The following is a 53599-nucleotide window of genomic DNA, read 5'->3' on the forward strand; positions in this document are numbered from 1 at the left end:
ATTTCAACAAGACTTGCCTCTAACTCGCCAGAATGATGATAGCGCAAAGCATAGGTGATATGAAACAAACAGAAACAACTACTACACTTTAATCGTTTAATTTATTTCTTGGTCCAGATTTAATTTGGTGTAATTTAAAGAAGTTGGTCCAAAAGACGAGTCTCGTTCTGAAAAATCTGAAAAGTCAGGTCACGTGATATGTGACACCGGTGCTTCTACCATTATTGAACTTTTGAATGATGGATATAGAAAACATAGCTGTTATAAAAATTATTTGCTTTTCTTTTTACGTTAACTTATCTTGCCTTTGGTTGCAATTATTTATTTTAGCTTATTCGTTATGTTTATAGTAATAAATGTTCGAAATTTCTTTCTTTAATGCTTGGTTTTGTTTTGTAACTTTTAGTTTAACTTGCTTTTATATTGTATATTTCACCATTTCGTTTTATTTATTTATTTATTTATTTATTTTTAATTAATGCTCGTGTTGTTCAGCTTGCCTAGAAGGAAGTAATATGGCGGCTGAAAAACGTTTTTCAACCTCATTAAAAGCATTTAAACCCTGGAGAATTTCCTCAATGCGCCCTTGTGGTTCTAAGTTAACAATTAGCTACAACTTGTGTTTCAAAGCATTGCAATACATTTAAACAACTAGCTTGTGTTTCAAATAAAATAAAAGCGTTTTAAAATAGTAAAAACACTAAAGCCTTTTTTTTTTTTTTTAGTTTGTTGTCTTTTTGGGGGATGGGAGTCGAATTTAGGAAAACTCGTCCCCGGAAAACTCGTACCCGGAAAACTCGTCCCCTGTTGCTAGGTAGGAAAACTAACTGGTCCCTTATGTAATAAATATCGATTGAAATCACATTTTATGACCGTTCTTGAAGATATTGTCTTTAAAAGAGAATACACATCCCATAATATTTTTTAAAAATATTTTTAATTGTTTACTGTTGTTTTAAAAAATTAAATTATTTTTTCTAAGTTTTCGTTTTCTACCTAGCTTTGAAAGGTTTTAGTCTTTCAACTTATTTTAAAGAGTTTATTTAGTTAAAAAAAAGAAGTAATGTCGAGTGTTACTTATGAACAACAAATGTCCAACATTTGTATATTTTTAGGTAATAATGCATATCCCATAATATTTAAAAAAAAATATTTTTACATGTTTATTGTTTTAAAAAAATTAAATTGATTTTTCTAAGTTTTCGTTTTCTACCTAGCTTTGTAACTTTTCGGTGTTTAAACTTATTTTAAAGCGTTTATTTAGTTAAAAAGAAATAACAAGTGATGTGCCTATTTACAATGCCTCCCCACGGGACAGAGTTAGACATCAGGGTCGTTTTTTAACGTGGAGAAAAGGTACAAAAATAAAAAAAATTGTCTCAGTCGTGAAGGACTGCTCCCCCCTCCACCGAAAGAGAACAATAAATGGAAGTGCAGCATCTGAAGAACAGATACTACACTTTGATCTTGACCAAGTAATGTCGCATTCGACCTTACTTAGTAAATAATTTTGAACAAAAAAATGTCCGAAAATTAAAGAAAATACTGAGGTAGATATAGTTTTAAAACGAGCCTCCCCCACCTCCAATAAATTTGTATATTTTTAAGTAATGCAGTACTGCACAATTGCGCCCGAAATGACTTTCAAACGATACCCTCCCCTCCCCATGTTAAGAATGGTTTTCGAAGTAATAACGTTATTATTTCAGCGCGGTACCAAAATTACATAAGACCGTGTTTTCTTTTTGTGTTGTTTTGTAATAACACAAGGATTATTTAAACTGAATTAATTCTTCTAAATAAAATAATTGCTTTCTTTGATAATACGTGTTTTCTTTCTTTATTTATTTTTGTTTCGTAATGACACAAAAAGTGTTAAAACTAGAGTATTTTTTTAAAATAAATAATTGGTTTCGTTTTTCGTATCTTAACTCCGTGATCAAGTTTATTTTTTTTAAGCAAGAGTTAAAAATAATTTTAAAAAAATATTATGGGGGTGCATAATCTCTTTTAGAAACAATATCTCCTTCAAGAACGGTAATAAAATGTGTTTTACATCGATATTTATTCAATAAGGGACAAGTTTTCCTACCTAGCAAAAAGGGGCCATTTTTCCGGGTACGAGTTTTCCGGGTACGGGTTTTCCATGGGAGGCATCTCTACTATCCCAAAGAACCAATATTTCTCAATAATTATTTACAAAACATTTTCTTTGTTTACAATCTATTTTTGATTAAAATTAAATTATTTTCTAAAATATATTGTTTATATATGTTTACAGTTTGTTTTGAAGTCAAATTAACAAATTAATTTTAAAAAATACTGTTTATATTCATCTTCATTCAAAAGGACTACTTTTCTGTAGCTTCACCGGTTTTTGATCTAAATTTGCCGAATTTGAGAACGAGGCCTGTCTGCTGGAGTGCTGGACCTACTTCCTTAAATTGCACCTTAATTTTGTAATTTAACTGATTTTGTTGTTTTCCTTCCTCTTATGTTCGACTAATTCAAATAATAATGAAATGTTCAGTCTTAAAAAATAAACCTGATTTTTTTTTTTTTTTACACAGTGATCACGTCACCACTTATTAAGGCCCGGAAGCCACTCAGGGATAAGGGTTATTGCAAGTACATTGCGTTAGTGTGGAGATTTGATGAAGTGTTTAATTAAGGGGGTGGTTCATTAGGAATTTGTTAACATTGGACTTGAAGACATCCAAGTTGTAGTCCGGAGGGAAGCAGGCAGACGGAACAGAGTTACAGGCGTGCCGCGTGCAGTTTAAGCTTTGTTCATGGAATCCGCGTTTTGATTTAGGAACAGATATAGAGTGGGGGAAATTTTTCACATCTTATATTTTATATCTTCATATATTTTAGTTTTGAAAAAGAAATTTAATAAAAAAATCTAAACAAACCTTAAGCATTGACAGAAAATAACCTAAAACAATTCGGCACACTTATAGTTAACGGGCATTTTTACACGAGGAACGAAATAATGATTATACCGTCTCATGATGACCTAAATCCATTGTTCTTTAGCAGTTGATTTTCTTTTTAAATAATTTCATGTTTAAATCGTGTTTTTCCTCTTTTAATTTTGATTCTTTTTATATTTTCATATATTTTATTTCTTAATGAATTTTACACACAAAACAAAAGTTTACTAAATTTACTAAAGAAATCATAACAAACAAAACAAATTTTGTGTTTTGAACACAAAAGAAAAAAAAAACGAATTCATCCCGATTAATTTCTTGAAAGGTAAGTTTCTTTTTATTTTATTTTTTAACAAATAAAAAATTCAATAACTTTAAAAATAATTTTAAACATGAAAAATATTTAATTTTATTGTAATCCAATAAAAAATATTCAAAAAATTACAAAAACCCATCGAATTAAACAACTGTTATAAAAAAAAAGTCTATCGCTATAGACTACAAAAATGTTGGTTTAATCTAAACTTTGCGTTCCGAGTATATTAAATCTTCATTGTCTTGATATCTAAGAAAAAATGCAATTTTACCCAACTTTCCAAAAAAGTTACTCTCTAAATAACTTTCCACTTGGTAAATTTTCGCAATTTTTTAAAATATTAGCATTTACGAAATTTAAGTTAAGTATGTAATAATGTTTTTGTTAAAAATGACATATTAAAAAAAAATAAAAATGGCATTTATCGACCCTATTTTAACGAAGTACAAAAATCTAAAATTATATTATTTGATGTGACATTTTTTTTGTGTCTATGTTACCTATTATTATTTCGCTGGAGAATTCCTTTTGATGTTTTTTTTTTTTATTTTTATTACATTTTCACCCCAAACAAGGCACATTGCCACTTTGGTGTAGGGGGCTACTATCAGGGGAAACATCTACTGGGGTACTATGTAGGGATTAGGGCAGCGAGATGTTGGTTCACGTTGCACTTGAACTTATGCATGTCAGTACAGTTGGGGAAGCAGTGACCTGGAATGGAATTCCAAAGTCTAGCAGTTCTGGGGAAGAAACTACTGGAGTAGAAAGATCTTTTACATCTAGGGATCTCTACAGTGTGGGGGTGGGATTTTGCAGCTTGTCGGGTCTGTCGAGGGTGTTCACGTCGTGGGGGCACAAGTGCTTGCAGTTCTTCAGAGCATTCACCATTATAATACTTGTAGAACAGGCAGAGGGATGCAACGTTTCGACGATGGGACAGAGGCTGAAGTTTAGATGCCAGTTTAGGGCCTATCAGATTTGCGACTCTCTTTTGAACCCTGTCAAGGAGCGAGAGACTAGTAGCCGATGCACCGGCCCAAATATGACAGCAATACTCCATACATGGGCGAATAGTGGCCTTATAGAGGTACAGGATACTTTCGGGTGTTAGAAGTTTTCTAGCACGGTAGAGAGAGCCCACCTTCCTCGCAGCGGCCCTGGCAATGCCCTCGATGTAATTGTTCCAGCTCATGTTTCCTGTGAACGTTAGGCCAAGGAGCTTGAAAGACGTACTCAGCTAAAGAGTTGTTGGCCATTGCTATAGGTGGTAGAGAAGGTTTCTTGTAATTATTGAATGAAACCAGTTTTGTCTTGGTGGCATTGAACGTTACCATCCATTTTTGTCCCCATTCCACTACTGATTTGAGGTCATCCTCTAGTGTTTCTGCCATTACTTTAGATATATGTTCATTTGTTTTCCTGTCGTGCCTGCTATAGAGTGTGGTGTCATCAGCATATATACCCATCTCAGAGGCAATTTTGTCGGGGAGGTCATTTATGAATATCAGGAACAGCAGAGGACCAAGGATAGATCCCTGGGGCACTCCGGCATTTATATTATATTGTTTAGACGTACGACCGTCGAGGACAACCTGGATTTTTCTCTTATCTAAGAAGGATTTAATTATGGTAAGTATTCTACCAGTGATACCGTAAGATCTAATCTTCCTGAGGAGACCCTCATGCCATACCCTGTCAAAAGCCTTAGATATATCTAGAGCTACCGCTCTGCCCTCTCCCGCTTTGTCCAGTGAATGGTATATGCGTTCAGAGATTACAGTGAGGATGTCTGCCGTGGAACGGGCTTGTCTAAATCCATATTGATGGTCGGTCAGAAGTTTAGCATCTGTAAAGTGCTGGACTAGAGCATGGTTAATTAAGGTCTCAAATATTTTGGCAAAAAGTGGGAGGAGGCTAATAGGGCGATAATTTAATGGGTCAGTTCTTTCGCCAGAATTTTTGAATACTGATACCACAGAAGCAGTTTTCCAACAGCTCGGAAAGCAAGATTCATTAAGGCATTTGTTGTAGAGTTTGGAGAGAACTGGAGCTACTTCGGCTGAGCACTTTTTTAATAGCACAGCTGGGATGAGGTCGGGTCCACATGCTTTGGAAGTGTCAAGGTTTTTTATGATAGCATGCACCTGAGCAGGGGTGATTTCCAGATCGTCTAGCTTGGCGTCTGTCCGCATAGGAAAGTCAGGTAGGGGGTGGTTTAGAGGGTCCAGTGTAGAGTTGGAGGCAAACCGACTGGCAAGCATGTTAGCCTTCTCGGTTGCTGAGCAAAGAACCTCGTGATTGTTGGTTAGTGGGGGAATTGTTGATTGCCCATTATTTACTACACTGTTGTGGATTTTCCAGAAGTCACGAGTTCCTAATTTTTGTGCTTCGATGCGTTTTTTAGTGGTTTCCGTAAATTCCCTCTTAGCTGTCGCTATTTCTTTCTTAACGTTACTTCTAGCTTCTATGTACTTTTGTCTGTTTGAACTGGACTTATGTCGGTTAAACCTGTTGAATGCATGCTGTCTTTGAGCAATGGCAGTTGCGCAAGTCGAAGTAAACCATTGGGGAGAGTGGGGCTTGCTATAGAATTTCCGCATGGGAACATGCGCTTCGATTGCAGTTTTGAACCATTCAGTGGTCTCAGTTGCACACTGTTCAGCAGGAAGAGAAAAAATATTTCCCCATGGGGCGTCTCTGATAAGATCTCTGATAGCTGTTTTATTTTTTCTCCATCTCTGATAGATGTTTTATTTTTTCTCCATTATTTTTAATTTTAGAATGGGAATCACTTTCTTTTACAAATCCATATAAAATGAACAAGTATTTATTGACCATATCCAACTAACAAAAATTATTATAGAAAAAAAAAATAGTTGTAAAACGTTATAGTCGAGCCCAGCATAGTTTACTGCTTAAAAAATGTTGACCTTATTTTGATGACTACGTTTTGTGGGGTCCTAGATATGACCTTAAACTATATCCAGTGGTGAGGCCCCAACTTGTGGGCTTTGGGGAGTGTGGACCACCCTTTAAGTGCAATTGCTGCCAGGTCCACTCTGACCCGGAGTGGTAGTACCTGTTAGGGTCCCAACTATGGGTTCAATAGAAACTGACTTGAAAACAACAAATATATTCTATTAAAAAAATTTTCTTCAAAATATTTGGATTCGGCATTAAATAACCTAAAAAGGGTTTAATATGCCGTAAAACAAAAACAACCAACCAACGTTTTGTGGAAAAAAGTGGGGATTAATGATTGTTCAAAGAGAGGGAGAGCAAGGTGCTCTTACCTTGCTTACTAACTGAAGAGATTTGTTTGCCTTCTCAGGTTTTTAAAAGTTTTTTTCCTGGTCAGATGACGGTTTTTTGATAACAGGGTTGAAGGCTATTTGTACAACTAAACGGCAAATCTGCTTATTTATCAAACCGCACTATTTTTAAATAATATTTTCAAGTTAAATTAAAGTTTATGATATCCTTTTTTATTAGGTTGTTAGGTGAAAGCACAGAATAGTTATAAAACGCCCTCCTTTTCCCATGTTGGGAATGGCTTTTTGAATATTGGTATTATTGTGTGCACCAGTACCCTTATTTTTATTATTTACACGTGTATTTATTTTATTCATTTTTCTTTGTCAACGAGAAACTCACCTTAATGATTTTTTATGGTATCTTTGTTTTATTAAATTGCTTATATTTTAATTAATATCTTAATATATTTAATTTAAAAAAATAAATAAATTGGACACACAAAAGAGAAATACACTAATGTGGTAATTATTACTGACCGGAACTCGATGTGGAGGGGGGGGGGCAGTGGAATTCTGGGAGGCAGTCGTTCAAGCAAAAGGTTTAAAAAAGTGCTTGGTCGACTGATTTTATAGTAGTAGTAGTAGTTTGTTGTCCACCACGTGGGTCGGACTGAACTTTGCATAGCATCAACTTGTGGGATATAAAACACTCCTATCGTTGATGTGTTAGTTGGACTTTTTTGTTTAGTCAAGTTACACGTTTCACAGTTACTATTACAAAGACAATTTGTCGTTGTAAGCAACGAGGCAACACGTTGCAACTCTAGTTAGCCGAGAAAAGCCGAGAAGGATTCTCCACACAAGTTAAGAGTTTCATTGTTTTTTCCTTCTACGTCGAGTTCAGATTTAGCCGTTGAGTTGCAGAAACGCCTCCCCTCCCCCTTCAGTCGGTTAAAATCCGACACTAAAGAAATCCAAACAAGCCTTTGAAAAAAAAGGGATTAATGATTGCTCAAAGAGAGAGAGAGACAGAGAGAGAAAGAGAGAGACAGAAAGAGACAGAGAGAGAAAGAGAGAGAGAGACAGAGAGAAAGAAAGAGAGAGACAGAGAGAAAGAAAGAGAGAGACAGAGAGAAAGAGAGAGACAAAGAGAAAGAGAGAGACAGAGAGAGACAGAGAGAGAAAGAGAGAGACAGAGAGAAAAAGAGAGAGAGAGACAGAGAGAAAGAGAGAGAGACAGAGAGAAAGACAGAGAGAGAGACAGACAGAGAAAGAGAGAGAGACAGAGAGAAAGAAAGAGAGAGAGACAGAGAGAAAGAGAGAGAGAGAGACAGAGAGAAAGAGACAGAGAAAGAGAGAGAGACAGAAAGAAAGAGAAAGAGAGAGAGAGAGACAGAGAGAAAGAGAGAGAGAGAGAGAGGGGGGGACTAACCGAAAGAGATTGCTTCTCAGCTTTTTTTTTCTCCAGGTCAGGTGAAAGTTAATCACATGACCATTTGGTTATTTTAAAGGAGATTTCTTCGGTTGTGATAAGTTGTTTTTTTTCTTAAATGTATTGGTGACACCGAGAAGCTACTCTTGTTTACTCTTTGCTGGCAAGATATTTGTTACCAGACTGTTACGTCATGGAACGGGGGGGGGAATTCTTCCGTAACTTAAGGGTTAGGTGCACATTGCTTCCTTTTCTCGACTGAGCAGTCATTGGATTTTAGAGGAAATTTTTTTTCACAGTTTCCACAGCTTTAAAATATCTGCAAAACGAATAAAATAATAAATATTTATGTTTTTAGGGTGGGTAATCACTTTCCTATACAAATTGAACGTAAAATGAGCACCCACTTCATGACCAATTAGCAGTCAATAATATCTGTATTTTTTTGTTGGAAGGGAAGAGAGTGAAGCTCATCTCATTTTTTTCTTTCTTGCATTTGTTTTCGAATGGGATTAGATCCTATGTGTTCTGTACTTCCAGTTAACAATTTGATAAAACAAAGATACCATAAAAAATCATTAAGTTCAAACAAACTTTGCAAAACGTGTCATTATGACATTTATTTACCAGTATTTTGTTTAATTATTGATTTTTAAATGATTATCGCGATTTCCTAGATGGTTGTTTTATATAAGCTGCAGTTCCCAATTTCATTTTCTGAATTCATGATTTAAACCATTACACATTTCTATTCATTTGGACACTCTCTGGTGAGTTGTTTATCTCCCAACATCATGCAGAAAAAAAATAAATGAAATGGCAGAAAGCTGAACTGGCCTTCAGTCAATGTTCGTTTCTGCACCTGCTAGTGTAGTATTGAGAATCCCAGCTTAATTGCTATATAGGTAGTTTTAGAAATAGAAATACCATTGTGCACCAGAGCGTATTCTGTGATAAAACCAACATGTTTCTTCAGACCGAATTCTTGGATCAGGTTTTTAGTGCTCCACATTGCATCTCAGTTCGCACTTTCATCTTCTGAATTCATGATTTAAACCATCATATATCCCCTTTTTCAAAACCACGTTGATGCTGTTTAACGAAACATCGCACGATCCTTTATTTTTATAGCCAAGCAATATTTTCAGTGAATACTCCTTATGCAGTTTCTTCAGGTATTCATCTTTACAGAACACCAAATTTCTTTTCCTGTAATCCGGTTTGTTTAACTCTGGTCAGACCATCCATTGTTGCATCTTAGTTCCTACGTTCATCTTCTGAATTCATGATTTAACCCATCACATATCCGCTATTTCAAAACCAAATTGATGCTCCTCATTGAACCATCGAGCTCCACGCTATCCTTTATTGTTATAGCCAAGTAGTATCTTCAGCAATTTCTAGAAAAGCCAAACTCCTATCCTTACATCATCAACGCTCTGATCCCCAGCTGGCATCAATTGTGATGGATGGCTCTCGTCTGGGTGAGGCCCCGTGTTTTGACAAGCTTCTGGGTTTGACCTTTACTCCTGATCTGAAATGGAACACGTACATCAAGTCTGTTGCCAAGGTCGCTGGAAAGATGGTGGGATCCTTCTACCGCTCCAGAAGATATCTCACTACTGATGCAATTCTCTATCTATATAAAAGCCAAGTACGTCCAAGGATGGAATACTGTTGCCATATCTGGACAGGAGCTGCCAAAAACAACCTATCATGCCTTGACAGAGTACAAAATAGACTTCGTGGCTTAGTGGGGGATGCCCTTTTCTCTACCCTGCAACCCCTCTCCCACAGAAGAGACATTGCGAGCCTATCCTTGTTTTATCGTTATTTTCATGGGAGGTGCTCGTCTGAACTCCAATCCCGTCTAGCTGAATCCACTGTGAAAAATTTCCCCCACTCTATATCTGTGCCTAAATCAAAACGCGGATTCCATGAACAAAGCTTCTTTCTTTGAACTGCACGCCTGTGGAACTCTGTTCCGTCTGCCTGCTTCCCTCCGGACTGCAACTTGGATGTCTTCAAGTCTAATGTTAACAAATTCCTAATGAACCGCCCCCTTAAGTAAACACTCCATCAAATCTCCACACTAATGTAATGTACTTGCAATAACCCTTATCCCTGAGTGGCTTCCGGGCCTCGATAAGTGGTGATCACTGTGTAAAAAAAAGCCCCTATTGCCATATCACTATCTGAGCTCTTTTTTATATGCCATTTTTCCTTTACACTTGTGCAATGATCTCTTGTATAATGCACAGCACCTTTTGGTCAATTAAATCTACAGGGAAATGACCAACCAATCTTCTGAACACCAAATTCTTGTTTGATTAAGCCATCATTGACATCAGAACCTGAAGGCATCACCACATTATCAAGGCCCAGAGGCCACTCAAGGATAAGGGTTAAAGAGTGTACAGTAGAAATTGGTCAATATAGTAATCATTAGTAATGAAAATTTGGTAAATTTAATAACTTATATGGAACGGCTCATCAAGAACTTATTTACTTTAGACTTGAACACAACCATATTGTAGTCAGCCGGAAAGCAGGAAAACGGAAGACAATTCCACAGGCGTGCAGTTCTAAGAAAGAAGCTTTGTTCATGGAATCTACGTTTAGGTTTAGGCACAGATAAAGAGTGGGGGAAATTATTGATAGTGTTTACAGCTAGACGAGTGTTTCTTGTGAAAGTTTGGCGAGGGGGGACCATAGATTGAAGCTCAAGTGTTTCTTGTGAAAGTTTGGCGAGGGGGGACCATAGATTGAAGCTCAGTTGAACACTTTCCATGAAAATAACGATACATCAGAGACAAACTCGCAACATCTCTTCTGTGAGATAGAGGTTGCAAGGAGGAGAAAAGGACATCTCCTACGAGGCTACGAAGTCTATTTTGAACTCTATCAAGGCAGGCCAAGTCCTTTCTAGCAGCTCCTGCCCAGATGTGGCAACAGTATTCCATCCTTGGACGTACCTGGCTCTTATATAGGTAGAGAATAGCATCAGCAGTGAGATATCTACTGGATCGATAGAAAGATCCCACCATTTTTCCAGCGGCCTTGGCAACAGATTTGATATACGTGTTCCATTTAAGATCAGGAGTAATGGTCAAGCCCAGAAGCTTGTCAAAACTTGAGGCCTCCTGAAGACGAGAGCCATTCATTTCAATTGATGACAAATGTGGATTAGAATGTTGATGATGTAAAGAGAGAAGCTTGGTTTTAGATGCATTAAAAGTAACCAGCCACTTCTTTCCCCATTGTACTATGTGCTCAAGATCAGAGGAGAGAGAATTGGAGAGAACTTGGTCGTTTACTGTCTTAGATGTGGTACCATAAATGGTAGTGTCGTCAGCATAAATGTCTACAAATGATGTAAGGATATGATTTGGAAGATCATTAATGTAGATCAAGAAAAGAGTTGGGCCCAGGATGGATCCCTGAGGGACACCGGCATTAATACTGTGAGCTTCTGATTTTTGCCCCTCAACTACTACTCTTATGAACCTATCAGAATGAAATGATTTAATAATTGAGAAGACTTTTCCAGCTATACCATAGCTAGCGATCTTATGAAGTAAACCTTTATGCCATACCCTATCAAAGGCTTTAGATATGTCAAGAGCAATTGCCCTAGAAAGATTGCCACCGTCGAGAGATTTGCTAATCCTATGCGATATAACTGTAAGGACATCTGCTGTAGATCTAGCAGAACGGAAACCATATTGAGTGTCACTCATAGAAATATCAATTTTCCTACCTTATTCTGCTGTACTTTCACTGCTTACACTGATTCTATTTTCTAACATGATGGTTTAGCTGTCAGCCCATATTTGTGTTTTTGTATGTCCAGGGGGTTCTTATGTTTTAGAACTTTTTATAGATTATAATATGATTTGCGAATGCATATATTTACATGGACTGTTATAAAATCCAATCTATTCCTTCCTCTTGTGTGTTTGTGTTTTTTGTATAAAAGCAAAACAGTAATCTATATATATATATAAAAGTAATCTATATATACATAAAAGTAATCTATATATACATAAAAGTAATCTATATATACATAAAAGTAATCTATATATATATAAAAGTAATCTATATATATATAAAAGTAATCTATATATATATAAAAGTAATCTATATATATATATAAAAGTAATCTATATATACATAAAAGTAATCAATATATATATATAAAAGTAATCTATATATACATAAAAGTAATCTATATATATATATAAGTAATCTATATATACATAAAAGTAATCTATATATACATAAAAGTAATCTATATATACATAAAAGTAATCTATATATACATAAAAGTAATCTATATATATAAAAGTAATCTATATATATATATAAAATAATCTATATATATATAAAAGTAATCTATATATATATAAAAGTAATCTATATATATATAAAAGTAATCTATATATATAAAAGTAATCTATATATATATAAAAGTAATCTATATATATATAAAAGTAATCTATATATATATATATATAAAAGTAATCTATATATATATATATAAAAGTAATCTATATATATATATATATATATAAAAGTAATCTATATATATATAAGTAATCTATATATATATAAAAGTAATCTATATATATATATATAAAAGTAATCTATATATATATAAAAGTAATCTATATATATATAAAAGTAATCTATATATATATAAAAGTAATCTATATATATATAAAAGTAATCTATATATATAAAAGTAATCTATATATATATAAAAGTAATCTATATATATATAAAAGTAATCTATATATATATAAAAGTAATCTATATATATATATAAAAGTAATCTATATATATATAAAAGTAATCTATATATATAAAAGTAATCTATATATATATATATAAAAGTAATCTATATATATAAGTAATCTATATATATATAAAAGTAATCTATATATATATAAAAGTAATCTATATATATATATATATAAAAGTAATCTATATATATATAAAAGTAATCTATATATATATAAAAGATTTCTATATATACATAAAAGTAATCTATATATATATATATAAGTAATCTATATATATATAAAAGTAATCTATATATATATAAAAGTTATCTATATATATAAAAATAAAAGTAATCTATATATATATAAAAGTAATCTATATATATATATAAAAGTAATCTATATATATATAAAAGTAATCTATATATATATAAAAGTAATATATATATAAATATAAAAGTAATGTATATATATATAAAAGTAATCTATATATATATATAAAAGTAATCTATATATATATAAAAGTAATCTATATATATATAAAAGTAATCTATATATAAAAGTAATCTATATATATATAAAAGTAATCTATATATATATAAAAGTAATCTATATATATATAAAAGTAATCTATATATATATATAAAAGTAATCTATATATATATATAAAAGTAATCTATATATATATATATAAAAGTAATCTATATATATATAAAAGTAATCTATATATATATAAAAGTAATCTATATATATATATATATATAAAAGTAATCTATATATATATAAAAGTAATCTATATATATATACATAAAAGTAATCTATATATATATAAAAGTAATCTATATATATATAAAAGTAATCTATATATATATAAAAGTAATCTATATATATATATAAAAGTAATCTATATATATATAAAAGTAATCTATATATATATATACATAAAAGTAATCTATATATATATAAAAGTAATCTATATATATATAAAAGTAATCTATATATATATAAAAGTAATCTATATATATATATAAAAGTAATCTATATATATATAAAAGTAAACTATATATATAAAAGTAATCTATATATATATATAAAAGTAATCTATATATATAAAAGTAATCTATATATATAAAAGTAATCTATATATATATAAAAGTAATCTATATATATATAAAAGTAATCTATATATATAAAAGTAATCTATATACATATAAAAGTAATCTATATATATATATAAAAGTAATCTATATATATATAAAAGTAATCTATATATATATAAAAGTAATCTATATATATATATATATAAAAGTAATCTATATATATATATAAGTAATCTATATATATATATAAGTAATCTATATATATATAAAAGTAATCTATATATATATATATAAAAGTAATCAATATATATATATATATATATAAAAGTAATCTATATATATATAAAAGTAATCTATATATATATAAAAGTAATCTATATATATATATATAAAAGTAATCTATATATATATAAAAGTAATCTATATATATATACATAAAAGTAATCTATATATATATATATAAAGGTAATCTATATATATATAAAAGTAATCTATATATATATAAAAGTAATCTATATATATATATATATAAAAGTAATCTATATATATATAAAAGTAATCTATATATATATACATAAAAGTAATCTATATATATATAAAAGTAATCTATATATATATAAAAGTAATCTATATATATATAAAAGTAATCTATATATATATAAAAGTAATCTATATATATATATATAAAAGTAATCTATATATATAAAAGTAATCTATATATATAAAAATAATCTATATATATATAAAAGTAATCTATATATATATAAAAGTAATCTATATATATATATAAAAGTAATCTATATATATATAAAAGTAATCTATATATATATAAAAGTAATCTATATATATATATAAAAGTAATCTATATATATATATAAGTAATCTCTATATATATAAAAGTAATCTATATATATATAAAAGTAATCTATATATATATATATATATATAAAAGTAATCTGTATATATATAAAAGTAATCTGTATATATATAAAAGTAATCTATATATATATAAAAGTAATCTATATATACATAAAAGTAATCTATATATATATATATAAGTAATCTATATATATATAAAAGTAATCTATATATATATAAAAGTAATCTATATATATAAATATAAAAGTAATCTATATATATATAAAAGTAATCTATATATATATAAAAGTAATATATATATATATATATAAAAGTAATCTATATATATATAAAAGTAATCTATATATATATATAAAAGTACTCTATATATATATATAAAAGTAATCTATATATATATATATAAAAGTAATCTATATATATATATATATAAAAGTAATCTATATATATATATATATAAAAGTAATCTATATATATATAAAAGTAATCTATATATATATAAAAGTAATCTATATATATATATATAAAAGTAATCTATATATATATAAAAGTAATCTATATATATATACATAAAAGTAATCTATATATATATAAAAGTAATCTATATATATATAAAAGTAATCTATATATATATAAAAGTAATCTATATATATATATAAAAGTAATCTATATATATATATAAAAGTAAACTATATATATAAAAGTAATCTATATATATATATATAAAAGTAATCTATATATATAAAAGTAATCTATATATATAAAAGTAATCTATATATATATAAAAGTAATCTATATATATATAAAAGTAATCTATATATATATATAAGTAATCTATATATATATATAAGTAATCTATATATATATAAAAGTAATCTATATATATATATATAAGTAATCTATATATATATATATATAAAAGTAATCTATATATATATAAAAGTAATCTATATATATATAAAAGTAATCTATATATATATAAAAGTAATCTATATATACATAAAAGTAAACTATATATATATATATAAGTAATCTATATATATATAAAAGTAATCTATATATATATAAAAGTAATCTATATATATAAATATAAAAGTAATCTATATATATATAAAAGTAATCTATATATATATATATATAAAAGTAATCTATATATATATATAAAAGTAATCTATATATATATAAAAGTAATCTATATATATATATAAAAGTACTCTATATATATATATAAAAGTAATCTATATATATATATAAAAGTAATCTATATATATATATATAAAAGTAATCTATATATATATATGAAAGTAATCTATATATATATAAAAGTAATCTATATATATATAAAAGTAATCTATATATATATATATATAAAAGTAATCTATATATATATAAAAATAATCTATATATATAAAAGTAATCTATATATATATAAAAGTAATCTATATATATATAAAAGTAATCTATATATATATATAAAAGTAATCTATATATATAAAAGTAATCTATCTATATATATATATATATAAAAGTAATCTATATATATATATAAGTAATCTATATATATATAAAAGTAATCTATATATATATAAAAGTAATCTATATATATATATATATAAAAGTAATCTATATATATATAAAAGTAATCTATATATATATAAAAGTAATCTATATATACGTAAAAGTAATCTATATATATATATATATATATAAGTCATCTATATATATATAAAAGTAATCTATATATATATAAAAGTAATCTATATATATAAATATAAAAGTAATCTATATATATATAAAAGTAATCTATATATATATATATAAAAGTAATCTATATATATATATAAAAGTAATCTATATATATATAAAAGTAATCTATATATATATAAAAGTAATCTATATATATATATAAAAGTAATCTATATATATATATAAAAGTAATCTATATATATATAAAAAAGTAATCTATATATATATAAAAGTAATCTATATATATATAAAAAAGTAATCTATATATATAAAAGTAATCTATATATATATATAAAAGTAATCTATATATATATAAAAGTAATCTATATATAAAAGTAATATATATATATAAAAGTAATCTATATATATATAAGTAATCTATATATATATAAAAGTAATCTATATATATATATAAAAGTAATCTATATATATATATATATAAAAGTAATCTATATATATATAAAAGTAATCTATATATATATATAAAAGTAATCTATATATATATAAAAGTAATCTATATATATATATATAAAAGTAATCTATATATATATAAAAGTAATCTATATATATATACATAAAAGTAATCTATATATATATAAAGCTAATCTATATATATATAAAAGTAATCTATATATATATAAAAGTAATCTATATATATATATAAAAGTAATCTATATATATATAAAAGTAATCTATATATATATACATAAAAGTAATCTATATATATATAAAAGTAATCTATATATATATAAAAGTAATCTATATATATATAAAAGTAATCTATATATATATAAAAGTAATCTATATATATAAAAGTAATCTATATATATATATATAAAAGTAATCTATATATATAAAAGTAATCTATATATATAAAAGTAATCTATATATATATAAAAGTAATCTATATATATATAAAAGTAATCTATATATATATAAAAGTAATCTATATATATATAAAAGTAATCTATATATATATATAAAAGTAATCTATATATATATATATAAAAGTAATCTATATATATATATAAGTAATCTATATATATATAAAAGTAATCTATATATATATAAAAGTAATCTATATATATATATATAAAAGTAATCTGTATATATATAAACGTAATCTGTATATATATAAAAGTAATCTATATATATATAAAAGTAATCTATATATACATAAAAGTAATCTATATATATATATATAAGTAATCTATATATATATAAAAGTAATCTATATATATGTAAAAGTAATCTATATATATAAATATAAAAGTAATCTATATATATAAAAGTAATCTATATATATATAAAAGTAATATATATATATATATAAAAGTAATCTATATATATATAAAAGTAATCTATATATATATATAAAAGTACTCTATATATATATATAAAAGTAATCTATATATATATATATAAAAGTAATCTATATATATATATATAAAAGTAATCTATATATATATATATATAAAAGTAATCTATATATATATAAAAGTAATCTATATATATATAAAAGTAATCTATATATATACATAAAAGTAATCTATATATATATAAAAGTAATCTATATATATATATAAAAGTAATCTATATATATATAAAAGTAATCTATATATATATATATATAAAAGTAATCTATATATATATAAAAGTAATCTATATATATATATATACATAAAAGTAATCTATATATATATAAAAGTAATCTATATATATATAAAAGTAATCTATATATATATAAAAGTAATCTATATATATATAAAAGTAATCTATATATATAAAAGTAATCTATATATAAATAAAAGTAATCTATATATATATAAAAGTAATCTATATATATATAAAAGTAATCTATATATATATAAAAGTAATCTATATATATATATAAAAGTAATCTATATATATATATAAAAGTAATCTATATATATATATATATATAAAAGTAATCTATATATATAAGTAATCTATATATATATAAAAGTAATCTATATATATATATATAAGTAATCTATATATATATATATAAAAGTAATCTATATATATATAAAAGTAATCTATATATATATAAAAGTAATCTATATATACATAAAAGTAATCTATATATATATATAAGTAATCTATATATATATATAAAAGTAATCTATATATATATATAAAAGTAATCTATATATATATAAAAGTAATCTATATATATAAATATAAAAGTAATCTATATATATATAAAAGTAATCTATATATATATAAAAGTAATCTATATATATATATAAAAGTAATCTATATATGTATAAAAGTAATCTATATATATATATATAAAAGTAATCTATATATATATATAAAAGTAATCTATATATATATATAAAAGTAATCTATATATATATAAAAGTAATCTATATATATATATATATAAAAGTAATCTATATATATATAAAAGTAATCTATATATATATATAAAAGTAATCTATATATATATAAAAGTAATCTATATATAAAAGTAATCTATATATATATAAAAGTAATCTATATATATAAAAAAGTAATCTATATATATATATATATATATAAAAGTAATCTATATATATATATAAAAGTAATCTATATATATATATATAAAAGTAATCTATATATATATATAAAAGTAATCTATATATATATATAAAAGTAATCTATATATATATAAAAGTAATCTATATATATATATAAAAGTAATCTATATATATATAAAAGTAATCTATATATATATACATAAAAGTAATCTATATATATATAAAAGTAATCTATATATATATAAAAGTAATCTATATATATATAAAAGTAATCTATATATATATATATATAAAAGTAATCTATATATATATAAAAGTAATCTATGTATATATATACATAAAAGTAATCTATATATATAAAAGTAATCTATATATATATAAAAGTAATCTATATATATAAAAGTAATCTATATATATATAAAAGTAATCTATATATATATAAAAGTAATCTATATATATATAAAAGTAATCTATATATATATAAAAGTAATCTATATATATATATATATAAAAGTAATCTATATATATATAAAAGTAATCTATATATATATAAAAGTAATCTATATATATATATATAAAAGTAATCTATATATATATATAAGTAATCTCTCTATATATAAAAGTAATCTATATATATATAAAAGTAATCTATATATATATATATATATATATATATATAAGTAATCTATATATATATAAAAGTAATCTATATATATATAAAAGTAATCTATATATACATAAAAGTAATCTATATATATATATATAAAAGTAATCTATATATATATAAAAGTAATCTATATATATAAATATAAAAGTAATCTATATATATATAAAAGTAATCTATATATATAAAAGTAATCTATATATATATATAAAAGTAATCTATATATATATATATAAAAGTAATCTATATATATATAAAAGTAATCTATATATATATATAAAAGTAATCTATATATATATATATATAAAAGTAATCTATATATATATAAAAGTAATCTATATATATATAAAAGTAATCTATATATATATAAAAGTAATCTATATATATATATAAAAGTAATCTATATATATATAAAAGTAATCTATATATAAAAGTAATCTATATATAAAAGTAATCTATATATATATAAAAGTAATCTATATATATATAAAAGTAATCTATATATATATATAAAAGTAATCTATATATATATATAAAAGTAATCTATATATATATAAAAATAATCTATATATATATAAAAGTAATCTATATATATATATATAAAAGTAATCTATATATATATAAAAGTAATCTATATATATATACATAAAAGTAATCTATATATATATAAAAGTAATCTATATATATATATAAGTAATCTATATATATATAAAAGTAATCTATATGTATATATATAAAAGTAATCTATATATATATAAAAGTAATCTATATATATATACATAAAAGTAATCTATATATATATAAAAGTAATCTATATATATATATAAGTAATCTATATATATATAAAAGTAATCTATATATATATATAAAAGTAATCTATATATATATAAAAGTAATCTATATATATATAAAAGTAATCTATATATATAAATATAAAAGTAATCTATATATATATAAAAGTAATCTATATATATATATATAAAAGTAATCTATATATATATATAAAAGTAATCTATATATATATAAAAGTAATCTATATATATATATAAAAGTAATCTATATATATATAAAAGTAATCTATATATTCATAAAAGTAATCTATATATATATAAAAGTAATCTATATATATATAAAAGTAATCTATATATATATAAAATAATCTATATATATATAAAAGTAATCTATATATATATAAAAGTAATCTATATATATAAAAGTAATCTATATATATATATATAAAAGTAATCTATATATATATATAAAAGTAATCTATATATATATATATAAAAGTAATCTATATATATATATAAGTAATCTATATATATAAAAGTAATCTATATATATATAAAAGTAATCTATATATATAAAAGTAATCTATATATATATAAAAGTAATCTATATATATATAAAAGTAATCTATATATATAAAAGTAATCTATATATATATATAAAAGTAATCTATATATATATATAAAAGTAATCTATATATATATAAAAGTAATCTATATATATATATATAAAAGTAATCTATATATATATATATATATAAAAGTAATCTATATATATATAAAAGTAATCTATATATATATAAAAGTAATCTATATATACATAAAAGTAATCTATATATATATATATAAAAGTAATCTATATATATATATATATATATATAAGTAATCTATATATATATAAAAGTAATCTATATATATATATAAAAGTAATCTATATATATATAAACGTAATCTATATATATATATAAAAGTAATCTATATATATATAAAAGTAATCTATATATATATATAAAAGTAATATATATATATATATATATATAAAAGGCAAAAGTGGCGGATGCTTTTTAGGCTTTTTTGTAGGGGGTCTCAGGGGGGGTACGATGTTTCATATACTTCTTCAATTATAATATCTACGATTTGTAAACATTTATTTACATCGACTTTTATAAAATTCATGCTATTCCTTCCTCTCGCATGTTTGTTTGTGTTTTTTGTATAAAAGCGAAACTAATCTAAAGCAAATGCGGCTTCCTGGCCTTTATTTCCTATTCATTCAGACACTCCCTGTTTGTGGGGAGTTAGTTTTCCTCAACATTGTGCGGAAAAAAAATCAATGAAACAGCTGAAAGCTGAACTGGCCTTCAGTCAACGTTTGTTGGTGCACCTGCTAGCAAGTCAACTTTTTGATTGGCTAAATTTGAACGCTTTTCACTTCCTATAACCTCATAGCATAGTGGTAAGATGTCACGTGTTCTTTCACATTCTTTTCCACCTTCACATCACGGGTTCATCATGGGTTCGAGCCTCCCTCCCTACACCATTTTTTTTACACCTCCAAACACCCGGGCAGCGCCAGGTCCCCCTGCTAAATATCGATATAAGAGCAGGTGTCATAAATTTTGATGCAGAATTATATCCAAATCCCAATCTGGTTAAACGACCTTTTTTTCTCTGCCAGAGCTTATATAGTTTCTATGATTCTATTGCACTTTGACAATATGAAGATCTAAAACAAATTCTTGTTTGATTAGGCCATTTATTAAAGGCAAAAGTGAACATTTTTGTATGTTCGCAAAGGCTTTTTTGTGGGTTTAGAACTTTTTATATACTCCCTAGATTATAATATCTACAATTTGCGAATGCACGTCATATCTACATTTATTTACATCGACTTTTATAAAATTCATGGTATTCCTTCCTCTTGCATGTTTGTTTTTATTTTTTGTAAAAAGTGAAACTAATTGAAAGAGAAGGCAGCTTCCTGGCCTTTCATACCAGGACGCCCAGAAAGCAATTACATTTGATCAATGTGGTGGGAAACCCCTAATATCAGACAATTCCTATTCATTTGGACACTCTCTTTTTCTGGTGAGTTGTTTTTCTCCCAACACCGTCCAGAAAAAAAAAAATAAGTGAAATGGCAGAAAGCTGAACTGGCCTTCAGCCAATGTTCGTTTCTGCACGTACTAGCAAGTCAACTTTGAACGCTTTTCACTTCCTATGGCCTCGTAGTGTGGCGGTAAAATATGTTTTCTTTAACTTTCATATCACAGGTTCAAGCTTTCCTCCCTACTAACACTTTTTTCTTTTACACCTCCAAACACCCAGGCACCGCCAGTTACCCCCCCCCGATAGTAATCGATATAAGAGCAAGTAACTCTTTTCACTGCAGTCAAGGCAACCCTAAACACTGCTGTTATAATTATTGGCGTGGAATTTTATCCAAATCCTAATCTGGTTAAACAATAAATCTGACCTTTATATTCAACCAATTATTACTGCCATAACTTCTTGCACTCATGAATTTGAAGGTAAGCTGACTTTAATAGACTTTTACCGTAGCTTTTTTTTCAACTTTATTTGTGACCTTTTGAAACATAAACCCATTTTCAGAAAATATTGTTGATATGTTTGATGATTTGCAAATTCGCATACCAATTATACATTCTATAATAATTATATATATTTGCTTTAGGAAGAAAGAAAATGTATCTAATAAAAGTTTTTGATTAAAAGTTTAGATGAGTATAAAAATAGAAAATATATAAAAATATACGAAAAATAAACATTTTGGAAAGTAATTTAAGGCCATTTTTAGAAACTGAATCGAGACACATTCAAACCCCCACCACTAATTCCATTCACAACCAAATTTCAAACAGCTTATATAGTTGGATAGAACACCTCATTAGCTACATTTTGAAAAAAATATTTCGAAAATTGGTTCAGTAGAAAAAAGTTTCAACAAAATATGTGGGTTCACAAACAGGAGAGTAAGTACATAAGTTACTAACGCTTTTTTTTTATTTTGCATAACTTTTTTGTATATAAATATTTTTTACTGCGATTTTGCCAATATGACATGTTAGCGTAACGGTTAGAGTACCGGGGGTTGGTGGAAAGATTTTAGGTTCAATTCCGTGTATGGTTTTTTTTTATAATTAAAAAACCGAACTTTTTTTTAATAACTAATTTTTTTTAACTCTCCTTATGATTTTATAGCAAAAAATGGTGAATTTATCGATTAAAAATATTAGTGAATTCTATGATAAATGTGTGTTTGAGAGCTAATTTTTTTTGACAATCATTAATAAATATTATAAATTTATATATCAATACAATAGCAATGCCTGGAAAAATCATGGATTATATGGAAAAATGCGCGCATGAAAAGTAATATTCTTAAGATTTTATTTTTGATAATTTTACAAATTCGCATATCAAGTGTATGTCGTTTATGAAGGCAGATAATTTGTATGCAATTAATTTTATTTTGATCAGTCTTAAACAAAATGATCGTATATGAGTGACGATATTAAAAATATTGATTTTCTTTTAATTACAGATGTTCCTGAATACTGAACTACGGTATAACTGGAAATGTTTTCTCAATCATTAACTCATCTCTCCGATATGATTCAACAGCGATATCTATTTGCAACTTTATTTCAACATCTGTGGGAAGATTTATTTTCCTGGATAATTTTATATTAATTTAAACGCCATCTCGTAGAAAATATATTAAATTAGAGATCGAATTACAAAAAAAAAATTGATTAGGGAAAAAATTTTATGCAGTATGGAAAACTTTTGCACAAAGAAATATCTTTTGCATAAATAACATCATAAAGTTCTATATAATTGAGCTTTTCGTGGCATAAAATGAAATTAGCTTCACGAGCTGTAGATAAAGACGAATAAAATCATGATAGAACATCGTATAATTAATAAACAAATTAATAAATTTAGTGAAAAATGCAGGTACACAGTGAGGAAAAGTCTGAAGTGTCTGGATATTCCTGTTCTAAAAAATCAACGTTAGTGAAAGATATGCCAATTAACACTGGGGAAAAACTACATTGTTGTGAAGTATGTGGATATTCTTGTTTTCAAAAATCACATTTAGTGACACATATAAGAACACACACTGGAGAAAAGCCACATTCTTGTCAAATATGTAAATATTCTTGTTCTCAAAAGTCAACGTTAGTGAGACATATGCGAATTCACACTGGGGATAAGCCACATTCTTGTGACGTGTGTGGATATTCTTGTTCTCAAAAATCTATGTTAGTTACACATATAAGAACTCACACTGGGGAAAGGCCACATTCTTGTGTAGTGTGTGGATATTCTTGTTCTCAAAAATCAACGTTAATGAGACATATAAGAACTCATACTGGGGAAAAGCCACATTCTTGTGAAGTGTGCGGATATTCTTGTTCTGACAAAAGAAACTTACTGATACATGTGAGGACCCACACTGGGGAAAAGCCACATTCTTGTGAAGTTTGTGGATATTCCTGTTCTCAAAGGTCATACTTACTGGTACATATGAGGACCCACACAGGGGAAAAGCTACATTCTTGTGAAGTTTGTGGATATTCCTTTTCTGATAAATCATCGTTAGTGAAACATATGAGAATTCACACTGGGGAGAAGCCATATTCTTGTGAGATGTGTGGATATTCTTGTTCTAGAAAAGCATCGTTAGTGAAACATAAGAAAATTCACACTGGACAAAGCCCTCGGATATAAATCTAAATCGTAACAGAATCAAGTGTTAGCCCCTGGAGGGATTAACCCCTTGATCCCTACAAACTAACAAAAGTAAAATAAAAAATAAGACAAATGCAGGGTTTGCTGCTCAGCAATTGAGAGCCAAAGCCATCTGCAGTATTCATTTTTATCGTAACATCTGCCCATTCCTATTGGGAGATGGTCTTTACACTGTCACTATAAAATATGTAAATACCTTCATTGGAAGATCTGTGGAGAGATGCAACTTGACAGATCGTCGAACATCTTGTATCATGAACCACCACCGATAACATCAAATGGAAAAGTGACAGTGTTCTTTGACAAGGACATACAGACGGGCAGATACATAAAAGACAAGCCATCAAATCAGATAGTGTTATATGGAACGTTGTTGATGTCATAGTTCTAAAAAATTATCTAAAAACGACATGGTCTCTGAAAGAAATACACATAACAGTACTGGTAGGAGCAACTGGCTTAATAAAAAAGAATCTTCATAAATATTAGAAGCAATCCCTAGAAGATCAAGTAGTAATGAAATACAAATAGCACCCATAAAGGGAACAGCGTCGATTTGATCTCATAGAACTTACTTGAGTAAGTAACTAAGATAAAATAAAAAAGAAAAACTGTATTCTTGTGGAGTTTGTGGATATTCTTTTTCTCAAAAACCATATTTATTAAGACATATGAGAACTCACGCATAGGAGAGAACTCACGCATAGGAGAGAACTGGCATGAGGATATTTTTTACCAAGTAAAGCCTGACCAAATATTCAACATCCAATTGTATTCGCAGCCCAAAGAATGTCCCTTTTCTTTTTAAGATCTCGTCATTATGGCTAACTCACATAAGCTTTTACGAGGAATGGTGCACCTTCTCCAAGTTATTTTACCTCAAGCTGGCTACTCCACCAGACTAGATAAATTCTTGTCCTGGAATCCAGTATGACTAAGATCTACATTAATGATCTTCCAAATCGCAACCTTACATCATTCGTAGATATTTTTGCTGACGACACTACCATCTATGGTAGCACATCTAAGACAGTAAACGACCAAGTTCTCTCCAATTCTCTCTCCTCTGATCTTGATCACGTTGTACAATGGGGAAAGGAGTGGCTGGCTACTTTTAATGCATCTAAAACCAAGCTTCTATCTTTACATCATCAACGTTCTGATCCCCATCCGGCATCAATTAAAATGAATGGCTCTCGTCTTGGGGAGACCTCAAGTTTTGACAGGCTTCTGGGCTTTACCTTTACTCCTGATCTTAAATGGAATACGTACATCAAATCTGTTGCCAAGGCCGCTGGAAAAATGGTCGGATCCTTCTATAGATCCGGTAGATATCTCACTGCTGATGCAATTCTCTATATAAGAGCCAGATACGTCCAAGGATGGAATACTGTTGCCACATATGGGCAGGAGCTGCTAGAAAAGACTTGCCCTGCCTTGATAGGGTTCAAAATAGACTTCGTGGCCTGGTGGGAGATGTCCTTTTCTCTTCGCTGCAACCTCTATCTCACAGAAGAGATGTTGCGAGTTTGTCTCTACTTTATTGTTATTTTCATGGAAAGTGTTCGACTGAGCTTCAATCTATGGTCCCCCCTCGCCAAACTTTCACAAGAAACACTAGACTAGCTGAAAACATTATCAATAATTTTCCCCACTCTTTATCTGTGCCTAAACCTAAACATAGATTCCATGATCAAAGCTTCTTTCTTAGAACTGCACGCCTGTGGAAGTGTCTTCCGTTTTCCTGCTTTCCAGCTGTCTACATGAGGTTGTCTTTAAGTCCAACATGAACAAGTTTCTGATGAGCCGTTCCACTTAAGTTAACAAATTTACCGAACTTCCATTACTATTGATTACTATATTGTCCTTTTGACTACTCTACACTCTTTAACCCTTATCCTTGAGTGGCCGATCGGCCTTGATAAGTGGTGACGCCTATGTAAAAAAAAAAGACCAAAACGTAAGTTATACTACAACATATAAAAAGGAGAAAAAATATCTTCTTTCTTTACTACGTAAGTGCTTGACAGTCCAAATAATTTCCCTTTTCTTTTTAAGATCTCGTCAGTATGGCTAACTCACATAAGCTTTTACGAGGAGGGGTGCACCTACTCCAAGTTATGTTACCTTAAGCTGGATACTCCACCAGACTAGATAAATTCTTGTCCTGGAATCCAGTAAGACTAAGAGACCAAAACGTAAGTTATACTACAACATATGAAAAGGAGAAAAAATATTTTCTTTCTTTACTAAGTAAGTGCTTGACAGCCCAAATAATGTCCCTTTTCTTTTTAAGATCTCGTCATTATGGCTAACTCACATAAGCTTTTACGATATTTGATAAGTGGTGACGCCTATGTAAAAAAAAAGACCAAAACGTAAGTTATACTACAACATATGAAAAGGAGAAAAAATATCTTCTTTCTTTACTAAGTTAGTGCTTGACAGATAAAAAATTCGAATATCTATGTATCTCATATCGAGTTAAAATGTAAGCACCAAGTAGTTGCCCACTTGATTTCTGAAGTTTTTGCGGTGAATTCTACTTACAAGCAAACATAGAACAATTCATATCCTATAAAATTAATGATTTCATTGCCGAATTAGAACCAACAATAAACACCAAAAAGAGATGCCCCCAGCACAAAGAAAAGACAACTGAATATTTATGAAATACCAGGAACGATGCCCTACGATTCACTAAACACTGTAACAATGACTACTGACTAAAACATTTGTGAATTTGTTCAACTTAACAACATTAAAGGTATGTGTGATGGCTTACTGTAGACCGTTGGTACAAGCCTACACGAGATTGCAGCCCTAAGGCCAACTCTCAATGACAATATAAGATTTCAGAGAACGAAAGTTGGATTGAGCACTATCAAAAATATTCTGTAGAAAATTTGCCATTGATAAAATTGCTTAGAAGAGCGAGACATCCCTACTTTAGCGACAGCACTCAGATCTGCGACAAAAACTACTCCATCTTGGTTTTTAGCAGGAAAATCAACCATCAACATGATGATGTTTGGCTTTCCTGCTGAATGAACAGAGACAGTCCCTTTTCTATTGTATTCATCAACATAACTAAAGCTACATTGTTCGTAAGGTCTTCTTACTCGGTCATTTTTCATGTAAAGAATTTTATTGTATGAAAGTTAATTTTAGGAAAATTTTTCCAATCAATTAGAAATTCATTTTTGCTCCGATAAACTTCTCACACCTCAAGTACTCTTACTGATGATGCTGGTTGGCGAAGTGCGTCTGAAACAACAAGATGTTTATGACTTTATTTAGATAAAAGTGTACGGGGGTCAAGCTGCTCTATAGCAAACAAACTCAACCTTTTTACCAACGTAAGATTAAATGAATGTTTCAATTATTTTGTGAATTTTTACCTTCTTAATTTTTTAATTTAGTTTTCAAATATTTCATCAGTTTAATTACCTTAACACATTGAAAATAAAAATCATTTTATCCGCATATAACTACGTATTTTCATTCACACAACATTGAATATTGCGGATAAAAAATCTCTTAAAATTTAAGTTATAAAGTAAAGTTTCCTTATAATGAATTTCGTAGTTGTGTTTTATTTGTATGCAAAATTTGTTCGACTTTATCACATGTGTAAGCTTATTATCATTATTTTATATTTTTTAAAAATAATCAAAAATATCTGCCTTTTAAGATTACCTAAACTATATTCGGACCAAGTAAAGAATAGATACCCCATAGCAGACGAAGACGCCTGGCGGTGCCAGGCGCACAATTCAACTAACACCGGTGATTCGACCTTGACATTGGCACAAGCACATGGCGTCGGTTGTTTTTAAACACGTCAAATAGCAAACATGCTCGAATATTCACCAGCATTTTTTAAAAAATATATTTACAAAACCTTTGAAGATTTAAAATGAAAAGTATATATTTACAAAACATATTTTTAAAAATAAGTAACAAAACGAACGTATTTAAATAAAAGATATTTAAATAAACGGGTGTCTCTTTCTGTTTCGGATTTTTGCGACCAAGATTAATTTTTATGTACCGTGTTTTGTGGGGGTGGGGGTTCTGTGTGCGTTTTTAAGACAATTAAATATTTATTCTTTAAAACATTAACTTCAGCGACAATTAATATATTTTCAAAATAATATTTTGAAATATTACATTTTTACGAATATTCGCGAGCAAGATTTTTTTAAAAATAAAAGATATTTCAATAAATGGGTGTCTTTCTGAGTGCGTGTTTAATATATTTACAGAACTTTTTAATAACTATTTTATTCTTTTTATCAAACAAAAATAGAACTTTTATAATGACATATATATTAGGGACTGTTTCGAAATTTTCAAATTAAAGTTAGTTTTATTTAAAAAAAAGACGAGGTGTTTTTTTTTCAATTAAATTATAAACTTTTTTTGAACTTTCAACAAACTTTTATAGACATAAAAATAGACTTTATAGATATTTTATAATAATTTTTTAAAAATATATTTAACAAAAAGTTTTTTTATCATTTCATTGTTGAATAAAATTTCAAAGTAATAAATGGTGAAAAAAATATCTCGAAAAGAAAAAACACCTCGTCTTTTTTTTTGTTTTAAATAAAACTTTAATTTTAAAATTTCGATGTTTGAAAAACAGTCCATAATATATATTTCATTATAAAAGTTCTATTTTTGTTTGATAAAAAGAATAACACGGTTAATAAAAAAAACAAAAAACAGTCCATTAAGTTCAAATAAAGACTGTTTGAATAAAACTTATAAAAAAAAGGTTCATTCTATACGGTTTTGGCCATTTTTTTTACGTTTTTAATGCAATTCAATATTTATTTACAGTGCGATGTATGTCGGTGGTCAGTGAAGGAGAAATCCTTTTAGGCCGAGGCAATTTTTTATGCATAATAAAATCACAAGTATAAACAATCGAGATAAAAAAATATATTATTTCATTCACATATCTTTTTATAACTTTTATTTTTATAAAGATGAAATCTAATATCACAAGATAGAAATCTTTTTATATTTTTTATTTTTATTTAAAAAAACCGCACTCAGAAAGACACCCATTTATTTAAATATCTTTTATTAAAAAAAAAATCTTGCGAATATTCGTAAAAATTTAATATTTCAATATATTATTTGAAAAATATATTAATTGTCGCTGAAGTTAATATTTTAAAGAATAATTAAATAAATATTTAATTGTCTTAAAAACGCACACAGAACCCCACCCCCACAAAACACGGTACATAAAAATCAATCTTGGTCGCAAAAATCCGAAACAGAAAGAGACACCCATTTATTAAAATATCTTTTATTTAAATACGTTCGTTTTGTTACTTACTTAAAAAAAAATGTTTTGTAAATATATACTTTTTCTTTTAAATCTTCAAAAGTTTTCTAAATATATTTAAAAAAAAAATTGCTGGCGAATATTCGAGCATGTTTGCTATTTGACGTGTTTAAAAACAACCAATGCCATGTGCTTGTGCCAATGTCAAGGTCGAATCACCGGTGTTAGTTGAAATGTGCGCCTGGCACCGCCAGGCGGCGTCGTCTGCTACGGGGTATCTATTCTTTACTTGGTCCCTATATTCTACTATTGGTATTACTATTGGTTGACTTTATCACGTGTTATTAAGATTATGTGTATGCTATTAAGACTATTAAGCTTATCTAAACTATATTTTATTATTGGTATCATTATTCAGTTTTTATCTTTTTTAATTAAACAAAATATCTGCCATTTAAGATTATCTAAACTATATTCTACTATTGGTATTACTATTGGTTTAATATTGGTTGACTTTATCACGTGTTATTAAGATTATGTGTAAGCTATTAAGTCTATTAAGCTTACCTAAACTATATTTTATTATTTGTACGGTGACATCTTAGTGTTTTGCAGCAAATTCTAATTTAATGAACAATCAGATTTCTATATAACGCATAAATAAATCAATTACTCTGAAACACCCAGAAAACGCATCGAAGCACAGAAATTAGGAACCCGGGATTTTTGGAAAATCTACAATAGTGTAGTAAATAATGGACAGTCAACTATTCCCCCACTATCAAACGGTCATGAGGTTGCTTGCATGGCAACTGACAAGGCTAATCTGCTTGCCAGTCAGTTTGCCTCAAACTCCACACTGAACTCGGTACACCACTCACTCCCTGATTTTCCTCTGCAAACAGACGCCACACTAGACGATTTGAAAATCACCCCTTCTCAGGTACATGCTATTATAAAAACCCAGACACCTCAAAAGCATGTGAACCAGATCTCATCCCGGCTGTGCTGTGCTATTAAAAAAATGCTCAGCCGAGGTTGCTCCAGATCTCTCCAAACTTTACAATAAATGCCTTAACGAATCTTGTTTTCCTGACTACTGGAAAACCGCCTCTGTGGTACCAGTCTTCAAGAATTCTGGTGAAAGAACTGACCCACTAAATTATCGCCCCATTAGCCTCTTCCCGCTTTTCGCCAAAATATTTGAGTCCTTAGTTAATCAAGCCCTAGTCCAGCACCTAACAGCTGCTAAACTCCTGACTGACAAACAATATGGATTCAGGCAAGCCCGTTCAACAGCAGATATCTTAACTGTAGTTTCTGAACATATATACCGTTCATTGGATTCAAGAATTCAAGTCTTCAAGAATTTCTATATAATAAATTATATAAATCAAATGTTTCAATGTAAGCCATGTTTCCAATTATATCTTTTTGTCTTTTTAAAATATTTGGATTCTTTTTATTTACATCTCACACAAACATTTAGTGAATTACGTGTTATTCAATAGTTTTGCAGTGAATTATATTTCCAATCCAACTTAATAGAACAATCCATATCGTATTAAAACCAATGCTGGTATTGCTGAATTAGAGCCAACAACCAAAAGAGAAACCCTCAACACATACAAAATAAAGACAACTGAAGATCTATGAAATGCCAGGAACAATTCCCAAGGAATCAGTTAACGCTGTAACAATGACTACTGACTAAACATTTGTTAATTTGTTCAACTTGACTTAACAACATTTAAGGTATGTGTGATGTCTTGCTGTAGGCCTTTTTCATGTAAAGAATCTAATTGTATGACAGATATTTTAGAATAAACATTAGAATAAGATTTGATCATTCTTTGACTACGAAAATATTTCTACTATGATTATAATAGAATAAGATTTGATCATTCTTTGACTACGAAAATATTTCTACTATGATTATAATAGAATAAGATTTGATCATTCTTTGACTACGAAAATATTTCTACTATGATTATAATAGAATAAGATTTGATCATTCTTTGACTACGAAAATATTTCTACTATGATTATAATAGAATAAGATTTGATCATTCTTTGACTACGAAAATATTTCTACTATGATTATAATAGAATAAGATTTGATCATTCTTTGACTACGAAAATATTTCTACTATGATTATAATAGAATAAGATTTGATCATTCTTTGACTACGAAAATATTTCTACTATGATTATAATAGAATAAGATTTGATCATTCTTTGACTACGAAAATATTTCTACTATGATTATAATAGAATAAGATTTGATCATTCTTTGACTACGAAAATATTTCTACTATGATTATAATAGAATAAGATTTGATCATTCTTTGACTACGAAAATATTTCTACTATGATTATAATAGAATAAGATTTGATCATTCTTTGACTACGAAAATATTTCTACTATGATTATAATAGAATAAGATTTGATCATTCTTTGACTACGAAAATATTTCTACTATGATTATAATAGAATAAGATTTGATCATTCTTTGACTACGAAAATATTTCTACTATGATTATAATAGAATAAGATTTGATCATTCTTTGACTACGAAAATATTTCTACTATGATTATAATAGAATAAGATTTGATCATTCTTTGACTACGAAAATATTTCTACTATGATTACAATAGAATAAGATTTGATCATTCTTTGACTACGAAAATATTTCTACTATGATTATAATAGAATAAGATTTGATCATTCTTTGACTACGAAAATATTTCTACTATGATTATAATAGAATAAGATTTGATCATTCTTTGACTACGAAAATATTTCTACTATGATTACAATAGAATAAGATTTGATCATTCTTTGACTACGAAAATATTTCTACTATGATTATAATAGAATAAGATTTGATCATTCTTTGACTACGAAAATATTTCTACTATGATTATAATAGAATAAGATTTGATCATTCTTTGACTACGAAAATATTTCTACTATGATTATAATAGAATAAGATTTGATCATTCTTTGACTACGAAAATATTTCTACTATGATTATAATAGAATAAGATTTGATCATTCTTTGACTACGAAAATATTTCTACTATGATTACAATAGAATAAGATTTGATCATTCTTTGACTACGAAAATATTTCTACTATGATTATAATAGAATAAGATTTGATCATTCTTTGACTACGAAAATATTTCTACTATGATTATAATAGAATAAGATTTGATCATTCTTTGACTACGAAAATATTTCTACTATGATTACAATAGAATAAGATTTGATCATTCTTTGACTACGAAAATATTTCTACTATGATTATAATAGAATAAGATTTGATCATTCTTTGACTACGAAAATATTTCTACTATGATTATAATAGAATAAGATTTGATCATTCTTTGACTACGAAAATATTTCTACTATGATTACAATAGAATAAGATTTGATCATTCTTTGACTACGAAAATATTTCTACTATGATTATAATAGAATAAGATTTGATCATTCTTTGACTACGAAAATATTTCTACTATGATTATAATAGAATAAGATTTGATCATTCTTTGACTACGAAAATATTTCTACTATGATTATAATAGAATAAGATTTGATCATTCTTTGACTACGAAAATATTTCTACTATGATTACAATAGAATAAGATTTGATCATTCTTTGACTACGAAAATATTTCTACTATGATTATAATAGAATAAGATTTGATCATTCTTTGACTACGAAAATATTTCTACTATGATTATAATAGAATAAGATTTGATCATTCTTTGACTACGAAAATATTTCTACTATGATTACAATAGAATAAGATTTGATCATTCTTTGACTACGAAAATATTTCTACTATGATTATAATAGAATAAGATTTGATCATTCTTTGACTACGAAAATATTTCTACTATGATTATAATATATATTCGTACTTTAATTGCAACTCAGCTTATATAAAATGTGAAACTTTACTAAAAACAAATTACGTTTCAAAATATTTAAGGCAAACATAACATTTAAAAGATATAAATGTTGAAGTCGTGACGTCACAGCTGAAGTAGAAATTTGACTAGGTTATGGTTAACTTTCGTCACCCGTTGTTTACAAAGCCATTTGCCGGAAGTGACGTTTTATCTACGGATGATCAAAACCGTATAGAATGAACCTTTTTTTTTTATATAAGTTTTATTCAAACAGGCTTTATGGACTTTTTTTTGTATTTATTAACTGTTTTATTCTTTTTATCAAACAAAAATAGAATTTTTATATTGACATATTATGGACTGTTTTTCAAACATCGAAATTTTAAAATTAGTTTTATTTAAAAAAAAAAAAAGAAAGACGGTGTTTTTTTTAAATTAAATTCTAAACTTTATTTGAATTTTTCAACAAACTTTTACAGAGATAAACAATAGACTTTATAGATATTAACGAAAAGTCTTTGTTTATTTTAACTCTTTAACAAATTTTAAAATTTCGATGTTCGAAAAACAGTCCATAATATGTCAATATAAAAATTCTATTTTTGTTTTATAAAAAGAATAAAACAGTTAATAAATACAAAAAAAAGTCCATTAAGTTCAAATAAAAGCCTGTTTGAATAAAACTTATATAAAAAAAAAAGGTTCATTCTATACGGTTTTGATCATCCGTAGATAAAACGTCACTTCCGGCAAATGGCTTTGTAAACAACGGGTGACGAAAGTTAACCATAACCTTTGACTATTTTATATTAACAACCACATAAAGTGTCTTACACTCATTGCAAATTGGGATCTATGAAATTACATGTTTTATGCTGTTTTCAAAATGTAAATGAGTTTTTATGTCAACACATGGAAATGATCAACAAATAAACGAAATGATTTGAAAAAGTGATCGAATCCTCATGGAATTATTAGTTTTAAATTGCTTTGCGTTGAAATATTAACATTTGAGCTAAAATACATTCAGTTTTTATCTCTTTTAATAAAAAAATATCTGCCTAACAAGCAAACTTTACCAACGTAAGACGAATTGGATACTTCAATTATCTTGCGATTTTTAAAATTTTGTTTTCAACTATTCCTTTAGTTTAATTATTTTAACAAATTGAAAAGATATCAGTGGTGAAATCGTGTTGTCACAGTTGATGTAATTCTCTTAGAATTTTGACTATTTTATTCTGAAGTCTACATAAAGTGTTTTACAGTCATTGGGATAATTGACATTACATGTTTTATGTTGATTTCAAAATGTGAATACGGTTTTATGTCAACAAATTTGTCACCTTATATACTCAACAAAGTTTCGGTCTTACGACTTGATTGGAAAGCAGTGGATTCAGACATTTGGAGAACATTTAAATCGTGTCTCATCCAGAAAAAAGTGCTGAGAAGGGGTAAAAATTGAAAATTTGGTTTGTGTGGGGCATCCTATTTTTATCTGTTTGTCAACTGCACACACGCAAATCACATGTTTTAAATGAAAAGGTTTCAAATCACATGTTTTAAAATGAATAGTTTCAAATCACATGTTTTAAAATGAATAGTTTCAAATCACATGTTTTAAAATGAATAGTTTCAAATCACATGTTTTAAATGAATAGTTTCAAATCACATATTTAAAATGAATAGTTTCAAATCACATGTTTTAAAATGAATAGTTTCAAATCACATGTTTTAAATGAATAGTTTCAAATCACATGTTTTAAAATGAATAGTTTCAAAGCACATGTTTTAAATGAATAGTTTCAAATCACATGTTTTAAAATGAATAGTTTCAAATCACATGTTTTAAATGAAAAGGTTTCAAATCACATGTTTTAAATGAATAGTCTCAAATCACATGTTTTAAAATGAATAGTTTCAAATCACATGTTTTAAATGAATAGGTTTCAAATCACATGTTTTAAATGAATAAGTTTCAAATCACATGTTTTAAATGAATAGTTTCAAAGCACATGTTTTAAATGAATAGGTTTCAAATCACATGTTTTAAATGAATAGGTTTCAAATCACATGTTTTAAATGAATAAGTTTCAAATCACATGTTTTAAATGAATAAGTTTCAAATCACATGTTTTTAATGAATAGTTTCAAATCACATGTTTTAAAATGAATAGTTTCAAATCACATGTTTTAAATGAATAGTTTCAAATCACATGTTTTTAATGAAAGGTTTCAAATCACATGTTTTAAATGAATAGGTTTCAAATCACATGTTTTAAAATGAATAAGTTTCAAATCACATGTTTTAAATGAATAGTTTCAAATCACATGTTTTAAATGAATAGTTTCAAATCACATGTTTTTAATGAAAGGTTTCAAATCACATGTTTTAAATGAATAGGTTTCAAATCACATGTTTTAAAATGAATAGTTTTTTTCTTAAATACTGTATCTAAGCTCAAGTATGTTTTGACTTACAAAAAATGAAAAGTTTAGAAAAAACACATTTTAAATTAGAAACCATGTTTAATTTTAGAAGAGTTTCCAATTGGTAGCTATTCTATATAAGCCACATAGATAAGGAATTTTCTGTACAGGTTTTTGATTTTATAATCTTACAGGCGAGGAGCAAATGATTTGTTTCGTGTTGACACGAAAAAGTGAGGTGCTTGAATAAAAACACATGAACCCAAAATAAATAACAGAACTGAACTGACGCATTCTCATATAAACAGTGAAACAATGCATTCCCTACTTGTAATAAAAAAAATAAGTCTATTACACTATTGACCATTTGTTTTGATTGTCTCTATTACACCCTTGATCATTCTTGTTTAAATTGCCTCTATTACACCCTTGATCATTCTTGTTTAAATTGCCTCTATTAAACCCTTGATCATTCTTGTTTTAATTGTCTCTATTACACCCTTGATCATTCTTGTTTTAATTGCCTCTATTACACCCTTGATCATTCTTGTTTAAATTGCCTCTATTACACCCATGATCATTCTTGTTTTAATTGCCTCTATTACACCCATGATCATTCTTGTTTAAATTGCCTCTATTACACCCATGATCATTCTTGTTTAAATTGCCTCTATTACACCCTTGATCATTCTTGTTAAAATTGCCTCTATTACACCCTTGATCATTCTTGTTTAAATTGCCTCTATTACACCCTTGATCATTCTTGTTTAAATTGCATCTATTACACCCTTGATCATTCTTGTTTGAATCGTATCTATTACACCCTTGATCATTCTTGTTAAAATTGCCTCTATTACACCCTTGACCATTCCTGTTTTTATTGCCTCTATTACTCCTTGATCATTCTTGTTTGAATCGTATCTATTACACCCTTGACCATTCCTGTTTTTATAGCCTCTATTACACCTTGATCATTCTAATTTTAATTGCATCTATTACACACTTGACTATTCTTGTTTTAATTGCCTCTATTACACCCTTGACCATTCTTGTTTTAATTGCGTCTATTACACCCTTTATCATTCTTGTTTAAATTGCCTCTGTTATACCCTTGATCATTCTTGTTTATATTGCATCTATTACACCCTTGATGATTCTTATTTTAATTGCCTCTATTACACCCTTGATCATTCTTGTTTTAATTGCCTCTATTACACCCTTGATCATTCTTGTTAAAATTGAATCTATTACACCCTTGATCATTCTTGTTTAAATTGCATCTATTACACCCTTGAACATTCTTGTTTAAATTGCCTCTATTACACCCTTGATCATTCTTGTTAAAATTGCCTCTATTACACCCTTGACCATTCCTGTTTTTATTGCCTCTATTACTCCTTGATCATTCTTGTTTGAATCGTATCTATTACACCCTTGACCATTCCTTTTTTTATAGCCTATATTACACCTTGATCATTCTAATTTTAATTGCATCTATTACACCCTTGATGATTCTTGTTTTAATTGCCTCTATTACACCCGTGACCATTTTTGTTTTAATTGCCTCTATTACACCCTTGACTATTTTTGTTTTAATTGCCTCTATTACACCCTTGATCATTCTTGTTTTAATTGCCTCTATTACACCCTTGATCATTCTTGTTTTAATTGCCTCTATTACACCCTTGATCATTCTTGTTTTAATTGCCTCGATTACACCCTTGATCATTCCTGTTTTAATTGCCTCTATTGCACCCTTGATCATTCTTGTTTTATTTGCCTCTATTACACCCTTGATCATTCTTGTTTTAATTGCCTCTATTACACTCTTGATCATTCCTGTTTTAATTGCCTCTATTACACCCTTGATCATTCTTGTTTTATTTGCCTCTATTACACCCTCGACCATTCTTGTTTTAATTGCCTCTATTACACTCTTGATCATTCTTGTTTTAATTTCCTTTATTACACACTTGACCATTCTTGTTTTTATGGCTTCTATTACACCCTTGACCATTCTTGTTTTAATTGCATCTATTACAGGTTTCATTTCTTGGACTTAATGGTGTGGATAGGCGTACGTTAATTTCCTCTAATGCACACGTGAACTTTCTTGTTTTAATTGCATCTATTACACCGTTCACCATTTTATGTTTTAATTGCATCTATTACACCCTTGATCATTCTTGTTTTAATTGCCTCTATTACACCCTTGATCATTCTTGTTTTAATTTCCTCTATGACACCCTTGATCAATTTTTTTTATTGCCTCTATAACACCCTGGACTATTCTTGGTTTAATTGCATCTATTACAGGTTTCATTTCTTGGACTTTAGTGGTGTGGATAGGCATACGTTAATTGCCTCTATTACACACTTGACCTTTCTTGTTTTAATTGCCTCTGTTACACCCTTGATCATTCTTGTTTTAATTTCCTCTATTACACCTTTGATCATTCTTGTTTTAATTGCCTCTGTTACACCCTTGATCATTCTTGTTTTAATTTCCTCTATTACACCCTTGATCATTCTTGTTTTAATTGCCACTATTAAACCCTTGACCAGTCTTTTTTTAATTGCATCTATTAAAGCTTTGATGATTCTTGTTTTAATCGCCTCTATTACACCCTTGACCAGTCTTGTTTTTATTGCCTCTATTACACCCTTGATCATTCTTGTTTACATTGCATCTATTACACCCTTGACTATTTTTGTTTTAATTGCCCCTATTACACCCTTTACTATTCTTGTTTTGATTGCCTCTATTACAACTTGACAATGTTTGTTTTAATTTCCTCTATTACACCCTGGGCCATTCTTGTTCAAATTGCCTCAAATACACCCTTGATCATACTTGTTTTAATTGCCTGTATTACACCCTTTATCATTATTTTTTTAGATGCCTCTATTATACCCTTGATCATTCTTGTTTATTGCCTCCATAACACCCTTGACTATTCTTGTTTTAATTGCTTCTCTTACACACTTTACCATCCTAGTTTTAATTGCGTCTGTTACACCTTTGACCATTCTTGTTTTAATTGCATCTATTAGAGGGTTAAATTCTTGGACTTAAGTTGGCATACGTTAATTGCTTCTATTACACCTTTGACCAGTCTTGTTTTAATTTCCTCTATTACACCCTTGATCATTCTTGTTTTTATTGCATCTATTACACCCTTGACCATTCTTGTTTTAATTGCCTCTAGTACACCCTTCACCATTCTTGTTTTAAATGCATCTATTACAGGTTTCGTTTCTTGGACTGAACTGGTGGGGATAGGCATACGTACATTGCCTCTATAACACAGTTGACCATTCTTGTTTTAATTGCATCTATTACACCCTTGACCATTCTTGTTTTAATTGCCTCTATTACACCCTTGATCATTCTTGTTGTACTGGCTTCTATTTAACCTTGATAATTCTTGTATAATTGCCTCTATTACACCCTTGATCATACACATTTGTATTGCCTCTATTACACCCTTGACCATTCTAGTCTTAATTGCCTTTATTACACCTTGATGCTTCTTGTTTTAATAACCTCTATTACACCCTTGATCATTCTTGTTTTTATTGCCTCTATTAGACCCTTTACCATTCTTGTTTTTATTGACTCTATTACACCCTTGACCATTCTTGTGTTAATTGCCTCTATTACATCCTTGACCGTACTTGTTATAATTGCCTCTAGTACACCCTAGACGATTCTTGTTTTAAATGCATCGATTAAAGGTTTCGTTTCTTCGACTGAAGTGGTGTGGAAAGGCATACGTTAATTGCGTCCATTAAACACTTGACCATTCTTGTTTTAATTGCCTCTATTACACCCTTGACCATGCTTGTTTTAATTGCCTCTAGTATACCCTTGATCATTCTTGTTTTAATTGTCTCTATTACACCTTTGATCACTCTTGTTTTAATTGCCTCTATTACACATTTGATCATTCTTGTTTATTGCCTCTATAACACCCTGGACAATTCTAGTTTATTTCCATCTATTACACCCTTGACAATTCTTGATTTTTTTGCATCTATTACACCCTTGACCATTCTTGTTTTAATTGCCTCTATTAACGTTTTCATTTCTTGGACTGAAGTTGTGTGGATAGGCATACGTCAATGGCCTCTATTGTACCATTGACCAGTCTTGTTATAATTTCCTTTATTACACGATTTACCTTCTTGAATAAATTGCCTCTATTACACCCTTGACCATTCTTGTTTTTATAGCATCTATTGCACTCTTGACAATTCTTGTTATAATTGCCTCTATTACACGCAGGACCATGCTTGTTTAATTGCCTCTATTACTCCCTTGATACTTATTGTTGTAAATGTCCTCTATTACGCCCTTTAAAATGCTTGTTTTAATGGCCTCTATTACACCCTTGATTATTCTTGTTTTAATTGCCTCTCTCACACCCTCGACAATTCTTGATTTTATTGAATTTATTAAACCCTTGACCATTCTTGCTGTAATTGCCTTAATTACAGCCTTGATCATACTTGTTTTAAGTGCCACTATTACACCTTGATCATTCTTGTTTTATTTGCCTCTATTACACCCTTGATCATTCTTGTTTTAATTGCCTCTATTACACCTTTCACTATTCTTGTTTTAATGGCCTCTATTACCTCCTTGATTATTCCTGTTTTAAGTTCCTCTGTTAAAATCTTGACTAGTCTTGTTTTAAAACTCTCTATTACACCCTTGACCATTCTTGTGTTTACTGCCTCTATTGCACCCTTGACCATGCTTGTTTTAATTTCCTCTATTACACCATTTACTATTCTTGTGTTTAATGTATTTATTAATCTTGTTTTAATGTCCTCTCTTACACCCCTGGTCATTTTTGTGTTAATTGCCACTATTATAGCCTTGACTATTCTTGTTGTAATTGCCTCTATTACAACCTTGACCATTCTGGTGTTAATTGCATCTATTTACGTTTTCATTTCTTGGACTGAAGTTGTGTGGATAGGCATACGTTAATTGCCTCTATTCTACCCTTGACAATTTTTGTTTTAATTGCCTCTATTACACCTTTGATCATTCTTGTTTTAATTGCCTCTATTACACCTTTGATCATCCTTGTTTTTATTGCCTATATTACACCCTTGATCATCCTTGTTTTTATTGCCTCTATTGCACCCTTGACCATTCTTGTTTAAATTGCCTCTATTACACCCTTGATCATTCTTGTTGTACTGGCTTCTATTTAACCTTGATAATTCTTGTATAATTGCCTCTATTACACCCTTGATCATACACATTTGTATTGCCTCTATTACACCCTTGACCATTCTAGTCTTAATTGCCTTTATTACACCTTGATCCTTCTTGTTTTAATAACCTCTATTACACCCTTGATCATTCTTGTTTTTATTGCCTCTATTAGACCCTTTACCATTCTTGTTTTTATTGACTCTATTACACCCTTGACCATTCTTGTGTTAATTGCCTCTATTACATCCTTTACCATTCTTGTTTTAATTGCCTCGAGTTCACCCTTGACCATTCTTGTTACAATTGCATCTATTACACCCTAGATCATTCTTGTTTTAAGTGCATGTGTTGCACTCTTGATCATTCTTGTTTTAATAGGCTCTATTAAAGCCGTGATCATTCTGGTTTTAATTGCCTCTATTACACCCCTGACCATTTTTGTTTTAATTGACTCTATTACACCCTTGACCATTCTTGTTTAAATGGAATCTATTAAACCCTTGACCATTCTTGTTTTATTTGCCTGTATTACACCGTTGATCATTCTTGTTTTAAGTGCCTCTAGTACACCCTTGACCAATCTTGTTTTGATTTCCTCTATTACACCCTTGATCATTCTGTATTTAATTGCCTCTATTACACCCTTGACTATTCTTGTTTATTGCCCCTATTAAACCCTTGATCATTCTTGATTTAATTGCCTTTATTACACCCTTTACAATTTTTATTTTAATTGCCTCTATTACACAATTGACCATTCTTTTTTTAATTGCCACGATTACACCCTTAACCATTCTTGTTTTAATTGCCTTTATTACACCCTGGACCAATCTTGTTTTAATTGCCTTTATTACACCCTGGAACATTCTTGTTTTACTTATAATTGAAAATTTTTTCACCTTGTTTATTCTTGTTTTGATTTACCATTCTTGTTTTTGTTTTCATCCATTTCACCGTTGATCACTCTTGTTTATTTGCCTCTATAATACCCTTGATCATTCTGGTTTTAATTGCCTCTATTGCACCCTTGACTATTCGTGTTTTTAATTGCCATTTTACAGGCTTGACTATTCTTGTTTTACTTGCCTCTATTTAACCCTTGATCGTTCTTGTTTTTATTGCCTATATTACATAGTTTATAATTATTGTTTTTATGGCCTCTATTGTACCCTTGACCATTCTTATTTTAATTGCCTCTATTACACCCTTGATAATTCTTGTTTTAATTGCCTCTGTTACACCCTTTACCATTCTTGTTTTAATTGCCTCTATGACACCCTTGATAATTATTGTTTAATTGTATCTATTACACTCTTGTTTTAATTTAATTGTGTTTTTTGCATTTATTTTACCCTCTATTATCTTGTTTTGATTGCCTCTATTACAACCTTGACTATTTTATTTTTAATTCCTCTATTACACCCTTGATCCTTTTGGTTTTTATTGCCTCTATTACACCCTTGACCATTCTTGTTTTGATTGCCTCTATTACAACTTTGATTATTCTTGTTTGAATTGCCTCTATTACACCCTTGACCATTCTTGTTTTAATTTTCTCTGTTAAACCCTTGATCATTCTGGTTTTAATTACCTCTATTACACCCTTGACCATTCTTGTGTTTATTGCATTTAATAAACCCTTGATCATCTTCTTTTAATTGCCTCTATTGCACCATTTACAATTCTTGTTTTAATTGCCTCTATTACTCCCTTGACCATTCTTGGTTTCATTGCCTCTATTAAACCCTTGACCATTCTTGCCTTAATTGCCGCTATTACACCCTTGACCATTCTTGTTTTAATTGCCTCTATCACACCCTTGATCAGTCTTGTTCAAATTTCCTATATTACACCTTTGATCCTTCTGGTTTTTACTGCCTCTATTACACTCTTGCCCATTCTTGTTTTAATTGCCTATATTACACCCTTGATCATCCTTGTTTTAATTGCCTCTATTGCACCCTTTACCATTCTTGTTTTTATTGCCTCTTTTACAGCTTTGACCATTCTTGTTTTAATTGCCTTCATTGCACCCTTGATCATTCCTATTTTAATTGCCTCTATTACACCTTTATTCATTTTGTTTTAATTTCCTTTGTTACACCCTTGCCCATTCTTGTTTTAATTGCCTCTATTACACCCTTGACCATTCTTGTTACAATTGCATCTATTTCACCCTTGATCATTATTGTTTTAATTTTCTCTATTACACCCTTGATCATTATTGTTTTATTTGCCTCTATTACACCCTTGATCATTCTTGTTTTAATTGCCTCTATTAAACCCTTGATCAGTCTCGTTTTAATTGCCTCTATTACACCCTTGATCATCCTTTTTTTATTGCCTCTATTACACTCATGACCATTCTTGTTGTAATTGCCTCTATTGCATACTTGACAGTTCTTGTTTTAATTTCCTCTACTACATACTTTACCATTCTTGTTTTTTTTTTGTCATATATTACACCCTTGATTATTCTATTTTTAATTGCCTATTTTACACAGGTGATAATTTTTGTTGTAATGGCCTCTATTACACCCTTAACCATTCTTGTATTTATTGCCTCTATTAAACCCTTATTCATTCTTGTTTTAATTGCCTCTATTACACCCTTTACCATTCCTATTTTAATTGCCTGTAGTACACCTTTGACCATTCTTGTGTTTATTGCATTTATTAAACCCTTTATAATCTCGTTTTAATATCCTCTATTACACCCGTGACGATTCTTGTTTTAATTGCCTCTATTACACCGTTGATAATTCTTTTTCTTATTGTCTCTGTTACACCTTTTATCATTCTTGTTTTAGTTTCCTCTGTTACACCTTGATCAGTCTTGTTTTAATTGCCTCTATTAAATCGTTGACCATTCTTATTTTAATACCCTCCATTACACCCTTGGCCATTCTTGTTTTAATTGCCTCTATGTAACCCTTCATCATTCTTGTTTTAATTGCCTCTATTAAACACTTGACCATTCATGTTTTAATTGCTCCAATAGCACCCTTGATCATTCTTGTTTTAATTGTATCTATTACACCCTTGATTTTTCTTGTTTTAATTTCCTCTATTACACCCTTGATCAGTCTTGTTCAAATTGCCTATATTACACCTTTGATCCTTCTGGTGTGTATTGCATCTATTACACCCTTGACCATTCTTGTTTGATTGCCTATATTGCACCCTTGATCATTCTTGTTTTAATTGCCTCTTTTACAGCTTTGACCATTCTTGTTTTAATTACCTCTATTACACCCGTTATAATTCTTGTTTTAATTGCCTATATTACACCCTTGATCATTCTTGTTTTAATTACCTCTATTACACCCGTTATAATTCTTGTTTTAATTGCCTCTATTGCACCCTTGACCATTCTTGTTTTAATTACCTCTATTACACCCGTTATAATTCTTGTTTTAATTGCCTATATTACACCCTTGATCATTCTTGTTTTAATTGCCTCTATTACACCCTTATTCATTTTTTTTTAATTGCCTCTGTTACACCCTTGCCCATTCTTGTTTTAATTGCCTGTATTACACCCTTGACCATTCTTGTTACAATTGCATCTATTTCACCCTTCATCATTATTGTTTTAATTGGGTCTATTACACCCTTGATCATTATTGTTTAATGTGCCTCTATTACACCCTTGATCATTCTTGTTTTAATTGCCTCTATTAAACCCTTGATCAGTCTTGTTTTAATTTCCTCTATTACACACTTGATCATCTTTGTTGTAATTGCCTCTATTGCACCCTTGACCATTCTAGGTTTTATTTCCTCTATTACACCCTGGACCATGCTTGTTTAATTGTCTCTATTAAATTCTTTACTATTCTTGTTTTAATTGCCTTTATTACAACCTTGATTTTTCTTTTTTCAATTCCCTCTTTTACACCCTTGATTATTCTTGTTTTAATTTCCTCTAATTCATATTATTATATATTATACCTTTGACCATTCTTGTTTTAATTGCCTCCTTTGCACCCCTGACAATTTAATTGGCTCTATTACACACTTGACCATGCTTGTTTTAATTGCCTCTATTACACCCTTTATCATTCTTGTATTAATTGCCTCTATTACACCCTTGATCATTCTTGTTTTGATTGCCTCTATTAAACCCCTTGATCATTCTTGTTAAAATTGCCTCTATTGCAAGCTTAATAATTCTTGTTTTAATTGCCTCTATTGCACCATTGATAACTCTTGTTTTATTGCTTCTATTACACCCTTTACCATTCTTGTTTTAATTGCCTTGATCAGTCTTGTTTTAATGTCTTATATTACACCCTTTATTATTCTTGGTTTTCTTGCCTCTATTACACACTTGATCATCCTTGTTTTATTGCCTCTATTACACACTTGACCATTCTTATTTTAATTGACTCCATGTAAACCTTGACCATTCTTGTTTTTATTGAATGATCAAGGGTGTAATAGATTACACCCTTGATCATTCTTGTTTTTATTGCATGCGTTACACCCTTGACCATTCTTGTTTTAATTGCCTCTTTTACACGCTTTATTATTCTGGTTTTAATTGCCTCTATTACACCGTTGATCATTCTTGTTTTTATTGCCTCTATTACATCCTTGATCATTCTTTTTTTAATTTAATTTAATTTAATTTAAAACCTTGACTATTCTTGTTTTAATTGCCCCTATTACATCCTTGATAATTCTTGTTTTAATTGCATCTTTACACCCTTGACTATTCATGTTTTAATTGCCGCTATTAAACCTTTGACAATTCTTGTTTTAATTGCCTCTATTACACCCTTTATCAATCTTGTTATAATTGCGTCTATTACACCCTTTACTATTCTTGTTTAAATCCCTCAATTACTCCCTTGACCATTCTTGTTTTAATTGCCCCTAGTACATCCTGGATCATTATTGTTTTAATTGCATCTATTGCACCTTTGATCATTCTTGGTTTAATTGTCTCTATTACACCTTTGATCATTCTTGTTTTAATTGCCTCTATTAAATCCTTGACCATTCTTGTTTAAATTGCTTCTATTACACCCTTGATCATTCTTGTTTTTATTGCCTTTATTGCACCCCTGCCCATTCTTTTGTTAAATGCCTCTATTACATCGGTGACCATTCTTGTTTTAATTGCCTCTATATCATCCTTGATAATTCTTGTTTTAAGTGCCTCTATTACACCCTTGACCATTCTTGTTAAAAATTGCTTCTATCACACCCTTGATCATTCTTCTTTTATTGCCTCTATTGCACCCTCTGCCATTCTTGTTTTAATTGCCTCTATTACATCCTAGATCATTCTTTTTTTAATTGCCTTTATTACATCCTTGATCATTCCTGGTATTATTGCTTTTATTATACCCTTGACCAATCTTGTTTTGATTGCCTCTATTACATACTTCACCATCCTTGTTTTAATTGCCTCTATTACATCCTTCGCCATCCTTGTTTTAGTTGCCTCTATTACACCTTTGATCATTCATGATTTAATTGCGTCTAATACACCCTTGATACTTCTTGTTTTAATTGCCTCTATTAAACCCTTGATTATTCTTTTTTTAATTGCCTCTATTGCACCCTTGATCATTCTTGTTTTAGTTGCCTCTGTTACACCCTCAACCATTCTTTTTTTAATTGCCTCTATTACACCCTTGACCATTCTTGGTTTAATTGCCTCTATTACACCCTTGATCATTCTTTTTTAATTGCTTCTCTTACACCCTTGATCATTCTTGTTTAATTGTCTCTATTACACCATTGACTATTCTGTGTTTAATTGCCACTATTACATCCGTGTTCAGTCTTGTCTTAATTGCATCTATAACACTCTTGAAACTTCTTGTTTTAATTTCCTCTATTACAGCCTTGATCATTCTTGTGTAAATTGCATCTATTACATCCTTGACCATTCTTGTTTTAATTGCAACTATTACACCCTTGATCATTCTTGTTTTAATTGCTACTATTACACACTTGACCATTCCTATTTTAATTCCTCTATCACACCCTTGATCAGTCTTGTTGTAATTGCCTCTATTACACCATTGACCATTCTTGTTTTTATTGCCTCTATTACACCCTTGATCATTGTTTTTTTTTATTGCCTCTATTACACCCTTGACCATTCTTGTTTTATTTGCCTCTATTACACCCTTGACCATTCTTGTCTTAATTGCCTCTATTTCACCCTTGACAATTCTTGTTCTAATTGCCTCTATTACACCCTTGACCATTCTTGTTTGAATTGCCTCTATTACACTCTTGACCATTCTTGTTTGAATTGCCTCTACTACATCCTTGACCATTCTTGCCTCTATTACACCATTGACCATTCTTGTTTTTATTGCCTCTATTACACCCTTCACCATTCTTGGTTTAATTGCCTCTATTACACCCTTGTTTGAATTGCCTCTACTAAATCCTTGACCATTCTTGTGTGAATTGCCTCTATTACATCCTTGACCATTCTTGTTTTAATTCTCTTAATTACCTCCTTTACATACTTGATCATTCTTGTTTTAATTGCCTCTCTTACACCCTTGACCATTCTTCGTTTGATTGCCTCTTTTACATACTTGATCATTCTTGTTTTAATTGCATCTATTACACCCTTGACCATTCTAGTTTTAACTTCCTCTATTACACCTTTGATCATTCCTGTTTTCATTGCCTCTATTAAATCCTTGACCATTCTTGTGTAAATGGCATCTTTTAAACTCTTGACTATTCTTGTTTTAATTGCCTCTATTACACCCTCGACACTTCTTGTTTTAATTGCACCTATTACACCCCTCATCATTCTGTTTTTAACTGTCTCTGTTACAAGAAACCCTCTCTACCATCCATAGCAATGGCCAACGACTCTTTATCTGAGAGTCCATCTTTCAAACTCCTTGGCCTAACTTTCACAGGAAAGATTAGTTGGAACAATTACATTGAAAGCATTGCCAGGGCCGCTGCAAGAAAGGTGTGCTCTCTCTACCGTGCTAGAAAACTACTAACACCCGAAAGTATCCTGTACCTCTATAAGGCCACCATTCGCCCATGTATGGAGTATTGCTGCCACATTTGGGCTGGTGCATCTGCTACTAGTCTCTCGCTCCTTGACAAGGTTCATAAGAGAGTCGCAAACCTGATAGGCCCTGAACTGGCATCTAAGCTTCAGCCTCTGTCCCATCAACGAAATGTTGCATCCCTCTGCCTTTTCTACAAGTAGTTTAGTGGTGAATGTTCTGACGAACTGCAATCACTTGTGCCCCCACGACGTGAGCACCCTCGACAAACCCGACAGGCTGCTAAATCCCACCCCCACACTGTAGAGATCCCTAGATGTAAAAGATCTTTTTACTCCAATAGTTTCTTCTCCAGAACCGCTAAACTCTGGAATTCCATTCCAGATCCCTGCTTCCCCAACAGTACTGACATGCAGAAGTTCAAGTGTAACGTGAACCGACATCTTGCTGCCCAAATCCCTACATAGTACCCCAGTAGTTGTTGCCCCTGATAGTAGCCCCCTACACCAAAGTGGCAATTTGCCTTGTTTGGGGTGAAAATGTAATAAAAAAAAAATTTAAAAAATATTAAGGAGACGAAACGAGATGTGTTAGCTCAAGGAAGACATCTTTATTTTTTATAAGGGACGTAACTCCTATACAACAAGGAAAGATAATCTATGAGTTGAATAAAAGAAATGAATGATCGGTCAGAGTTCACTGGAACGGGCTTCAAGTATGAACCTTTCCCATAGGTTGTATTTTTTTTTGGGGGGGGGTGTTTTACGACACAACCTAATCTTATGACTGTACCATCTGGTTTGATGTTGCTGGACTGTGTTTCGTGTGAAGGTTTCTGTAATGGGACGCAGATGCTGGTGTGTGTTAAAAACTTCTGCAGGATGTATGTTTGGAATATGTTTGCAATATGAGGTTGTGTGAGCTGTGTGTTATGCGGGTGTGTATTTTGCAGAAATGCCTGTGTCGGGTTGGAAATGTGGGCATCCTTCTTGAAGTGTCTGCAGTTTCTGCGAAGAACCTGTCCTATTGAAACGACAATATAAAATATATACTAATGCATATGAATTTAATTGTTAATTACGTGTGTGAGTGTGTGCGTGTGTGTGGAGCCAGAAAGAATAAGATTTTTTTAAAAGAAGATATATCACGATAATGCAAATCTCAACAAATTGAAAAGGTAAAAAATAAAAACGACAATATAAAATATATACTAATGCACATGAATTTAATTGTTAATTATGTGTGTGTGTGTGTGTGTGTGTGTGTGTGTGTGTGGAGCCAGAAAGAATAAGATTTTTTAAAAGAAGATATATCATGATAATGCAAAGCTCAAATTGAAAAGGTAAAGAATAAAAACGACAATATAAAAATATATACTAATGCACATGAATTTAATTGTTAATTACGTGTGTGTGTGTGTGTGTGTGTGTGTGGAGCCAGAAAGAATAAGATTTTTTTAAAATGCAAAGCTCAAATTAAAAAGGTAAAGATTAAAAATGACAATATAAAATATATACTAATGAATATGAATTTAATTGTTAATTACGTGTGTGTGTGTGGAGAAAAAATAAGAGATTTTTTTCAATGAAACATATCGGGATAATGCAAATCTCAACAAATTAAATAGATAAAGAATAAAAAGCAACAACACAAAAATATGTACAAATGAATTTAATCGTTAATTACATCGTTTTCAGAAATGCTGACACACTTTATTTATTTCAAGTTTTGCTTCACTTTTCAAACTTTTGGCAGAAGAACAGCAACACCTTTTCTTCAGCACCAGTTCACATCATTACTTATAATCTCTTATCTGTTGTATTTGTTGGGTTGAGAGGCTTTTTCAATCTTGGATTGTGATTTGCTAGTCTGTATATTTAGCGGTCACGAATTATCAATATCTTATTATTCATTTTTCTTATAAATTTCTCATTGTTTACGACTTCTTTTGCTTTATTAGAAGCTGCCCTCTATTAATAAAGGTAAGTAGACATTCTGTATGGCCATGTTTTTTTAATATTTGGTCAGGGTTTATTTATGATAGTTCTTCAGGAGCTATCCTAGTGTGTTTGTAAATCGGATTTCTGGAAAAATGCTGAACAACAACCTTCACATGAATGAGGCTTTTCACTTTTTATTTCTTGTTTCTAGGGTTGTATGGTGTAACGAACCATTGCCCAGAGTCTAATTTGCAGCTTAATACACGATTGCAGAATATTCATCATTTTTATAGTTTCATTTATTACTCCAAGTTGTACTTCATGGGCACTTGGACGACCTGGGATGGATTCCAACTAGATTGAAAGGTTTCTCTTCATCTGACCCGTTTCGCTGACAACTACCAGTATTATGTGTTAGCCTCCATGTTGTTCTGATGTCATTTTATGAAGGCGTCATATTTTGTTATTTTTTCTCTATCGACCCTATTTTGTCCATAGTCGTTAGCAACTATGATATCGATGATTTTTCTATTTGTAAATTTTTATTCGATATAAAAATGTTCGATTTTATGGCATTATTTGAAATGTATCTTTCTGTTGATATTATGGTGTCATAGAAGATGTTAATATCCCTATTTATTTCTGTTGATATTATGGTGTCATAGAAAATGTTAATATCCCCATTTATTTCTGTTGATATTATGGTGTCATAGAAGATGTTAATATCCCCATTTATTTCTGTTGATATTATGGTGTCATAGAAGATGTTAATATCCCCATTGCTTTCTGTTGATAATATGGTGTCATAGAAGATGTTAATATCCCCACTGCTTTCTGTTGATATTATCGTGTCATAGAAAATGTTAATATTCCCATTGCTTTCTGTTGATATTATGGTGTCATAGAAGATGTTAATATCCCCATTGCTTTCTGTTGATAATATGGTGTCATAGAAGATGTTAATATCCCCATTGCTTTCTGTTGATATTATGGTGTCATAGAAGATGTTAATATCCCCATTGCTTTCTGTTGATATTATGGTGTCATAGAAGATGTTAATATCCCCATTGCTTTCTGTTGATATTATGGTGTCATAGAAAATGTTAATATTCCCATTGCTTTCTGTTGATAATATGGTGTCATAGAAGATGTTAATATCCCCATTGCTTTCTGTTGATAATATGGTGTCATAGAAGATGTTAATATCCCCACTGCTTTCTGTTGATATTATGGTGTCATAGAAGATGTTAATATTCCCATTGCTTTCTGTTGATATTATGGTGTCATAGAAGATGTTAATATCCCCATTGCTTTCTGTTGATAATATGGTGTCATAGAAGATGTTAATATCCCCATTGCTTTCTGTTGATATTATGGTGTCATAGAAAATGTTAATATGCGCATTGATTTCTGTTGATATTATGGTGTCATAGAAGATGTTAATATTCCCATTGCTTTCTGTTGATATTATGGTGTCATAGAAAATGTTAATATTCCCATTGCTCGTGATGATGGGTTTTGGTTCGTGTTCTCAAATATTTTCAGTTACAGCAAATCTAAAATATTTTCAGTTACAGCAAATATTATTTCAGTACTCTCGTCTTTTGGCTGATGAATCGCATTAAAGTTTAACTGCTCAAATTCTCTATACATCTCCTTGGGCTCAGATTTTACTGAGCAGATTTTACTGTTCCGCTTTCTGTATCTGTTTTCTTGCGGCTGCTTTTGGCTGTTCGTCGTTTTTTTTTTGGCTGTATTTTCTTGTGCCCTCCTTTTTGTTAGTGCAGACTTTCGCCCAGTGGTTCTTTTTGCCACACGCTGAGCATGTAGTGCCCCAGGGTGGCCATTTCTCTTTTTCATGTTTATTTACTTGCATGCTTTCTAGTGAAGTCATTTGCAGATCCTATTGTGGCGCTTGGTGTAATGGCCATCGGCAAATAAAATCGTGCAACCTGATATCAGGTTGCTTATGCTTTCAACACATTAATTGACAGAATCTGCAATTGTCATTTTAGGAAATTCCAGCCATTTTTTTTAAGTTGTTCGCCATGAAGCCTTGGTCTTCAACACTTATTATCAGCCTTTCTCCATCAAATCCAAGATCCTTATTTCTTAATTTAATGATCTTTTTTTGTCAATATTAGTTCTTTTAGCCCTTTTCATGATCTTGCCATCTTTCTTTTCTGAGCTTTTCTTCTTTCTTACTATATTTTTCTCTCGCTTTCTTTTTGCTTTCTTGGTAGATGGGATTTGATCATCATTGGGGTTCATCGAAGTTTTCAGTCAGTTTGATGATGGTTTGCTGGGACAGAGCTTCTCAGTGATGTCGAGCCACATATCTCAAATTTACATCTTTTGAGTTGTTTATTGTGCCAGGCTGATGATGGTTGCTCTGACGCTTCGTTTATCTTTGCCTAAGCCACCTTCTCTTCTTGGTATATAGATTCTTTCCATGCATTTGTTTCAGTATGTCACTTAATAAAGGGTATCTTTCTGGTCTTTACGTCAAGCTTGTTGAGCTCCTGT

General features: G+C 29.1%; 1 long non-coding RNA gene across 1 annotated transcript; it reads left to right on the forward strand.

The window, feature by feature from the left end:
* The first annotated feature begins 2690 nt into the window (after positions 1 to 2690).
* LOC145271413 (uncharacterized) lies at positions 2691 to 28805 on the forward strand. Its single transcript, XR_013865863.1, has 2 exons — positions 2691 to 3261; positions 24014 to 28805. It is a non-coding gene; the product is annotated as an uncharacterized LOC145271413 (long non-coding RNA).
* The last annotated feature ends 24794 nt before the right edge of the window (positions 28806 to 53599 follow it).

Source organism: Euprymna scolopes, chromosome 46 (genome assembly GCF_053919585.1).
Source record: "Euprymna scolopes isolate OS-2025 chromosome 46, ASM5391958v1, whole genome shotgun sequence".
Classification (NCBI taxonomy): Eukaryota; Metazoa; Mollusca; class Cephalopoda; order Sepiida; family Sepiolidae; genus Euprymna; species Euprymna scolopes.